The sequence below is a fragment of the Bidens hawaiensis genome, unplaced genomic scaffold (assembly GCF_021521415.1).
Source record: "Bidens hawaiensis isolate Kalapana, Puna unplaced genomic scaffold, B.hawaiensis_p1.1 tig00016868_1, whole genome shotgun sequence".
Taxonomy (NCBI): Eukaryota; Viridiplantae; Streptophyta; class Magnoliopsida; order Asterales; family Asteraceae; genus Bidens; species Bidens hawaiensis.
In genome coordinates, this window is record NW_027492558.1 from 295,751 (window position 1) to 367,839 (window position 72,089).

The window sequence follows — 72,089 nt, forward strand, 5'->3', positions numbered from 1 at the left end:
AATCGGTATGGCACTGATTGGTACCGGTATCGAAATTGGTACCGATGTGGTACCGTCGGTACCGAATAAGTACCAATGTTTTGAGTTTTCGGGACCGGTACGGTACCGTTATTTTCTGAATTTTACCTTAAATACCGGTACCGTACCGGTACTGAACCAAACATTTCTACCGGTAAGGTACCGAGCTCATCCCTACTGTTGAGAGCAGTGGATGGAGACTTGAATTGAAAACGAAGCTTTATCCCGAACGCAACCTGTTCAAAAGTAGGTTGACTTGTTAATCCGTTAAATAAATTTAGATAAGCGTGAAAAGAAACAAAGAAAAACAAGAAAAATCACAAAAATACAAAAAGTATCGGGTTTCCAGTTCCACAAACATGACTTAAAAGTGTTCTTGGTAAAAATAACATGTGTAAAAGTCTAGATCTAAAAATTTCGGGTTTTAAAAGTTGTTGAAAAATGGACTGTTTAAAATCTCACTTCGCATGTACTTGAAAAGTTGTTGTACCAATCTGACAAGTTAGGTGAAATAGATCCCAAGAAAGATTGTTTCTGGAAACTTTTCGCTTGAACAACACTTTCGCTTCGCAACAGAAACTATTTCGCTTCGCTTGAGATTGTGTTTCGCTTCGCTTGACTTTTCGCTTAGCATCACAGATTCGCTTCGCATAGCTTTTTCGCTTCGCATCACTGTTCATAGTTTCGCTTACAGATTTCGCATCGCTTTAACACGTTTTGCATCGCATTAGACTATTTCACTTCGCATAGCTGTTTTGCACGGAATTCTTGTTTTGTTGAAATTTGAACTGTTTAAGGACTGTTAGTGTTTGAGACTGTTGCAAAACATGACCAGTACAGATTCTAAGTTGTTGAAAGGTTATTTTTTGCTTGAGAACCAAGTGGGAACCCCTACAAAACCTCCAAAATACATGACCTTAGATGGCAACTTTGCCGATTTTAAATGGAGGTTCATGAACTTTATCTCTTTGACTAACTCTGAGTTGATGAGATGTTTTGAAACTGGTCCTCATGTTCCCATGACAGTCACTCAAAATGGGGAACAACTAAAAACTGTTGAAAACTATGATAAAAATGATAGGACCTTGATTGTGCAAGACAAGAAGGCATACCTCACTCTCACTGTTTGTCTTTCCAATGAGATCACTGAGACACTTTGTGAACACACAAGTGCTAAAGATTTGTGGGATGCACTGGTTGAGAAAGTTGAAGGAAATGCTGAAATTAGGGAAAATAAGAAGGCCCTTTTGAAAGAAGAGTTCAATATGTTTAACCATCGTCAAGGTGAAGGTGTTTTGGATTTGGTAAAGAGGTTTTAAAAGTTGATGGTAAGAATCAGAGCTGCAAGTGTCAACATCACGAACTCTGAAATCAACCACAAGTTGATGAATTCTTTGCCGTATAGCTGGAGTACTAATACAGTAACGATCAAGAGAACTACCAACCTGAATGCCATGACAAATACTGATTTGATTTTCACCACCAAATCATTTGAAATGGACGAGCAAATGAGAATGAACAATCATCCGAGTTCTCTGAATCAAGCTGGGATGAGTACTGTTCATCATTGCCAACTGCTTTCATATGTAAAACCCAGCAAAATGTGTATCCAGTGAGTACTCCAAAGTATTCCTCAAGTGTGCCACCACAGACAACAGCATTTATCTCAACCGGCAGTCAGTCCACGTCATCTGGTTTAAGCTCATTTCAAAAGGTAGTTGATAGTGCTATTGAACAAGCTTTGAAAGCTCATGGAATTTCCTCTTCCTTAAAGCCTCAGTAAAGCAAAAGTTCAAGTTACTGTGAAGCTCTTCCAATGTTGAATGACTCAAACGTATCACTGGTTCATGCATTCCTGTCAAGCCATGAAGAGTTGATGCAAGGAAATCTGTTGCCACCACAATTTGAGACTGGGGATCTAAAATACATCAATCAAAAGGATCTCGAGAATATGGATATCAAGTACCAAATGGAAATGGCTGTCCATAGAGCCACAAACTTCATGAAAACTTATGGGAAAGACAGTTTCAAGGATTATGACAAGAAGAGGATTGGTTTTGGTAAGGAAAAGCTTCGGTGCTACAACTGTGGTGAGATGGGTCACTTTTCAAGGGAGTGCACAAATCCTCCCAAATCAGCAAACGACATTCGTGTGACAGAAGTGACTGATGAAGATAATAGCAAGTCTGCTGGAAAGAAGCACGAAGTGCATAAGCCAAGCAGTTCAGCTCCAAGAATTGGAGGTCATCCACACAAGGGCAACTTAAGCACAAACACAAGAGCCTTTGTCTCTCAAACAGAGGTTCAAACTGTGGATTGGGATGATCAATTTCAAGAGCTGAATAATCCTCTTAACATGGCAGGCATTGCTTTCACTTCCAACAATGAAGCATCTTCATCTTCAAACACAGTTTCTGATGCATCACCAGTTGACGAGGTAACTCACAATTTATGTTCTCAAGCTTGCATTGATAAGGTTACATATTACAGATATCTTCAAAATGAAGTTTTGAAAGAAAATGCAAAACTTCGAGAGTTAAATGTTGAGTATGTAAAAGCTGACAAGATTTACGTTGAGAATATTAAAACTCATCGTGATGATGTGGCAAATCTGAAACTTAAAATTTTTCAAAAAGAGCATGAATTAATTTATTATAAAAACATAGTTTCACAATTAAAAGATGAAATTGAAGTTCTGAAACTTGACACTTCTGACAAAAGGGAAAAAAGGGAAGAAAGTTGAAAGATTTGAAACATCATCCGAGAAATTGGATGATATAATTGGAGCCCAGAGAAGTACTAAGCTGAAAGCGGGGATAGGAGATGTTATTCAGCGGTACCACCACCTATAAATGATAATTATACAAGCTTGCCTCACTTCAGCTATAATACTTCTCTTGAGGAAGAAATGAAATACGGGGTTGGCAGAATACCAAAACCTGTGACATTTGTTCCTGCTGTTTCTCAAACAACGGCTCTAGTCCTACCATCTGATAAATCTAACATCAATGTGCCTTATTTAGCAGGTGATGTAAATGGTGGTGAATGTGGAAAAGTTAACTTGGGTTGTAAGCTAAAAGGAGAATTAGAACCACATTTTGAATCTTGTGTGAATCTAATCAAATCAATTAACAATCCAGTTTGTAATAAAGTCTGTGAATCCATGTTGGGAAGTTTAAAGTCTAGGTCAAAGCTTGTATTTTGTGAAAGTTCAAGTGATGATAGTTGTAAAAACGATTGCAACGAAAATGAATGTTCTTCTTCTAACTCAGATTGTGAAAATGTTTATGATGAAACAGTAAAAAACCAGGTTGATGAACAGAATAGTCCTAGCTGCTCATCAATTGATCATCATTTTGAGAACTTGAGAAAAGAGAAAACTAGTTTTGAAACTGAAAAACCAAGCACTTCCTGTAAATATGTGCCACGCAAGAAAACCTCATTTTCTCAAAATACACATTTTAACAAGAGTTCTCAACATCATGATCAATTTGATAGTGCCTACTACTATTCTCGACAAAAACCTAGGCATTCAAATCATTTTGTTGCTCAACGTTCATATACTCATGATTATCAAACAGACTGAGATTACAGACGAGTTAACCCACCCACATCAACTTACATGTCACATCACACATATTTCAGTGAACAAGATGTCTATGAATGCAACTAAAGAAAGTGTTGATTTGTATGTGGTAATACGTCTCATCTTGCAAGAACTAGCACAAGCAACAAAGAGATTTACAAAGTAAGTTTGGTCAGACATTTTCAAAGTTTCCTTCTAAAACTAAGGAAATGCCTCACCAAACTCACTCTAATGCCAGTGAGATGGATTTAAAACCCAAAAAATTAAGAAAACAAAGAAACCATTTTGGCTAACCCAAAGAGAAAGGAAAAGGTTAGCAAAGGGTTCTGAAGCTGAAAAGCCAAAGGGCCCCTTCAAATGTTTTTAACAAGAAACACATTGAGAACTTTGTTGTTAAGTCCAAACCAAAACGAAGGCAATCCAGAAATCTTTCCAAAACCGAGGAAACTATAACTCAAGTTCCTCGAGGGATTGCTCTTCTGATTCCGATTCTCCAAAAGATTATATGTTTAAGAATCATAAAATTAAACTAGGTGATTTTCTGTTTAATTTTCCCGAGACAAATACGTCTCGGGAAACCCTCCACTAACTGGTTGTTCGTGTGTGAAGGGTCAGCCAGGAAGGCCTGTCAATAGTATTTGGTACTTGGACAGTAGCTGCACTCGACATATGATAGGAGACGAGTCTTTGCTATTTGATGTCAAACCATTCGATGGCGGGCATGTTTCCTTTGCTGGTGACGTAGGAGGAGAAATCACGAAAAAAGGCAAGGTCTCCAATGGTACTTTGACCTTTGATGAAGTTAATCTTGTGGAAGAACTCAACCACAATCTGCTTAGTGTCTCCCAAATCTGTGATAAGCATTTCTCAACTCTATTTACAGAAAATGAGTGTCTTATTCTTAAACCAGGTTTTAAAGTCCCTGAAGAGTGGATTATGTTGCGTACTCCGAGGCATAATGATGCTTACATTCTAGACATGAGAAGTAATTATTCCATGCGTACTACTTCTTGTTTGATGTCCAAGGCCTCGGAGAACGATTCATCTTTATGGCATCGACGTTTAGGTCATGCCAACTTTAAGAACTTGAACAAGTTAGTTAAAGGTGACTATGTGAGGGGTTTGCTTGTAAAATCCTTTCATTGTGTTGAAAAATGTTTATCTTGCATTGCTTGTAAAATCCTTTCATTGTGTTGAAAAATGTTTATCTTGCTCTAAATGCAAACAGCAAAAACTCCCTCACAGACCCAAGACTGTCAATTCCATAAACACCACTCTCCAACTGTTACATATGGATCTTTTTGGTCCAATCCAACCATTGGCAATAGGTCGAAAAGCCTATTGTCTTGTTACTACTGATAATTACTCGCGTTTCAGTTGGACTTTTCTGCTAGGGCACAAGGACGAGTCAAGTGCATCAGAAGCGACAACGGACATAATTCTGCAACAAGGTGGTCCTTCGTCAATTCAGTGCACCTTACACTCCCGAACAAAATGGGGTGGTTGAAAGACGAAACCGTACTTCGGTTGAAGACGCTAGAACAATGCTGTCATACTCCAAAATTCCATTGATTTTCTGGAGTGAAGCCATCAATGCTGTCTGCTTTACCCAGAACCGTGTGCTTCTGAATAAAAGATTAAACAAGACTCCGTATGAAGTCTTCTATGGAACGAAGCCACGGGTTAACTTCTTCAGAACGTTTGGTTGTCCCTGCACCATACTTCAAACAAATGCCACATCAACTTCCAAGTTTGCTGAGAAGGCGGATGAGTGCTACTTTGTTGGCTATTCTGATGAAAAAAGTACTTATCGTGTCTACAACAAAAAGATCAGAGTAATCTTGGAATCATTCAACATTGATTGGCAAGAATTAAACCCTACTGATGCACACAACGGTCCTGACTGGATGTTTGACTATGAAAGTTTTTTCAAGCAGTTTCGTGGGATGTACGTGACACCTGTTACACCAACGGCTTCCCCTTTCGCTCCTGTTCCCTCTCAACCTGAAGATGACCAGTCAATTTTGATGCGTGCCATATTGAGAGGTCTGGAAGACGTTCAAGTAGCTACACCTGCATCTGTACTTAATGTTCTACCCATGGCTAATCAACCAGCCCCAGTCAATTAAGTGCAGCCCTCTGCAGATTCTACTGAGATGCTAACTGTTGAAGACGCCTCCGATTCAGATACTGATTCGTATGTGTCGGCTGACAATGTGGAAAACGATCAGACAGATTAGGCGGTAAATCCTCCAGAAGGACCTAGTGTGGTGGAGTCTGTTCCCACACATCCCTCAGAAGAAGAAAATCAAGGTCCTACTGAGGAGGCTGGTGCATCAAATGTTCAGGTTGAACCAGCTCAGAATGAAGCTTTTGGCAACACCAACTCAACTTCTGTTCCAGCCATCGTTATGCCATTTTATGACAACCTATGGGAGGGTCCCATTGCTCAAGAACATTTGGTTGATCAAGAAGAAGGTGCAAGTGATCCTCAACCAAATGCTCATATCAATGTGACTACTGTCTTTCATCCCATAGAGAGCTTATCAATCGAGCTTGAAGCAACACCAGTCATGCATGTCGAGCAAATTCCTCAGTTACTGATCCATAGTCGACATCCGACTGAGAATATCATTGGTGATCCGTCTGCTGGCATTCAAACACACAGTACTTCTGGTAACCTTAACATATATCTTTTTCCTTGTTTTATTTCACAGGTTGAGCCCAATGACTATCGTATTGCATTGAGAGAGAATTCTTGGGTCGAAGCCATGCAAGAAGAGCTGTTACAGTTTAAGAAGCTGAATGTTTGGAGGCAAGTGAAGAAACCAGAACATAAGAAACCGATTGGAACGAAATGGGTATTCCGAAATAAGAAAGACGACAAGGGGGTTATCATCAGAAATAAAGCCCGGCTTGTTGTGCAAGGATTTTGGCAACGTGAAGGACTTGATTACGATGAGGTTTATGCACCTGTAGCCAGATTAGAGGCAATTCGTATCTTTCTGGCCTATGCATCGTACATGAACTTCAAAGTATATCAGATGGACGTGAAGACTGCTTTCCTGTACGGGAAGGTAAAAGAGGAAATCTACGTCAGTCAACCTCCAGGTTTTGAAGATCCACATCATCCTGATCATGTGTATCGACTTGACAAGGCACTTTATGGTCTGCACCAAGCACCTCGTGCCTGGTATGCCACACTGGCTGACCATTTGGTGAAGAACGGTTACAAAAGAGGAATTGTTGATCAAACTCTCTTTGTCAAGAAGGTCAAGGGAGATCTGATTCTTGTCCAAGTGTATGTTGATGATATAATCTTCGGGGTCCATGAATGAGAATCTGTGCAAAGAGTTTTCTGAGGTCATGCAACAGCGATTTGAGATGAGTGCTTTGGGAGAAATGACTTTCTTCCTAGGTTTGCAAGTTGAACAAAAGAAGGACGGGACTTTAATTCATCAGGAAAAGTGTGTCCATGTCATTGTTCAGAAGTTCGGATTTAAGGACACATCTGCCTTCATGACACCAATCGCCACGCGACCTATTCTAGCTCCTGATCCATCGGGAAAACCAATCGATCAACACCTATATAGGCCCATGATTGGTTCCCTGATGTATCTCACTACAAGCAGACTGGACATCATGTTCCCTGTTTGTCAGTGTGCCAGATATCAGTCAGATCCAAGAGAATCTCACATGACAGCTGTCAAACGTATTTTCAGATATTTGAAGGGAAGACCACGTTTGGGACTCCGGTATCCAAAGGAGTCCCCCTTCGAACTTCATGCTTACACTGACATTAAGGGGGATGCAATTTAGACTGAAAGTCAACATCGGGAGGATACCAATTCCTAGGAGACCGGTTGATTTCATGGCAGTGCAAGAAGCAAGTCACTGTGTCCACCTCCACAGCAGAAGCCGAGTACATAGCCTCATCCAGTTGCTGCTCACAAGTCATTTGGATCCAGCATCAGCTTCTGGATTACGGTTTGAATTTCTATGATACCATGATCAAATGTGATAATGAGGCTACCATTGCGATCGTTAAAAACCCGGTCCAACACTCAAAGACAAAGCACATTGACATCCGAATACACTTTATTCGTGATGGTTTTGATCGTAAGCTTGTCAACATAAAAAGGGTTCAAACTGATTTTAACTTTGCAGATCTCTTTACAAAAGCCTTTAGTCGTGCCTGATTTTTTTTTTCCGTTGAATCTTTGGGCATGATTTCTTTTGAGTAAATCTTTTGTTTTAAAATTGTAAATATTTTTCAAATATGTCACAATTTTAGAGGGAGAAAATGTGTAAGGCCCCGAACCCCGGGAACCCTACAGTTGGTATTTATACAAAATACTTGTAAAAATACTTAAACTTGAAAACAGTTCATTCCATTAAAAAAACCAATTCAGAGTATATTTCAACGGAAAACATAAATAATAAAATAAGTTCCCAAAACCCGGGAATTAAGCCCAAAACCAATTTAAATGTATTTGATAAAACTTTTAAAAATAAATGTTCAATATTTGAATATTCGGTTCACGTATGCCCTTCACCGTCCAAGTAGCTTCGTGCACGTCCAAGCGGTAAGGCATCCTCCTCCTAACCTGAAACTCACACTAACATGCATACAAAGTCAGCTTGAGCTGAGTGAGTTCAAGTTTTAAATAAATAGCATCAATAATTAATAATCATAATAGTCATTCCATGGATTTTAAAATATAAAAGGGATACATCAATTAGGCCATCATCATCAATAAATAATCATCCTTATATATATACATATATATACATGCATATATATAAACATCTTTATAAGTACATCCCAATATATATATATATATATATATATATATATATATATATATAACATCCAAGTAATAACATTAGGGTCGAGCAAACGTACAACCCAAACACGTAACATCTCATCCAACGTATGCAAACACAAAGTAGGCATACGTAACATCCGTAGTCGATAACGACTACTAACATCGCCAAAATATTGCCCATACAATAATACATACATACATACATATGATAATATCATCTCAAGGCCTACCATATACAAGTAAGCCCATCCAAAATAATTTTAAACATTTCATCAAGCAAAATCGCTTAGGTGTGGATGCTAGCCCAAAATCTTAAAAGAGTAAAAAGGGGCATCATGAACTCACCTGACACAAGACACGTATTCACCACGAGCTAGAGAATCCCTAAGTAATCCCAAAGCTCAAACACCTGTCGGTTTACTTTCAAACATTACTATCGACATCGAAAGGACTCGTTTATCCTATGAGACGTTCTAACATGGTTCGAGTTACCTAAATCCTCGACCTCATAAAACTAAATCACAACAGCCCCCGAGGCCTCACATTCACCAAAACGACCCTTAGGTACTCTGGGGAATAAAGAATTCCCAAATTACCCCCGGAAGCACTAGGTGATACCAATATACGCATTTAAGAGTCGTTTAGGCCGTTAACATCCAACTCAGCCCCGTGTGGACCCAATATGATAAAATCACAGACAACCAGTCCACACGACGCTGCACGAGTCAAATGGGTCGGTAACTCGCAAGTACAATGCACCAACTATTCAATAAAGGAAATTGCGCGTTGTACCGACCCGTTCGAGTAACCGACAACCAATTCAGCCCCATAACTTATAAAAGTGATTTTTCAACAGCCCGTACATCAAACCAAGTTCCCCCGAGCTGAATTGGTCTTTAATCACTTCAACCCTCGCGTTGAACGCATCAAACTACAATTCTAGTCAACCGAACACTAACAATCAAACTACAACTAGTTGACCAATCTAACGAACACCAATGAACATGATTTTTTAGTATGATATACTAGACATACCTAGGAGGATTTTGGTGCAAAAACCTCACTCAAAACAGTCCCGGAAATGCTCAATTGGACAGCCACCCGGTTAGCCTAAAACAAGCCATTAATCGATCAATACGCGTGTTATAACGATCAATTATGGTGTAAAAGACTTGGGGAATCGTAGAACTAACCTTTAATTGATGTTTTATGCTCACACCGTGGCTGGAAAGAAGAAAATCGCAGGGAGGGGGGGGGGCTATGAAGCTGCCGATCGGACTAAAGCAATAGGGTTAGGGTTAGGGTTTTTTTTGTTTATTGTTATAATGTAAAAATGTTTCATCCTAGCCCCTCAAATTTGAAAGATATGGCAACTTGAAAGGAAAGTTAAATGTTTTAACGTGCTGGGATGACGAAAAGGTTTTCGGGAGATGTTGTTAAATCCCGAGAATTATACATACTTTACAAGCTCCGAATCCTTGAACCAAAAATTAACGGGCGTTACAAAATGAGTTAACTTTAACTCACCAAAAAGATTTTAAAATTTACTTAATGAAAAACAAAAATCGAGTCACTTTACTTAACAAAAAGATTTTAATTTTATATAATATTAATTTCATCTTTACTCCTAATTAAGAAAAAATTCAGAAAATTTAAAATGATTTATCCCGTTTAAAGGGAGTCGGATATTTAAATTGTTTAAGAATTTGATCCTAGCGCATGAAAAGAGTAGATCAAAAGGCAACAAGGTCACTCATAGATGTGTAGATAGGCTTGACAAACAAGTAAGTATTGGGTGATATAAACCTAAACTCTTGCCGGTGCTAGTGGTTACACATTTAAGAAGCGGTTGCATGATTTCGTTAAAGTCATATCAATGAAGGATGAAATGTAATTACACATGTCATACACAAGCCTCTCTTTACCTGATCACAGTAGTCTTATGAAAATACGTGTCATTTTAATTTTTATTGAGTCAAGAAAAGAGTCAAGTAAAGCGTCAAGAAAAGCAAAGAAAAGAAAAACAAAAGAGTCAGGAAAGAAAAGAGAAAGAGTCAGTCTTAGGAATTTTTAACTTCTGCTTTATTTCTTCATTTATTTTGACTCAAGTCTTGGACTTTCTACATTTGTAGTCATACAAGATCTGATTGTTAAGGCCCTGAGTCTTCTGCTTTGTTTTATTTTCTTTCTTTTGTTCAAGCCTTGGACTTTCTCTGCGCGATAATATGGTATTATCCGACCTGATTGTTATAGCCTGAACTTCTGCTTTATTTTAATATTTCTAGATTGAGTCAAGTGTACAAAGAGTCAAGTATACAAAATACAAAGTGTCCAAAGTGTTAATAAGTGTACTGTGATCAACTAAGAAAGGTTTAAGTCAAGTTGAGGTGATATGTCAACACAAACTAGCCCCGAGATATGTTGGAATCAGGAACATGTCTAATTAAGTAGGGACCACATAAGTACCGTGCCTAATTAAACCTTAAATGTATCATGTTGATACCAAAACACTTGTCAAGTTAAACAAGTGGACAATATCTACAATCGATGATGAATTTGTGTCACAATAATATCAAAATAGAAACGCAATCTAGGGCTTTGCAAATCAAGATGATTCCAAGTTGTGATCGTTCTTAACGAAATGATGTAAATTAATTCAATATTAACTTTATTTTTAAAATTGTTTTAGTTTTGTTTTGTTTTTGTTTTCTAAAATATTATTTACTTTGGTATTTTAAATATTTTATGTTTTATTTTTATTTTTAATTTAAATTTTATTTTTATTTTTAATTTAATTTAATTTTTTATTTATTTTATTTTATTTTATTTTGTTTTGTTAAAGAGATCGTTCTTGCAAACTTCAACAGTTACGATCGAAAAAAGAAAATTAAGAAAAATAAACAAGTGTTTGGATTCGGTCGGTAAATGTTTTTCGAATTTTAATGTGTAAATATTTTTAAAGACCAAGGACGGAGAGTGTATTTTCGATGAATACTCGTGATGTTTTGACCTTATCGCGAGATAGACTGACCCTATATATATTGGCAACACAAAATATCTTGCACTGTTCACCAAACTTTTCATCTTCTTACTCTCTCACTTTATCTCTCTTACTTTCCTCTCAAAACCCTAACTTTTCTTCAAATCCTTGAAGATCTGGCCCTCGTAATCACTTTTGATCATGAATCCGGAACCCACACCCATGGTATAACATCACAAACACCTTCAATTGTCTGTTCATCTTTGTTTTTGGGTTCTTGTGGATCTAGACAGTGATTCAGATGAATCGTCGGCTAGATCTAAGTTCAGATCTTCAATAGTGTTGTTGTTATCATGTTTATCAACTGTTATTAGGCCTCTAGATCTTGTTTATCATCATTATATCTTAGTTTTAGGCTTGATTTGTAAAGTTTGTAGATCCAGGGTTCGTTCGTATGTATTGGGGTCCAATTGACCAAGTAAACTAAGGGGGTTTTAGCTCAAAACTTCCAGATCAGCAATTCGGGTCTGGGCGACCTCGTGGGAAGGCAAAAAGATCAAAAAGGCGGCTAAGTAATTTTTTCGCATAGAAAGGGGTTTCGCTTCGCATTGAAATGCGTTTCTGTTTCGCTTCGCTTGGACATGCGAAGCGAAATGCATTTATGTTTCGCTTTGCGTGGACATGCGAAGCGAAATACATTTCTGTTTCGCTTCGCCTAGACATGCGAAGCGAGATACATTTCTGTTTCGCTTCGCCTGAACATGCGAAGCGGGATACATTTCTGTTTCGCTTCGCATCCCATGCGAAGCGAATTGAAGGCCATGCGAAATTTTCATACTTAGCAAAATTTTCAAGTTTTGGGACTGAAGCTACTGGACTATTTGGACATATATGAACTGTTTGGACTTTGGACTGTTTTGGACATACAAAGACAATATACTTTGGACTTTTTAACTTATTAATAGACTAAAATCAACTTTTTAACTTATTAAACAAAAATGTATATAACTAATTAACTATATGTAATTAATTTAGTTAAATACCTTGTGTATACTTAAGCATCTGTATATAACTTATCTTGTTTAATTTTGTTTAATGATGATTCTCATGATCTTAATGGATTATTTCAGGGTCATAATCTATATTGTGCTCTCGGAGAACCAAAAGACAAAGCAGACAAGGTGTTTACTTCCATGGTCAAGGGGCTCAAGCTGTCACCCCTTGAGTATGCCATCACTGTTAACCCGGCCATCTACACCAAATGGGTTACAGAGTTATGGGCTTTTGCATCACCATCTGATGATGCTCTATCGATCAAGACAAAGGTTGTTGGGAAGGAGTTGATTATTATAGAAGGAGATATCAGGCGTGCACTAAAGATCAAAGACGAGCCTGATTATGTGTATGAGAAGGGAGACAGAGCAAAGTTGGTTGAGTTTGTGACGAATATGGGTTACGATATAGAATGGAAGGGCCTAGAGAAGAAACATCTACCGCCTTACTGGAGATTTCTCTTCCACATAGTAATTCACTGTTTTGCAGACATACGAGGTGGTTTTGATAGCATGTGGATAGACTGGGTACGGATTATGTTTGCACTAACGACTCGGGAGAAGTTTCAACTATTTCCGAAGATTGTTCCTATGCATGATGGCAAATGCGAAGAATGAGTCAACGTGGCTCATGTATCCCAGATTCGTACAGATGTTGCTTGATGATATGATTCCCGATGCACCTAAGCCACCTCATAAGAATGCAAAGGGTAAGAAGTCACTGCCCGAGCCTTACCATGTGAATGAAATCAGGGAGTCGATCTTTGGTGTTTTGTTGAGTACCAAGGGCAAAGGTCACCAGTATCAAGAACCGAGGTCTGGACCGAAATTTGGTTTGTTTGAGGAAACCGAGCCTGCTGGGGATGAGGCTGAGCAAGAAAATGGGGAGATTAGAGCATCTGAGTCTGAGGTTGAAGCTGAACAAGATTCATTTGATGAACTGCCTAAAGACCGAACCAAGGCCAAACATGACTTGAAACGGAAGGTAGCCGACAAGCCTTCTGTTGGTGGTTCTTCTGGAAAAGGCAAAGCTGTTGAGGAGGAGGAAGAGCAAGAAGAGCAGCAGCCCTTGAAGCGGTTGAAGAGGCTTGGAGACTCCAAGAAGTCCTTCAAGCTCGTCGTCAAGCTTTCCACAGAAGGTAAACCTGCCTCTAAACCTGACCCACAAGTAGTTTCACCGGAAGCCTTAGCCAAAGCCCTTAAAGACCTAGATGTGGCTAAGATTAAAAGACCTAGATGTGGCTAAGATTAGGATACCTGTTTACAAGAAACCCAAAACCAGAAAGAAATCCAAAGCCAAACCAACCAAAACCATGCTCCATGAATCACCCGACTCCTCACCTAAACCTTCACCCAAAGACCAACCGATCTCAACTTTCCTACCACAAATACCACCTTCACCACCTAAAGACCAACCACAAACAACCACACCACCTCCACAACAACCTCAAATTACAACACCACCCGAACAACCAACCAAAACCGAAGCCTTGACCACCTCACCATTCACATCACTCGTCTTCAGCTCACCCATCAAATCAACAAGCTTATGGACACAAACTTTCATTTCCTGCCCACCAACACAACCTCAACCATCAACCATAGAACCCAGACCTTTACACACATATATTCTCAACACTAACCACCTCAACAACATTACCACTACCTACCCAATCCATCACAATGCCATTCCAAACAACTTCACCACTCATTCTCTCTGACACACCACCAACCACTATCCTATCCCCAAAACTCATTGCCCGAGGAAAGTTTGTGACGCCTCCAGTATACGCTGATCCTATCCTCGATAGGATCATCGCCCTGGAGGAATCAAACACTAAGAAGGCTGAGCGGGAGTTGATATTGCTCGAGTATGTTAAAAGTCAGAAGAAGAAAGAGCGTGAGGACGCCATAGAAAATACAAAGTTGGTGTCAAGGGTTCAAACCTTAGAAGAACAGAAGGAGTTGAATGATGCTCTAATTGAAAGCCAATGACTCCTGATCAATCAACTCCAAACTTGCATTCAGAATCAACAAAAACTTCTCAACAATGAAGTGTTAGCGTATGCCAATCAACGAGCTGAGTACAAGAAAGTGTCTGATAGGGTTGAAATACTTGAAAAGAACTTGCCAGCTGCTGATGATCTTGAAGAACGTTTGAACAGGATGATTGAGGATGCCACAATCAAATGGGACATTGCTAACGAAGCAACAACCTCTAGAGTCTCGATGTTGGAAGGACAGTTAGCCTCCTCAGCTTCTCTCAGTACACTTATTGCAGAAAATACTCAGTTTCGAACCGAGATACAAGACATTCAAGCAAAGATCAAGGAGTATGACCGTCTGAATGAACTACAGTTGAAGACGAATGAAGAGTTTGTGAGAAAATATCAAGCTGCCTCAAATATGATGGGAATGAGGGATGACGATTTTCACAATTTAGAGGACAGACATGATGTTGTTTTCAAGAGTTGGAGAAGGTCAGGTGAGACTTCTCAGTTGGGTGGAACTACTGAAGGTCCTAGTGTGGCCTTGAGAGGAGCTCAGGTTGTTGGTTCGAAAAGCGAGGCAACTGTTGGTCGGATTGTACAACAAGTTGGCCAAGCCGGAAGCGGTGTAGGTACCAACTTGGGTCCTAAACAAACAGTACAACCTCAGGTCCAAGCTGGTGGTAATGATGGTGGAAATGAAGGTGATGATGAGGAAGAAAGTGATGATGATGATTACGAAGAAGATGATGACATGGACGACAATGTCCACGATAGTTTTGATGAAGATGATGATAACAATGATGGAGGTGACGGTGGAGACGGAGGGGCCAGTGCAGTAGGAGGTGAAGGTGGAGGTAACACTCAATCACTTCACATACTCAAGAACATGTTCAAGATCCTGCTGCACACGACTCGGCAAGCAAAGTCAGGGAAGCTGACTCGAGGATTCAAAGTATATATAAAGAGTTGTTTGATGATGCTGGTGATTTTGCAGGAATGATGGATGCTTTTATTGAAGCCGGGAAAACTCTCGAACAGGTTCAATTACATGTGGAGGAGGCAATAGAAGATGATTATATCAACTACTCGCCAAATCCAAACATTCCACCTGCTCAAGATCAAGCTTCTACTGCACCTGCTAGTAATCCAGTCTTTGATCCAGCCGCCGAATTGGCACACGCCACACCAAAGAAGAAAAGAAGGACCCACATTGTGTCAAGTCGTGCCAGTACCCGCTCCCTCAACTACCCCTATCACGATGTTTCGTTGATCGTGTATACAAAGTACAACAGGGAGAACAGTTGCTAGGCTATAAGAAGGTTTAGCGAAGATCTCATCTACCTCAACCATCACGAGCTGAATTCGTTGCCTGAACTCAACATCAACTATCTGAGAAAAGCTCTAGGTCGAGGAGAATATGATGATTGATTGGAAGGCTGGGTCACCACACATTTACATCATCAATCGAAAGTCGGCTACAAGGACTTTGAAGTGAATAAGGGTCGAAAGTACAAGAACCCGAAAGAAATCGATCCAGCCACCGGAGATCCGCGAACCATGTGGAGGTATAGGGAACCAAAGGACTGTCACATCATTTATCATGGTGAGCCATATATTTCTAACACTCTCCGAGACTTCATTGGTTGGGAATTCGATAACAAGACAGGTGAGGCCGTCATCCATTGCCGGAACATGCACGAGATTGTGTGTTTGACGAGCACGAGCTTATTGGATTGCACATGGAGGATGTGTTGAAGCTCTACAACTCACCGTTGCGAACCGTCGATGATATTGGTCGTCAAAACACCAACCGGATAGTTGAAGCCTTCAACAAGTTCATCAGAAGACTTGTTGAACTTCCACTGTCCGAGGACGATTGCTTGGTGTACGACACCGATGGGTTCCAATACTAAAGACTAGAGGGAGATTGTTAGGTCCCGTTTTGTATATTTAGTCTTTTGTATTGGTTTGTTTATGTATTTGGGCTTATGAGCCATTTTGTATGTTTGGGCCCAAGGCCATGTAAACTAGCCCATTGGGCCATTGGAAATAAAATGAAGCTTCTCATGCATGCTTCTTATAAATAGGAAAGCATATAATGAGAAACACACTCTTGAACCCTTAATCCTTTTGCCAAATCTTCTATCCTTCTCTTTTGTTCTCTTTCTCTCTCTCTCACTCTCACTCTCACTCTCACTCTCACTCTCACTCTCACTCTCACTCTCACTCTCACTCATCTGAAAATAACACTCAAGATCCGAGATTAAAGGTGATTCGGTGTGATTTCCGCTAGCACCGGGTTTGGTTGATCCAAGAATTGTTGTTAGATCCACCCGCGTTGGGACCTACAGATAAAAATGTTAAATTTTAAACTTAAATACTTAGATTTGTAAATGTTTCATATATAAACTGTTAAAAGTAAACTAATTTCTTTTTAAACCACTTTTATCTAATCTTAAGTTCGAGCATTGGTATATTTGTTTTTATTAATCCCAACTATTATCTTTTGGTTGTTGTCAATCCCAACTAACGAATTGGTTGCTGACGGTCCTATGCTTTAACGTATATGTGTTGACATGATACCATTTAGTGTTTTGAAAATCGATGCATCGTCTAAATGGTTATCAAAATTTGCAACCTGAAGTTTACGTGATTTCTGGCTAGGATAATAAGATAGCAAACACATTATTATATACTATTTTGATAAATTCGATGATCTTAATTCCCATTTTAGTAATGATTATTGGAATAAGAGTTAAAACTACAAGTGTCGAATGTTGTTACAATATATATATATATATATATATATGTGTGTGTGTGTGTGCGCGCGCGCGCACGCTTTTATCAAAGACGATGAACAAACGTCTGCGGTTGGTTGCAAATCCAATAATTATAAGAGCTAAGGTTTATATTTGTATGTTGGAACATGTGTTTGTACATGATGTAAAATTAGTTCACATCATGCCAATAAGTTATAATACTTCCTTCTTATTACAATTGGTTTTTGGTCAGAAACCAAGTACTTTCCATCGATTGTTTAAAAAAGTAAGGTATATGTTGAAATTACTCCATCACAATGAACAAAGATGGGACCTCAAAGAAGGATGTGATTATATATTATACTTGAACGGATAGTAATCTTGTTATAGCCATTCGTTTAGGGCTAAATTGATTGATTTTTTCAATATTCCCAACATGAGGGAGGAGATAATAAGCAGTTGGAGAATTAAAAAAAATGTTGAAATGAATTATCATTATGTTATATTGATCCTCAAACTAAAAAGTTCAAACGATAATTCATTTAATAGAATATGCAAATTAATTACTAGATGCATTCGCTAACCTAAATAAAGTGACTAGCCAAGTCACACATACCAACTACTAGTGCTCCAACTAAGATTAGTGCACTGGAAGGACATCATACATTGGTGATGAGTCTATAGCACGCTTCAAGCGTGTTAGACTATTCGGTTCTTAGAATAAAAATCTTCGTAAGGAGCAAGTAATGAAAATGGTTAAGTCGGGATTTGTAAAGGGTCTCTCGAGGAGACATTAGACGTGATGGTTCAAGAAGAACCTAAGGCACCTAAATAAAGAGATCTCAGTAATTATATAAATATAAGTATATGGAATCGAAACAAATCGACGTCGATGACAAATTTTTATATAAAATAGCTCTTGAAAGAATGAAAATAATGAGGATCATGAACTAAAATATGCTAATAAATGAGATATGAAATGATTAGCCAAAATGAAAAGATGAAAATGATACAAAATTGAATTCTCTCACGAATTTATTAGTTTTTAGACAAGTGGCTCATACAACTAAATATTGTATTGGTGGCACAAAGATGTGGAGATATATTCTCTAGTGATGGATGCAACAATGGAATTTAATCTGGTAATACAAGAGAGAATTGATATTCGTCTAATAAATATTATGATAATAAAATTTATCATTGAAGGATTTAAATTGTCAAAATCATATGAAATAAGTTCTCTAGAACGATATGATTGCAATATATGAATTCGAGGTTTAGTGCATGAAACAACTTAAGGATATAATTCCTATGTATCAATAAGCATATGATGATATTTAATAAACCATGTACAAGAATGGTACAATAAAATGATTCTTATATAATTATGGATAACATATTTGAATATGATATAGAAAATGATGTAGTAAATAGATACCAAACTATTGAAGAGTAAATTTGTATACATGATTGGTCAGCATGAAAGAAACTCTATGACAGATTGTAAAATCTCTTGAATGGTATATTATATACATAAGTAGTCAATTAACATGAAAAGAAATCCATGACAAATTAGACGTGCATGAAGCATTTAAACTAAAATTTCTAGAAATTTATTATATGAAATGAAAATGTTCCATATATGGATTACAAAAGTCGAGTAAAAAATGATATAATCAACTCGGTGATATCTCATTGAAAAGAGGTATGAATATGATATAATCAATCCATGTGTTGAATATTTTAATATTAAATCAACAATACCATGCGATGATTGCACTGTATCTTATAAAGAGATGGTATGCGGGTCGAGCATTTAAGTAATGATATTTTTGTATCAAGCAAATTTTATCTAGAAGATGTTGAAACATTTTAATATAGATAAAGTTCATCTCATATAGAACAAATTATTCTTATTATCAATAGAAATTCTTAGTCAAGAAGTACTATAAATTATCGCAATTGATGCAATATTTTTTGTTATTTATGCACAACTATGTGTATTATTTATTTATATTTATTGACAAGATATAATTTGTTTAGGTGAAGAGACATCGAAATGAGTTAAACATAATACTTTGATATATGCAAGGTATGAAAGATATAAGTTTATATTTTACTAACCCGCTAAAAAGGTTTGGTTAGTCGTATTGATGCAGAGAATATAATATAGCAAAGTCGTGGATCTCATATCACTTATTTACAAGATGAGACATCACAAGTCGTACATGAAGATAGTACAATGTTGCTCAAAATAAGAAAATTTACAATACAAGATCAAGCGATAAATTGTTAACTACAAAAGGCTTAGTCAAACTTTAGCAGAATATCAAAACCCATCATTTAAAGGATGCATAAATGAGGGGGAGTATTATACGCGCTGTACTTTTTTTCCCTTATTTATGATTTTGTCCCAATGAGTTTTCCCAGCAAGGTTTTTAATGAGGCAATATTACCAAGCGTATTCCATCATGTGGATAGTCAAGGGGGAGTGCTATGAACCATTATTTATTAGTGTAACTCTCCACGTGCATAACCACCATCTATTCATTATCCTTATATTAATGTAAATGTTCTTATAAATAAAGGCATCTTATATTTGGTTATACACATCAATAACAATCAATCTTCTTTCCCTTTATCATCTCTATATGTATATGTATCTTGCTAATAGGTCGTTTTCATAACAGAAAAGTATTCCTTAATTGAACTTGTGAGAGAATAGATAGTAATTTTTAATGTAATTATATGGATATAAACAGAAAATAGACTAAGAATGCTTTCAATCATGTTAGGTTTAGGTTATTGAGTTAAGTATAGATACTAGGCTACTTTAGTTTAGGTGTCAAATTTATGATTCGGTTTATATATAATAAAGAAAGAGTTAAATTCGGTTGTTGCATCAAACCCATGCTGTGTTTCTTGATTGTCGATTTGAGCCATTATCCAACACATTCATTCGGTGTATTTCTTCTGAAAATTTTACCACCAAATTTGACTTCTATTAAATATCAATCACCCACAAAAGCATATTGCTAAACTTATCTATCTATACTTTATGCCCAATGGGCTCAATAATCACGGAAACCACCCGCTCTTTGGCTCGGGCATCAGGAGCTCCATGTCCATCACCTTGATGGTACGTATAACGTGAAATTCGAGCTAGATTAATTGCCATATCAATGAATGGATTCGGCAATTCTTGGAAACAAGCTAAGTGGACTTTGATTAGTTTCCTCCATGCTTCATCAATTAAAGTCGTTATATATGCATGAGCAACAGCCTCACAAACACCAACCTCGTGCATGTAACATGATATTGCATTTACACTTTTACCACTTTCTATCTCATCCTACATCAAACAAAACACAAAGTTACAACTAAATAGAATCATTAAAATAAAACGAAAAATTGGAAATAAATAATTCCACATTTTGTGTATTGGCTGACAATAATCTCATATTTAAAAATCGCTAGCAATGGTCCCACTTTTTAACTATTTTTGTCTCACTGGTCATCCGTTAAAAAATGCTTAACGTCGTTATGTTTTTTCTCTAGTTTCAAACCGATGTTTTAAGGCTTTTGATCGGAAGAACGATATGAGTCGACTGATGTAAAACTTATTTCGAAACGGTGATTCAAATAGCTTGATTTTTGTTAATTGGAAATTCAAGCACCCGAATTGAAACATTGTTTCGTCGTTTGGATTACCATTTCGAGATAAGTTTTACATTGGTCGACTCGTATCCTTCTTCCGATCAAAAGCCCTAAAACATTGGTTTGAAACTGGGGAAAAAACATAACGACGTTAAGTATTTTTTAACGGAGGACCAGTGAGACAAAAATAGTTAACAGGTGGGACCACTGCTAGTGATTTTTAAAGGTGAGATTATTATCGGTCAATACACAAAAGGTGAGACTATTTATTTCCAATTTTCCAAATGAAAACAATGAAAATATGATAAATTGTGAAGCATACAGTTAAAGTAGCCAAATCATTATAAAGTCGAAAAACCATCGATGACCATTTCATAAGATCATGATACTTCTCCAAGGGCTCGGCAATTTCATTCTTGATTTCTTGGTTGATTAAAAAGTATCTATGAGTAAGTATAACCACTCCTGAAACCGACTGCCATGCATTATCAAGATAGTCTTGAAGTGTTGGAATGCATTTGCGGTGATTCCACTTTGCTTCCACAAGGAACGCTTCCAATAATTCTCCCCACTTCAACCAGACAATAAAAAATATGTCTTTAGATTGTCTATTAAAGTAGTATAAGAATCTCAATGCAATATACTAACCACTTTTACAAGGATTGGTGTGATGTTTTCACCTGGTGCATATGAACCCATTTCAGTAATAGTATTAAAAAGAGCTCCAAAGCCTATTTGTAAATACTTGGGCATATGATCTGTTGCATTAATATCCCACCTAAAAAGTTGGAAGTTACACAATCAAAAATTTGAACCAAAGAGACGATATAATTTACAATTCAAAATTGCATACCTCTTGACAGCATCAGTAAAGACATCCAGTTCATCTAGAGAACCATAAACATCATAGATATCATCAATGACGGTAATTAGGGTACCAACCTTCGTTAGTCCGACACGACAAGAATGATATTCTGGTTCAAAAACCATTCCCACTGTCCAAAAGAAGCACTCCACGAGTCGATCCCTAACGAAGCATAACTTTTGTGCCAGGCCTATATTTTTCCACCAACTACAACATATATAAAGGGAGAAACCATTATTATTTAAATATATGCCTATTTTTATATTTGAGAATTGAATCATGTTGAAATCTAATGTTGCAAGCTCTCGCAGAAGAAAATTCACATCTTGTCGTTTATGGCATGCATCAATGTAATCCCTTGCTTGCAATCTAAGCATGCTTTGATACAAAGGGAATTCCAATGGGTGGTTTATGTCTCCTAGGGCTTCATTTTCTTGATCCTTAAGTTTCAACAAATGTTCCATTGCAAATAACCTGGCCTCATACAAATCACTTTCTTCCATAAACGCAAGATATGAAGCTTCATATAGACTTAGCAAGCCCTTGACATCTGTCTGTAGAGATTCAATAAAACCACCGTTTTTGTCCTTGAATCTCCTAAGAAAATCTACATATTCAAATATTGCAATCGGATCGTGAGTTAGTTGAAGTGAGTATATATACATAAATTGAATATTATCCTAGCACCAATGGTGAATAGTTCTAAAGAAATATCTTGTTGTAATGTCCGAACTAACAAATCTAGGGACTCAACGTTGTTCAATTTTACATATTGTATATATATATTTGCTTCCTAAGTACATACATGTAATTATTTGATTTGATAAAATCACGTGCTTATATAGAAATTATAAATATATATAGATTCATAACGCCGCGGTCAATTTGAATTTTCCATTTCAGATTTTCTTATGAGCATATTCTTATTGACTTCTAAATTAAAGAAAAAAAATAAAGAACCACCTTCGGACACATTATAACCATATTGTCTTAGAATCCTGAATTTAAGAGATGCCTCATGCAGACTATCATCTCTTTTTTCAAGCCCAACACTCCTTCCATATGTTAATGCGATTACGTCTAGTAATCTCCTTATATCGTTTTGAAACCGATAGCCAAGACCCAACCTCTCAATATGGTCTATGTGTTCAAGCAATTCCAAGGCACTGAAACAGCCATTTTCAAAATCAACATTCAGCACCTTTACTTTCTTCTCTAGCTCCTTCAGCTTCTCCTTCAAATTGATCTACGGTCCGACAATAAAACTATTATATGCGCAACAACTTAACATAAAGGGAATAAAATTACTTCAAAACAGATGTTATGTTACCGGGGAATTATCGTCTAAGACCTGGATAAAGTCATGACTCCAGATAGTTGGCTGGTACATGGCTACCATTTGATTCTACAATTTGTACACTGTTTCAACTTTCGATTTAATTGTTTGACGTATAATTTTTTAATCCACCTCTCATGATATTTATAGGAGGCTTCAACTTTCGTTCAAGCAATTTCAACGTGACATATTAACTTACTGTCAAGGGTTTGTCAATAATTTGTCACCTGTCAATTCATCACAAGTACGCATGAGGTTCACGAGCAACAGAGACAAAATTAGATGGGGCTTGGGACCTTAGGCTATATATAGCGTGTGTGTTTTTTTCCTTTTCCAAAATGGGATTGGGGAGGAAAGTATTTACTAAAAAGGGAAATGAGGATTTTGAAAAGTATTATCAAATTAAAATTAGGTGTTTTTGGGTAAAGTTACTTTTCTCACCCCAAATTTTATTTGATAAAGATAATTTATATTAAACTTTTTTAATTCATTCAAATAAGATAGGAAAAAGATAAATTAAAAATTATAAAACTTATTACTTTTCAGCTTTTTTATATATGTATTTTTTTTATCATTTTTTTTAAAATAATTCAAGAAAATGTTTTTAGAAAAATCTGCACAAAATAGCAAAAAGAAAAAAAAAGGTTTTAAATTGGAATGGTGCTTAACATTAAAATAACAATGCACACAGAAGACATTAACACATTAACATATGTTATTTAAAAAGGTTAGCAAACCGAGTTGTAATTTTTTTCTTCACAACATATCGGTAATTTTTGTTGAACACAAACAACCAGCGTGCTTTTTTCTTGTAAGTTATACGAGTATCATTATTGTATAGGTACCGGTTCTGTGATAAATCAAAGCGTTTCCAACTGATCGGTACCTGCGTTTGTTTTTATGATTTTTGTAGTTATGTTTAATCTTTTTTCTAGATATTCCAGGATAGATTTTGTTTAAAAGAAGTTGTTTTTAATATTATATATATTTTTTAATATCATAAGTTTTAGAGTGTTGGCACCAAACTAGTGTCTATGGCTAACCGAACTGTTTCTGACTGAACACCATAGATACCAATATTGATATTAAATCTAATTCAAAATTTAATTACCCTTAATAAAAAAAACTGACTTGTAAATCAATGATAAAGCAATTAACAAAAACAACAAAGTTAAACAAAAAACCAATGAATAATAATATAAAACCTTGTTTTACATCGGTCTTGTAAAACAAAATTTTTAAATTTAAAAAAAAATAAATTATTAAGAAAAAAAAAGATATTTAAAACAAAATTTGATAAAACTAGGGCGTTGTGGCAGCTAGTTGACTTGAATTCGACCGTTATCAATTAGGTTTGTTACAATACCAGAACTAAATCCAAAAAATAAATATGCCAATTGAATATATTTAAAACAAACAAAACATAACAAAAATGAGTAAAATTTGTGTGACATCTCGAAAATTCCCCTTTTAAGTTTAGGCTAAAAACGTTAAACTTCAAAGTTAAGGGACAAAAATGAAAACTTCTTATTTCCAAGTCCTTCACGCAACGCGGAGCATTCATCAGATTTACTTCGCGTTATGCAAAGTAATAATAACGGAAACCGACGTAAAGCTGGTTCGCGTGACGCGAAGAAGTCCTTCACGCTTCCCGAAACCACGTTAAGTAACTAGCTACACATGTCCAACTACATGTTAACACTTGGCACGATTTTACATGCCACGTGACAGGTTCAAACCAGTTGCTGTTTCACACTACGCGAAAGGACACCAACATAGTTCTTCGTGCGACGTGAAGTAAGCAAATTTTGTCTATAAAAGGGGAGGTACGGGTAAGAGCCATTTCATCCCAAAAACACCTTTTTAAACACACACTTAGCCTAGGAATTCATGCCCCAAATTTCCCGGTGAACCGACGGCTCATTCATCGAAGTTCATGCGAGTTATGAAGCCCCGAAGCCTTGCTAACGTCCAAACCATCTCTCTTATCAAAGTTCTACCAACGAATTGTTGTTTTTTCCTTCTTATTACTATTTTCGAGTGATCGATTAAGGTAGAAGTTATGTTTAAGTTTTTCTAATATATAGTTATGATAGCTTAGATCTAGTCGAGGTTATAGTCTTTAACCTTGAATGATTATCGTATTTAAAGTAAGATTTTTCAAAATAAATGGCGTTACTTCTGTAAGAAGTAATGTTATCAAAACTATATATTTCGATGGGCATGTAGTAATTGGAAGGGGGATATCACTAGAGGTAAGTTTCTTGCCTAAGGAAAGTAATTCATACAAATCCCAATCAACCGCGGGACCCGTTTACTTACCTGAAGAAACTTAAATACTCATGGTGTGAAAACCAGATTTGGTCATATGTGGATTCCTAGTTATGGAGATCTTCAAGGTAGAATTATGGATGAAGCACACAAATCACGTTACTCGATACATCAGGGCTCCACAAAGATGTATCAAGACTTGAAAAAGGATTATTGGTGGCCTTCCATGAAACTCGACGTGATTTTGTATGTTGGAAAGTGTCTGACTTGCTTGCAAGTTAAGGCGGTACATCAGAAGCCGTATGGGAAGATGCAGTCGTTAGAAATTCCAGAATGGAAATGGAAACACATCACTATGTATTTCATAACTAAGCTACCTCGTATGGATAATAATCATGATACCATCTGGGAGATTGTGTATCGTTTGATAAAAAGTGCTCACTTTCTACCAATAAGAGAGGCTATCTCATCAGAAATGTTAGCTAAGGTATTCATTAGCAAGGTTGCGGTAAGGCATGGAGTGCGTTGTCAATTATGTCAGACAGAGACACTTAGTTTGCATCGGGGTTTCGAAAGGAAAGATGCTAGTTACAATGCAGGCAGCTACTGATGAAAGTGAAACCCTTATGTAGAAGTCAAGTGAAGAAGAATTTAAGGTATGCGACAACTATGGGAGGACATGATCTTTGTTTACGCGAACAAGAATTACCACAAATATTACGAATATGGAGCTGGCAATCACATAGCAAGAGAATGGAAGAAACCAGGGACAGAAGATGGAAAGACAGACAAGGAAGGCAGAGGAAAGGTTTAGACTTATATTTATTTGTAATGAGTTTTATCCTGTACTATTAGTGTTATAACCGATAATCATGTGATCATGATCGGGAACTCATCTTGAACGGTGGCAATAGAGTAGTATTATAAATGTCCCAATAAAGCTCAAGTGATGGCCGAAAAGAAAGTTGGTTAAGATAAATAATTATGATATATTAGGCAACCTGATATGCAACAGCCAACAATGGATTCATAGGACAAGACGATAGTTGGTAAGTCAATAAGAGGAAAACGTATTAGCATGTACTTTATGATCAAGCTATTGGGATTTGTACACATTTTTTTAAAATTTGAGTCAGCGGAAGTGTAAACGTATACAACGATTTAAAACATTTTCCTTAATCTCCCGCTAAGATCCATTTGGAAGTAGCATAAGAAATCATTCACAATCATAGGGGGTTTAGAAATTACAACCCTTGTAGCGTTGTGGTAGAGCAAGTTGACGTTGTGGATGTAGGAACCGGGAGCTTCCCCCTACAAGTATCCACACGGAGCATTTTCCCTTCAAGTGGTGCTAGCCATCCAACTCCATAGCCGCCAAGATGAATATATAAAACTCAAGAAACATTTTCATACATTTCACAAATATCTGAATAAATATGCAAGTAAAAATGTCAAAACCAAAACAAAAGGATTACATGTAAAACACTTAACTTTTAAAGGTTTCACATGCAGATAATTGTGTTGTTTATCTTTTCTATCCCAAACGCCATAAAATCGATAAAAAGAGTTGTCCTATACAGTTTGTAGAACTATATGTCTTGTATATTTTGCTTTCATTCTTTCCTCCAATAAATTGCTCTTAGGCCTGTAAACGAACCGAAAGTTCGGTGAACTATTCGTGAACCGTTCGGCGGGAAGTTCGTTTATGTTCGTTTATTTGATAAACGAACGAATATGAACAAAAAATTTGTGTTCGTTTAATTAAACGAACGAACATGAACACATGTTCAGTTCGTTCATTTATGTTCATGAACGTTCGTTATGTTCGTTTATGTCTGTTTATTTATGTTCATTAATGTAATAATAAAAAATAATTAAATATTATCTAGATATGTCATCTGCTTAAAGGTTTTATATTTGTTAATTTGTGTTCATTTAAGCGTTTTCATTTAAGTTCGTTTATGTTTGTTTGTGTTCGTTTACATTTGTTCATGCATGTTCATTTATCTTTGTTCAGTTATGTTCGTTTAGATTTTAAACAAACGAACACAAATGCCCCTTTTTAAATAAACGAACATGAACATAAATATTTGTTCAACTAAGTGTCCGTGTTCTTTTAAAATCAAATGGACGAGCACGAACATGCCCTTGTTCGTGTTCATTCGATTCGTTTACAGGCTTTCATTATTCACATTGATTAATACATCGGTCTCAATTTTTAGGCTCTACCGAGTTTATTTGTGTTCGTTTGTGTTTGTGAACTGTTCGTGAACACATTAATTTCCTTAATGAACGAACAGGAACATAAAATCTTGTTCGGTAAGTGCTCGTGAACCGTTCATGAACACATTATTTTCTTAACGAACGAACATGAACAAGGCCTTGTTCATGTTTGTTCAGTTCGTTTACAACCCTAATTGCTCGTATTATTGAACTCCAGAGGCTGCCATAGACACGACCTCAGAAGCAAAAATCTACAACCCTTTTCTTCTTACAAAATAACTCCAGAAAGAAGTTCATGAAGTTGTTTTTAACCCATTCCATCAGTACTACATACAATCTCAAAATAGATCTAACTTGTACTTGGGTATGGACTAAATCAATAAACTATTTAAACCTTATCTTGTTGGAATTTTGAGTTTTGAAGCCAATGTCATCATTCTCACATGGTGAACACATGACTGCCAAAAGAAAGTCCAAACAAATGCAGGGTCTTGTGCATATATAGTTTATTAAATTAGTTTGTCCTCGTTTTCCCAAAGTTAAAAAAGAAACTTCAAAACGTTTTTCATCTGGTGATTTTCAACCACAAATAAATATGTGTACACATATATATCTTATATAAACAATTAAATTCCCGAAAGTTAAAAAAGAAACTTTAAAACGTTTTCCATCTTGTGATTCTCAACCACAAATAAATATGTGTACACATATATATCTTATATAAACAATTAAATTAAGCCAATTATATATACCTATAGTAAAAGTGACTGCTGGTGCCATAGATTGTTTTTTAGAATAGTTTAAGTATTATTTATCGTATATATTTTCAAAGGTGGAAAGCTGGAGCAACAATACTCTTTGGTGAAATAGTCAAACTAAAGCTATTTTAAGTTATTCTCCTCTTTCTTTGTGGGACGCAAGTTCAAAACTCATGCACTGCATACATAGTATTTTAAGTTTTATGGCAGGCTTATTGTAACTTTTTAAGTTTTATTTTTGGTGAATATTCCTAAAGATTATTACTTAAACCAAGAAAATGATTCGGTTGAAAGTCTAGCGGTGAGTTGTGTTAACTTAAAAACCACACGTACTTGGCTTAGTCTTTCTTTCGAAACTTGGGATTTTATTTTTTTTAGGTTTTTTACAACTTTGGTTATTTTATTGTTTAAACATAATTTAGTTACATCCTCCATAAACTTCATGCATAGGAAAAAAAACATCAAAAAACATAATAACGTTCTTTTTTATATTTCCAGTTCAAATGTGTGTTTGGTTGCTATATCATGTGTTGGTTTCATAACAATAGTTACAAGCTAAATCGATATTGATTAACATGCAAGACAAAACAGAATTCGCCACGCAATGCGCGGGGGAAATTTCCTAGTGTATAGTATAAAAGAGAAGTTTGGTGACGTAATAGTATGATTGGTCCACTTGTCCTTGTGTAAATGGTCAATGTTTTTTTCCCAACTTATTTATTTATTTATTTTTATTATTAGATTTGATAATTAAACGGTTATTCGTCTCAACTCACTGCAGCGACGTCCAGAAACGATAAAGCAAAGGTTTTACTGACTCTCTGCCCATTCAGGTTTTACCTATGTCTGGGTTTTACCGACCATTTTGTTTTGCTTCTGATATCGTAATGAACGTAACTAAAACCGATCGAATTTGCATCAACTCACCATTGTGATACCCGGGACCGACAACGCCTAGGTTTTACTAACTCCCCTTTGCAACACTTAGAACTGATAACACTCGGTTTTTGCTTGAGTTTTATTGACCGAAGCCACCACATTGGTTCATCTGAATTTTTGTATTTCTTTTGTTTTAATTTTATTTTTTAAGTACAATAACACACGTAATCAAAATCGATCGAATTCACGTCGACTTACCGCATCTAACGCTTGGGTTTATCACTGCTCGGATTTTACCCAACGCGCCGGTAAAACACTAGTTATATGTAAAGTATAATCATACATACACGCACATAAATGTACTTTCATATGCATACATATATATAATGACAAGTTCAATATATATCGATATACATATTTAATTGTAAATCAATATAGACATATATAAATATATATATGGATGAGTACAACATTTATACTTGCATTAATATATAAATCACTATTTATATGTACATATATATACTATTATTTCAAATAAATAATAATATGTTTAATCTTGACTGACTTGGTTACGTTTAAATATATTTAAACGCGTTCTTGATAATTCTGCTCAGTGTGTGACCCTATAGGATCATATGCTATTAGTAGCGTGGCTGTATGTCGTGTCTTGGGCATATAACCCCCAGCAATCTCCCACTTACACAAGATTCGACATATAACAACGCAAATAGTGTAGTACGTCTAGCAACATCTTACTATCCCTAATGACATACGAAGTAGTGTCATCCATAACAATTACCCGCCCTAAGCATGCTCGCTAAAGGTAATGGTATATGGTAACTAATCAATTATCTTCTGTATTAGACATCATGTTGAACATGAGTCAAATTGATCATGCAGACTTTATTGAATTAATCAACTTAGTCTGGGTGTGGCCACACATTTTTATTAGTTTGAGTCATCAAGAGGCCCAAAGTTGTCAACCTCTTATATAATAAGGGAACGGATCCCATATTGACTGCATACGTCTCTCACAATACTTCGTATTGTACTCAACAATAGCCCTTATGACTGTCTGAATAAAGAACAACGTTAAACTACATCAAAGCACAACACACAACATAATCAATGATTTTGAAAGCGGGTCACATCCAATATTTATTCTCTAATAATACTCGTGAACTTGGTTACAACATCTTGTCATTTAACAAAATGAGAAACAACCAATCCGATTCACAATAGTCTTAGTTTAAATGTCAGTGCAATAACTTTGATCGACTACGGGCCTTTAGAATAATATGGTCATACTTTAATTCAAACATGCTAATATAGAACACAAGAAATATTAATGAATATGGCTATTCCTAATATGTCATATCAGATATAATATTGTTGCTTGTATGCTCCAAATATCCAAATGCTAATCTACAAATCAAGCCCTTGTGTATGTCATATTAATGGCTTGGAGAACTTTCCTTCATATAGCAAATCTTAAATTTAAGTTTAGACTTTCTTATAGTTAAGGTACCACATTAATTAGGGCTGTAAACGAACCGAACGAACATAAACAAGGCCTTGTTCATGTTCGTTCGCTAAGACAATACTGTGTTCGCGAACGGTTCACGAACACTTGCCGAACGAGATTTTATGTTCGTGTTCGTTCATTAAGGAAATTAATTTGTTCACGAACGGTTCACGAACACAATCGAACACAAATAAAATTGGCAGGGCCTAGAGATTGATACCTATGTATTCATCAATGTGAATAGTGAAAGCCTGTAAACGAATCAAATAAACATGAATAAGGGCATGTTCGTGCTCGTTCATTTAACTTTAAAAGAACACGGCATTTAATCGACAAAATATTTATGTTCATGTTCGTTTATTTAAAAATGGACATTTGTGTTCGTTTTTTTTAAATCTAAACGAAAATAACTGAAAAAAGATAAACGAACATATATGAACAAATGTAAATTAACACAACACAAATTAACAAATATAAAGCTTTTAAGCAGATGACATATCCAAATAATATTTAATTATTTTCTATTAATAAAGAACATAAATAAACAGACATAAATGAACATAAATAAACGAACATAAATGAACGTTCATGAACATAAATGAACGAACGGAACATGTGTTCATGTTCGTTCGTTTAATTAAATTAACACAATTTTTTTGTTCATGTTCGTTTGTTTATTAAATAAACGAACATAATCGAACTTCCCACCAAACGGTTGACAAGCAGTTCACCGAACGTTCGGTTCGTTTGCAGGCCTAACATTAATTGTTTTATTGTCTCTTGGAACCCCTTCCAACTCACATTTTTAAAGAACGTCAATCGAGTGCTTCCTTAGGAACTCTTTCCATTTCCAACCTAAGTACATTTTAATCATATAAGTTATAAGTAAAAATGTGAATCTTTAGTGATTCTTACTGAAGCAAATATGTGTAAACACTTGCACATATATCCCTTTCATATCTCTTATATTATTCAAGAGTATTCTCTAATTGTTTCAGTAATACTTTATAGAGACTAGTTGGTGTTATGCTCATCTTGTTCTTATCATATGAGCCTTTCAATTGGTATATTTCGCAATATTGATGAAAAATCTATTTGTAAAAGCAAATGGAATTTCACATTCAGTTTTTGTTTTAGTTATAGACATTGAGGTATACTCAATAATATAATCAAAAATACTTATATCTTGAACAATTTCAAGATTATGCTAGAATGCTTATAAATGATTTATATTTTCAAACACAATCTATTTTAATTAATAGATATTTACTTCAAGCTTTTACGAACTCTAGGTCATCAATAAAAGAATTAACTCCGAACTAGGATTTACGGTCCTATAAGTTTGGAATTTTGTTCTAAAGGATTACGAGTTCAGTAATGGATAAGGCTAGGCAATCTACTATACTCCCACTGGTTATTCTTGAAACATCATTTATTATCTTTTACATTTGATATAACCAAAACATTTTGATTTCTTGCCAAAAGCCAAGATAATAGCCATAAGATTATCCATGTTCAAGTCCAAGTCCACAAGTGAATTCATAAAGTTAGTACACAGGTGTGAAATTACAAGATTACACCTTGTCATCGCCCTCGCTAAGGTGCCTCATCAGAGAAACCATTTTCACACGGATTTGCTAAAGCATTATTCTTAAATAATGTCGTAACTAATTTTTATACAATCTTGGAGTGATGTTTTTCTTATTATTTCCACCATAAGAGCAAATGAAAACATTACTCCAGGTTATGCATAGATCGTATGCATTCCTAACTTTCTTGTTGATTTTTACACTGAAAATCTATTTTCACTTGTAATCTAATATTCTCAAGTATGACATGTAATCTCTAAATATTCGTGTGTTCATGCTAGTCCATAAATTCTAAATTTTTTATAGAATGATGGTCTTGGCCGGGTCATATTGATCCACCAAGGATATCAAATCGTCTACCATAAATGGTAATTGATTCAATTTAAAATTCTCATGAACACAATATGTTTCATAAAAACCTTAACAACTCATTGTTTTAGTAATAGCTCTTTATTAATTACTAGTGTAACTAAGGCTTTACATTTTAATGTCCTCGAATATTATTTGAGTTCTGCATAGCTCCCACTTATCTTGGCAAGCTTATGAATATAAAATCATAGAATGTAGAATTAACCTTTTAAATAGGCTGTCAAAAATGCAATTTTTGTCTAGATTTTAGTTTGGAAAAAAGCTCACATTCAAGTAGCCTTTGCGACACTAAATAATTTAGTAAGATAATATAGAACTCGTTTATTTATATAATTTCTTATACTAATTCACTATGCCTTTCATTGATGCATGCCATGCATGCATGTGGTAGAATATTATGCTAGAATCCTATAAAACTGAAATAATCATCGTCAAATCAAATTTTGGATGATCATAAGATTTTATTTAGATGTTTGCATCAAAATGCTGAAATAAATATCATTTACTAAATAATTAGACGAATTCAAGTATTTCAACTCGCGTCTCAACAAGTAGACTTGAACCATTGTGATAACCACGTCAAACTCGCATTGAAGTGTGCCTCTCTTTAAATAATATAGTTTAACACAAGTACACTTGCTAGTATGCATCATTTAACCTTTTGTCATTACTATATAACTTAGGTCAAGTTATATTGAGACCTAAATAAGATATGCCTACAAAAAACTGACAATGTGTTAATTCCAAATTCGATCCTTTTAGATTTTGGAGGTGCATTTTATTTAAAGTTTCAATATATCAGTGGCAAATATTAGTTAAAAAGAAACTTCAAAACGTTTTCCATCTGGTGATTCTCAACCACAAATAAATATGTGTACACATATATCTTATATAAAAATTAAATTAAGTCAATTATATGTAAAGTATAATCATACATACATGCACATAAATGTACTTTCGTATGCATACATATATAATGACAAGTTCAATATATATCGATATACATATTTAATTGTAAATCAATATAGACATATATAAATGGATGAGTACAACATTTATACTTGCATTAATATATAAATCGCTATTTATATGTACATATATATATATACTATTATTTCAAATAAATAATAATATGTTTAATCTTGATTGAGTTGATTATGTTTAAATATATTTAAACGTGTTCTTGATAATTCTGCTCAGTGTGTGACCCTATAGGATAATATGTTATTAGTAACATGGCCGTATTTCGTGTCTTGGGCATATTGCTCCAACACAAGCTACCTTGGCTAGCTTCAACTCATGAACCCTACGTGTTGGTGAAGAGCTAATAATGGAAGGATATTTTGGTGGTGATTTAAGGAGTTCCTTGAAAAATCATCAAAATAGTTATGTTTAAGAATTGCAAGAAGTATTCTATCATAACAAATAGGCATTTCTGGAAGTAATCGCCCGTGAGAAATTGGCAAGGTTCCCTCTATGTAATGAAGAAGTTTTGAATGTATTGCAATTCAATAATTGTTAAGGGTTCTAATTGGACTGAAATGTCATCCAGCATCGGGTACTGTGACGGTAAGTACGATGTTCTTGCATGAAGTTTAAGAAAGGGACATACTTGAAGGAAGGATGAGGACTTGCTAAGTTTGGACAAAGAAACACCAAGCCAGAAGATCTTCACGCTACGCGAAGAAAGTAAATTATGGGAAAAAAATACCTAGTTATATTAAAACACTTTTCAGCCTCCATTCGAGTTATATTTCATTCCAGCAGCTGTAAAAGAACCCTAAGGCGATTTTGCATCATCACAAAGCTTCCGGTTCATCCAATCAGTCCATGATTTCATCAGGTAATTGAGTTAATCGTTATGCCGATGCTAGACTAAACACCTATGTGATCACCTTAGGCTAGGGTTTTGTGTAAACTGATTATGATTGGATTCTATGTGTTTTATTGATTAAGAGCTTGATTGAATATATTATTTTATCTTGCTTCACATTAGTAATTGATTATTTAAACAGTTTGTGTTTGATTCTCCTATCTTGCATCAACTATTCGATTGTGTTCATCAGCATTTAGGACTAGGTTCTTATAGCCATTGATCCGATAACCGTCAGTCATTGCATAATAATTGGGTTTCATAATATGAAACTTGTAATTGGGTAGATCGCGCTCAGTTGTGTCAACAATTCGGATAGGGTTCTCTTTGTCATCACAACCAAACTACCTGCGCAATCAACTTAATAGAATCTGAGACTAGTTTGTTATCACATTATCTGAACCTGAAGTGAATCACTCTCTTCTTAAACTGTTTATAAACTCTAAAAGTAATCATTTTGCTTTCAATCATTTTTCATAACTGCTTGATATCGTGTGCCCGCTTTCTTTAGTAATTAATAAGTCATGAGTTTCACTCGCAGTTTCCTTTGATTCCCTGAGAAGATGACCTTACTTACCAATACTAGTTATAGGTATTTAAGCATTAAAATACTTGTTTTTGATTAGAGCACGACAGCTACATCAAAATGGCGCCATTACCATACACATCGTCACCACCGTCACCATACACATCACACCCATATTCACTTTCATTACATACTCTCTCTCTCTCTCTAACCCATAACCCACCGCCACTATCCCTCCACCATCGTCCTCTCTCCTCCACTGTGATCCGCACAACCATCACCATTACCTACCATCAACGTTGAATTACCATCAACAGCCAATAGCCATAAGAATCAAAACTTTGTTTTTAGTAGGGTTGGGTTTGCTATCCAAAAGGGGGTTGCGGCGCAGCTTGTTGCCCGTTTACCTGCCACTTCATTGTAAATCGTTTGGTTGCTTTTGATTATTAATGAAATTAACTAATTAACTGGACTTTGGAATTAAGAGTTGTGTTGTTAATTTATCAAGTGTTTGATTTTGAGTTTGACTTGATTCCAGGTATTTATTACTGTTTAGTTCATCTTGTGGGTTGTTTAGCTCGTAATGTTGATTCCAGTTTGTTTAAGCCGATTATGTCGTTTAAACTGGGTGTCGGGCTAGAGTTTTGGGTCTACAAATTCCGAGTTTGGTTTAGGCGGGTTTGGTATATTTACAAAATCTTACGATATGAATGGGTTAAATGATGTATTAAAAGAATAAAATAATATGCATAAACAATTAATGGGCCCTTAGCAGATTGGACTATCGTTTAGCCATCGTTAATGGGCCCTTAGTAGATTGGACTATCGTTTAAACCTGTAATCGCAGTTGGGCCTTCACATTTTGGGTTTTCGCAAAAATATGTAATCGCAACTCGGATCTATCTCAATTTCCCATACTTGCATTCTAAGGCTATCGCAGATTTGAGCTTCTAGCCCAGTCGCATTTTTCTAGCTTTTGCAAAATGGGCCCTCCCAAAAGCTGGCTTCACAAACAGAATTAAATTAAATTTTGGGCCTTCGTATCCTTGGGTCGATTCGCAAATTTTGGGCCTTTGCAAAGAGGGCTGTTTAGGTCCTTTTTTTTTCTTTCTATTTAAGCTATTTAGTCTAAGTCTAGGCCGGTTTCCCACTTGATCTAAGCTCGTTTAACATACTAGACATTACTAATCTAAGCCATAACATGAGATCTAGCTTTAAAGTTTGTTTTAAGATCTAGATCTACTTTACAAAGGTTTTTCAAGATCAAGTTCTTACCTTCTGAACTCCCAAAAGGCCAAAACTGACACAAAAATGATAACATGAGCTTGGAGGCTTTAGTGTGTGTAATTAAGGTGAAAATGGTAGAGATTTAGGGTGCAAGAGTTTTAAGGAGGTACTTTAAGACCATGGACCTTTAAGCCAATCATCTTTTATCAAACCCACTTTTATTTTAAGCCCATGATAAGTAATTAATCATTTAATTAAATCAATAAACAAATAACCAAGCATAGAATAATAATAAATCTTTATTTATTATTTCTTCAAAAGACTGATGTTAAGGTAACTATTGGACAGTTAATTGGTTTACAAAAATAGAATGGCTAGTGTAGTAGTGTTCTCAAACTGGATTATCAGTCAAGTTAAAGTGCTCATCAAATGGTGATGAACAAATGGTGAACGTTAATCAGATGGTTACCTTTGGAGCATGTTACGTTGACTAACGACTAAAAAATAAAAGAAAAATTTTCATTAATGAAAAATTGTGAAAGGGTTATGTTAATTAATCGTGATAAAAACTGGGAGGGTTTCTCTTTCATCTATCCCTAGGTCGCAAGGTCTATTTCTTGTATTCACACATTTATGGGTATATTAATTTCATTTGAAAAATAAAACGTACACGGTCCACGATAAGATTTCTTATTAACTATCGATCTCCCTCAAAAGACATATTGATAATCATCTAAGCATAATCAAGCTCCTTTTCAATGACCGCAATGGGCTCAATAATCACGGAGAAGACTCGATCTTTGGCTTGGGCGTCGGGAGCTCCATGTCCATCACCGTATTGGTACGTACAGCATGAAATTCGAGCTAGATTAATTGCCATATCAATAATCGGATTTGCCAACTCTTGAGAACAAGCCACATGCTCTTTGATCAGTTTCCTCCATGCCTCGTCAATTAAAATTTTTATATATGCACGGGCCACTTCCTCACTAACACCATTCTCGTGCATGTAACAAGATATTGCGTTTACATTTTTGCCACTTTGTATCTCATTCTACATAAAAAGAACAAAATTTAGATAAAAAGAAACAACGATAAACCATGTTTTCGAGGAATTTATTATAAATTATAGTTATTATTGGTTTACTTATTTATTTGTTGGGTATCATATATAAGTTTGCTAGCCTTTCAAATACCATTTAGGATAGCTGTATCTAGTTATCATTACTTGTAAGTTGTAAACACCTCTATACATATAGAGCTAAAAATGCTACCTGCGTACAGATTATTTAATGAAAACTTCACAATTCTTTCATGACATCATAATATTATTCCTCTTGATGATGATATTATAACAAAGGCTAAAAAATTAAGAGAACTGATAAATCAAATAATAATAACTATAACTATTAATAAATTCGGCTAATAAAACATTTAATGAATATAGTCAACTATAAAACATACCGTTGAAGTAGCCAAGTCATTGTAAAGTCGGAAAATCATTGATGACCATTTCATAAGATCATGATATCTCTCCAGAGTTTCAACTAAATCTTTCTTGAATTTTTGGTTGATTAAAAAGTATCCATGAGTAAGTATAACCACTCCGGAAACTGATCGCCATCCATTATCAAGATACACTTTAAATGTTGGAAGGTGCTTATCTCGAGTCCACTTTGCTTCCACAAGGAACGTTTCAAGCAATTCTCCCCACTTTTAAACCCACAATTAAAAAAATATGAAGTTTTTAGCTAGTTTATTAAAGTAGTATAAGAATTTCTTGTAATACTAACCACTTTTACAAGGATCGGTGTGATGTCTTCTCCTAGGGCATTTGAGTTAGTTGAACCTATTTCAGTAATCGTATTGAAAAGATTTGCAAAACCAAGTTGTAAATACTTCGGCATATGCTTCATCGCATTAATATCCCACCTAAAAAAGTTGGAAGTTACAAAAGTACGGTTAAGCTAGAGAGACCTAATAGAATTTCAAGTCCAAAAGTGCATACCTCTTGACAGCATCTGTGAAGATCTCTAGTTCATCTAGAGAACCATAAACATCATAGATATCATCAATGGCAGTAATTAACGCGCATACTTTTGTTAAGCTTACACGAAAAGAATGATATTGAGGTTCAAAAACCACTCCAACTGCCCAAAAGAAACATTCCACGATTTGATCCCTAACGAAGCCAGATTTGTGTGCTAGACCTATATTTTCCCACCACCTATTATACATAAAAGGAGATAGATTGTTATCTTATTATGGAAATTAATTATATTATTATTATTATTATTATTATTATTATTATTATCATCGATCTATACATATATGTTCAATTTTAATTTGAGTGTTGATAAAAAGACAAGCTTTACTTTGATACTGAAGAGGTATGTACCCGCCTCAACACCGAGCGAGGCGGGTCAACCCACAAGAAATAGACAAGAGGCTTGAAATCAAGACATTATGAAGGCATAAAGCCAAAACCTATGCGCAGAGGGCATATCACATATACTCACGCATATCACATATGCTCATGCATCATATGCTCAGGCATCACATATGCTCATGCATCACATATGCTCACGCATCACATATGCTCACGCGTATCACATGCTCAAGCATCATATATGCTCACGCATATCACATCTGCGCGTGACGCATCCGCGCGTGACGCATATCACATGCTCACGCATATCACATCTGCGCGTGGCGCATCCGCGCGTGGCGCATATCACATGCTTGTGCATATCACATCTGCGCATGAAACATCTGCGCGTGAGAATAAAGAGAAGACCTCGCGCATCCTCAGGATAGGCGCATATCACACATGCACATAATCAACCTCGTCCTTATCCAAATCAGGATAAGGACAACCTTGATTGTGCACGTCAGACAACCTTCCAGAAGGTATCTTTTTAAGGAATAAGAATATGCTGATGTTGACAGCTGCCAATGAAAGGTGGACAACTCAGCAAAACCCATGCGCAATTAATCAATGAAAAAGCACCAGGTGTCCCAAGGACACGTGGCGCGAAGCAATAGGAGGAGGCCAAAAAAGCCCTAATTGGGTCTGAGCCCAATCATTGGAAACCCTAGCACTATAAATACCACATCAACTCCACAAGGAGAGGTATGCCCTATTACACAGTATTCAGCTATATTAAGCAATACATTCCAATTCCTTATTCTCAGATTATTATCTTCTCCTACAATCTCTTATTCTCACACCGGAGGGTTACCCCAAAGAGGACCCCTCTGTCCCTTTCTGAGGGGTAAGTTTACGGTGCTGTTCATTTTGTAGGTGGAAGAATCCAGATCCCAGAGAACCATCGGTAAAATAGCATAATCACACCCGAGGAAAGTTGATCGTCTACCAGTGAGTCGATCCACGTTTCTTCATTGGCCACGCCAGAGCCGCCAGCCGAGGCAGCATTCCCCGCGCCATCATCGACGCCACCAGCCCCTTCGCACTCGTCAAGTAATTTCTTTAGCGCGCCGAGATCGGGCTGGTCAGCAAGCGCGGATATCTGCAAATCATAAGGAAAAATATGAGTACAAAAAGACTTGGAAAATAAGTCAAGGTAAACTCATTGAGGTTAAAATACCTGCGCAAGGATGGGAATGGGAGTATTCAAATACTTCTCCCCCATCTCCGCCATGTCCGCGCAGACAACGTCGAGTTGATAAGGGTAGTCGGATGGGTTCTTCTTCAGCACGCTATATTCACAACCATCCTTGAACCCTTCAGCTCGACCCACCAAGCGCGAGGCAGCGTTGCAATCCATCACAAGGATCTGAAACTCGTCTGAATATTTCATCGCGTAAGCGCAACGAGTCATACCCTGTGTGATTAGCCATTGGCGATCCTGCGCGAGGGAAGAAACAGTCGTCTCGAGGGCAGGAATCTGAGAGTTTAACAACTCAACAGTTTCCTTGGTCTTTTTCAGCTCCTCTTTGTCGGACGCTGCTGCCGTCAAGGCTTCTTCCTTTTCCGTTCGCGCAACATCAAGTGCTTCCTGGCTAGACGCTGCCGTCGCCAAGGCTTCATCTTTCTCGGCCCGCGCGGCCGCCAGCTCCTTCTTCAGGCGCGCAACCTCACTCTCCAAAGATGATTTGTCAGTTATAGACTGGACAAGAGCTTGGTCACGCGCCTCCGCGTCCAGCTCCAAGTCGCGCACCCTCCGTGCGTACTTGGCCGCGTCCGCCTCGGCCGCCTGTAGCTTCTCCCGCGCAGCCTGTAACTCATGCCCGCGCTTCACGAAGGCGGTGTTGGCACTTGCTCTGTTCTCGCTGAGCTCTGCTTGGAGTTTCTCAGCTCTCTCTCGAGCATCAGAAAGATTCCAAGCAGACACTTTAGCCTCTTGCTTGGCTTCCGCAAGAGCATCACGTACCTTTACGTAATCATAGCGAAGCTCTTGGGAGGCAGCAAAGAAAGCCGACCCAGCAAACAGATGATCGTTGAGCAAGTCCTCGCGAGCGCGGTCCTCCTGAAACCTCCTTTCACCTGGAGGCACAGAATGAGCCCAGAAGTCCTCACACACACCCATGGACTGAAATGAGCTGTCCTCAGTAATATTCCATCTCGGGCGGTAAATGTGATCGGCTTCCTGCAAACACAAAGTAATGATCTAAGTCATCAAAACACTAATATGGAAGTCCGCGCAGCGGAGCAAAAACGAACCTATACCTGCGGGGACGAAGCAGAAAAGTCAGCGCCAGCCCCACGAGAAGACTGCGCCGCGAAATCTCGTGGCGCGGCCGCTGTCGGAGCCTTCAACTTGAACCTCCTCATCCTCCTCTGAAACAGGCATTTTCTCCTGTGACCTAGAAGAACCAAAATCAGTCTCGCGAGGATGGCTACGCGCAGGAGGAGGTGAGGGAGGTCTCGACGCCGCCAGGTCGGCGCGTAAAACGGCCTCCTGCTCCTTAGTAATCCTGATGAGGGGAGATTCAGCGCTTGCAGGAGCAGGAGCAGAACCAACGGCGCTGGCACCGGCGCCAGCAGTGCCGCCAGCAGCTTGTACGCCAGCAATGACTCCTATGAAAAAATCAACAAAAAGAAATGGTTCTGACTTGATCTAAAAAGAGAAAAGTCAGAAAATAAAAGTGCAATACATACCTTGGTGCACCGCCGTTCGCGAGTTAAACATCGCCATGAAGTCCATTCTCCCCTTTTTTGAGGGTAAAACAGGGGACTTCGAAGCGACCTCCAGCGCAGCCTCGGCACCTTGTTGCGCCTGAGGTTGATCCACCAACGTCGCCGTCTCAACAAGCATTTGAGAGAAAAGATTCATTAGTAATCCTATCAGAATAACGCTCATAAAACCATAAAGTATAAAGTATACCTGTCGAAGAAGAAACGGCAGGCGCAACGCCGCTTCCCTTTTCCGCCGCGCGAAGGGAGGAGGTAGCGGCACCATACCTCGTGTGGACAGGAGGTCTGCCCACATTTTGAGGCAGGGAAGACAAGGAAAACTTGGAGGTAAACTCCTGGGTTTTCTCAAGTCCCCTCGCCTGAGTAGGAGGATCCTAAGCAACAGGGGCAACATCTTTCTTCTGTTTCTTACTGGCCCCTGCGCCAGTTTTCCCCTTAGCTTTACGCTTTAGTTGGGGGCACCTCAGCCTCCTCCTCCTCCTCCTCTTCCGCGAGCTCCAGCTCGTAGTTCTCAAGCGCGTCTACAATACACGCAACCGAAAGGTTAGCCAAATCTGGTATTATAAAGGCATAAGCATAAGTACAAAGGCTTACCAGGCGTGTCGCTGTCAAAGCGAAATCCCAGATCAACAGGGATGAACATGTCATCGAAGCGATCGGGGAAGCCAACCTCCCCAGCGCCCAGCGCGACGGAGCCACCCTCCATATGCTCATCATAGGCGGCGTGGACATACTCCTTGCTGACTGCACAAAACAAGTCAAATGATATCAGCAAAACGAATTATATTCGCGCAGAAGTAATGCAATGAGTTAACTTACACAAGCCGTCAACTTGGATAACGGGCTCAGTCGCGCTGTCGGCCCACCTCCTGCTCATACCAACCCCCACCAGCGCCTCCTCGCAAATGTTCTTGGCAAGGGATGGTTCGGCAGTCAACTTTTTAACCCAGGCGCCAGTTGGGTTCTTGAAGACACCCACATCCGCAGGCGCAGAAGAAATCGCGCGCATGGTCATGCGGATGGGGATCACACCAGCCTTAATGTAAAAAAAATCTTTCAGACCAGTCATGAAGGCTCTTGAATGAAACAGTGCAGCACTTGACCTTCTGACTGCGAGGAATAAATGAGAACCAAGAATCTTGGATCTTGGGCTTATAAAAAAACTGAAAGCGCCGAGGGGTGGGCTCCTCGCGCTGAGATTTGCACATGAACTCAAAGTGAGTCATGCGCACGAGTCCAAACGGATGGACTTGGGATATATGAATCCCATAAAACCTAAGCAGCGCACCCACAAACCTTGTCATCGGGAGACGAAGGTTGCAGTGGGTGAAAAAATGGCAATAAAGGGATATATAGCCAGTGGGCGGGTCCGCCGCCGTTTGCCCGGCCGCCGGCAACATGCAGCCATACTCAGGGAGAAAACCCTGAGAGGCGATAAGGCTGTCAAAATCGGACTGCCTCAGTTTACAGGGGATCTCATCCCACTTCTTCACTGCCTTGGTCTTCCCTACCTCCTCCGATGAGGCCTCAGCAGCCCTCTTCCCCTTGCCGGTCTTCTTCAACGTAGACATTACTAACGATTTCACGCGGCGATTGCTGGGAGAGATTGTGTTGTCTGGGCTATCAGACATACAACAGAGTCAGGCACAAGTTGCTTCTGAAGAACGGAAATCTGAAAGATAGGTACTTAATCGGAATAGAAAGAAAGGAAAGCTCTGAATAAACAACAAGGAAGATGAAAGATAAAAACTCTAAGGGCTTGCTTTTATAGGCCCAGGAGAGAGAAAATTTGGTACTGATCGGACTTCACGCGCCTCCATTCGCAGGTGTAAGCCAACGCGAGCGCGACACGTGTCCCTGACACTGTGTGTGGGGACACGAAAAGAAACGATACAAGGGCTGCCAGAGTTCACGCGCCACCACTCGCAGGTACGGACCAACGCGAGCGCGACACGTGTTCCTGACACTATGTGAGGGGACATGAAAGGCAACTGTAGCACCTCGAGCACACGAAAAGTCTGACACGTCTCCATCACTGACGCATGTCAGCAACAACCAACCACGTACAGGGACGATTCGTTTTCAACCAAAAGGATAGAATTTCGCGCACCGATGAGTAATAAGAAGAAAAGACAAACCCTATTAAAAGAGCAAACTATTAAGTCTAATATCTATCTTACCTCGCTCGCGCGAGACAAGACACACATTAGACTGGGGGGGCTTGAAGAGGTATGTACCCGCCTCAACACCGAGCGAGGCGGGTCAACCCACAAGATATAGATAAGAGGCTTGAAATCAAGACATTATGAAGGCACAAAGCCAAAACCTATGCGCATGGCGCATATCACATATGCTCACGCATATCACATATGCTCATGCATCACATGCTCAGGCATCACATATGCTCATGCATCACATGCTCAGGCATCACATATGCTCATGCATCACATATGCTCAGGCATCACATATGCTCACGCATCACATATGCTCACGCGTATCACATGCTCACGCATCATATATGCTCACGCATATCACATCTGCGCGTGACGCATCCGCGCGTGACGCATATCACATGCTCACGCATATCACATCTGCGCGTGGCGCATCCGCGCGTAGCGCATATCACATGCTTGTGCATATCACATCTGCGCATGAAACATCTGCGCGTGAGAATAAAGAGAAGACCTCGCGCATCCTCAGGATAGGCGCATATCACACATGCACATAATCAACCTCGTCCTTATCCAAATCAGGATAAGGACAACCTTGATTGTGCACGTCAGACAACCTTCCAGAAGATATCTTTTTAAGGAATAAGAATATGCTGATGTTGACAGCTGCCAATGAAATGTGGACAACTCAGCAAAACCCATGTGCAATTAATCAATGAAAAAGCACCAGGTGTCCCAAGGACACGTGGCGCGAAGCAATAGGAGGAGGCCAAAAAGGCCCTAATTGGGTCTGAGCCCAATCATTGGAAACCCTAGCACTATAAATACCACATCAACTCCACAAGGAGAGGTATGCCCTATTACACAGTATTCAGCTATATTAAGCAATACATTCCAATTCCTTATTCTCAGATTATTATCTTCTCCTACAATCTCTTATTCTCACACCGGAGGGTTACCCCAAAGAGGACCCCTCTGTCCCTTTCTGAGGGGTAAGTTTACGGTGCTGTTCATTTTGTAGGTGGAAGAATCCAGATCCCAGAGAACCATCGGTGAAATAGCATAATCACACCCGAGGAAAGTTGATCGTCTACCAGTGAGTCAATCCACGTTTCTTCAGATACTTCTTTAAGTTCTGCTTTGTATGCCGCTTGAACCATGTTGAAATCTAATATTGCAAGCTCAAGCATAAATGGATTCGCATCTTTTCGTTTATTGTATGCATCGATGTAATGCCTTGCTTGTAATCTAAGCATCCTATGGTACAAAGGGAGTTTCTATGCATGGTTTATGTGATCATGGGCTTCATTTTTTTACCCTTAAGTTTCAGCAGATATTTAGTTACAAATAACTTTGCTTCATGCAAATCACTTTCTTCCATAAAAGCAAGATGTGAAGCTTCGTATAGACTTAACATTCCCTTAACATCTGTCTGTAGACATCCAATGAGGCCATCATGATTATCTTTGAATCTCCTAATAAAATCTGTCACATATTGCAATTGAGTCCTTAGTGAGTTGATTACTAGGTTATAGTGAGTTGATTACTAGGTTAGTGTCCCGTGTAATACACGGGTGAAAAATATATAAAACGTAAAATATACATATATGAATTACATAATGAACATTATAACTTTATAAATTATAAGGTATGACATAATGAATATTTATGAATGGACAATTGCATATTTCCTAAAATACATATATTATATATTAGTAAGAATGGAAGGTTAGCATCGAATCATCTTAATTGAGTTAGCATGTCACAAACATTTTGAAAACAAGGTACTGAGTTCGATACTCATAAACAACATATTTTTCATTTTAACAATTTTAGTTAAACCAAAATATAAAATAAAGTGGAATTTGTTAAATTAGAAACTTGTATAATTGGCATCCTATGTGGAAAGCCTAATTCAATGCCATATAGACAATATGTCTTCTTTTAACTTTTAATAGTATAGTTAAATTAGATTGGATTTGAAATAAATTATACATGGAAAGACTTATATTTTAGGATCTATGGTAAGTGGAATTGAGCTATCAGGCTTGAAAAGGGTAAACTTAAAAAAGGAAAATAAGTTGGTCTTTAGAGTTTAACAAGGTTTTTAAAAATAGCAAAGCATGGGAGCAATGTACCAGTCACTGTAATCAATAATTGTTTTCAAGGGTAAAAGAAGCAAATAAGCGAAGAAGAGAGACACGTGTAAAGGGCAATGGACAAATGGAAGCCGAATAATGGGCCAGGAGGAATATGTGGTCCATGTGGAGATAATGAGGTGTTAACGAGTGATCGGAAAGCAAGTTTACATAAAAAAAACATACTGTACATGTAACTAAAGCCCTTACAACCATTTATGCGTGAAGTACAGGTGACAGATGCGCACATTAAGTAGTTGCAAATTAAATATATGTATAATTTTTCTCAATTTTACAAGTTTTAATCTTAACTCATTTATTTAGATACAAACACGTGAACATCTGAGCTGGGTAAATTGTCATAGCATAGATAAAATCATATCAAAAGAAGGAAACCCGATTCAAATTTGAAGCGCGTGAACATATAGATCAAATAGATCAAGTAAGAGCATTCTCATCCAACCCCTCATATTATGTGAGGGGTGTTTTTATAATTTAGAGAGTGATTCAAGGTGTTGTGAGTGAAGAGTTTTTATATTTTAGAAAAAGTAGTGATTTTTCAGTATATTTGAAAAGTTACTGTTCATCCCCCTATAATTTTTTAATATATTTTGAAAGTGGTTGTGAGTGAAGGAAAGAGAAAAGGTAATGATAAAAGGTATAAAATGTATTATTTAATTGAAATGGAGAGAGAAAATAAAGTAAGTTTTAGTGTAATTTTTGGTTTGGAGATAGTGGGTGGGATGAGAATGCTCTAAGAGTGAATAGTGGCTTTTGTCTCTATAGTTTGTTTGTTCAACTTTGTTGTTTCAGTTCCAAAAAAAATTGCTATTTTCGTGCCAAAGGTTTAACTTACATTGCAATTTTTGTCCATAAGGTTTTTATTTCATTGCAATTTTTATCTCTGTGGTTTGTTAAAATATATTATTTCAGTCAAAAATATATTAACGAAAAGACAAAAATTGCAACAAAAATAAAACGTATGGGAAGAAAATAAAAAATTTTCAACTTTTGAACTGAAATGATAAATTTAAACAAACCAAAATAACAAAACACATTTCATTAATCACGCAAAGAGGTAAAGAAACTACTCAAACTACTTTAATTAGTTTTATGTTTATCTGTTGGCTTAATTTGAGTTATCTAGTTTTGTATTTATTTATTTTTTCTTTAGTATGTGTTAAAGTCATAGTATTTAATAAAATAAACATGATAGTCTATTTTTAATAAAAGAAATCACAATTGCTATTGTATTATTTACTTTTATATATATATATATATATATATATATATATATATATGAGCTATCGAATTTATATATTTCACTTAAAGGTTAATTTTTTGCTCGTCTTTGACTCAAAACTCTTTAATGATTCTCAGGGACAACCTTAGGTTTAGTTTTTTTTTAAGACAACAATTTTTTCATCTAATATCCCCATTCCCCTTAGCCTTGCATTTCAAATAATCCAAACACATCACAAAATAAGGAACAAACAGCACAGCGCTAGACCAATTGGTAGTTATTAGGATTAGTATAAATAAAGGGTTCACATAAAGGTTATTTACGGTGAATTTTTGTGAGTTTAATATGAGCTCGAGCCAAGGGTGTTTGGTTCCAATATATGCTTTGTTCCTCGTTTTTGTTGCTCGAACCTGTGCCTTTATAAATCACTTGCATATTTAAGCAGACAGGTTCACAATTTTGCCGTTAATTATTTTCACTTTTCTAAATCAGTTTTCGTTGGGTGTATTCTCTTCTTCAGCTCTCTTTCGTCTGATTTGTAAAGAAAAAATTAAAGAAGTACCTTGGGACACCTTATAACCATGTTGTCTCAGAGTCCTGAACCGAAGAGATGCCTCATAAAGACTATATTCTTTTTCCTCAAGCTCAACATCAGTTCCATATATTGATGTGATTACATCTAGTAATCTTTGTATATGGTTTTGAAACCGATAGCCAAGACCCAACCTTTCGATATCATCTATGTGTTCGAGTAACTCCAACTGACCGAAACTACCATTTCGAAACTTAACATCGATCAATGCCATTACTTTCTTTTCTAGCTCCCTCACTTTTTCTTCCAACTTGATCTGCGTACGTCACCAAAGACAAATAGATTACTATATATACATGCTATGCATGCATACATATATACATCAAGCAATATTTTTATGCACCAAAACTCAAAAAAAGTATGATGTGATACCGGGAAATTATCATCTAAGAACTGGATAAATTCATGACTCCAAATTGTTGGCTGGTAAACGGCTAACGGACTATCTACTTGACAAACTTTGGTTTTGGCTCCACACGAGATCAAACGATGCTGCCTGGCCTTCGCTTTTACGATTGGTTGGGTATTATGCTTTGGTTTGCATACCTCAAAGAAACTTCGGGAAAAGATTAATTGATATAGCTGAAGTGCCATTGGAAGGTAATGAAGTAATATATGATTTTAGTAATCAAGCTTTCTGTTAGTATTTATAGAAGAGGAGGATAACATACTTGATTATGTGTTCAAGCATTTTCAACGTGACATATAGACTTAATTATTGTCAAGGCTTTGTCGCCTGTCAATTCATCATAAGCATGCATGTGTAATTAGAAAATTGAGATTGAGATGAATTTAGGACATCAGCCTTTATATCAGGTTACGCTGTAATATATATTTGAGTGATGGTTAATGCAAGAAGTAATGTTACAACGAAAAATGAATCTTATCCATTAATTTTGTTTGATTAATGGTAAATCGTTTACAAACATGACATTCTTGTAATTTTAGTATTCCATTTTAGTATAGTTTAATACCAAAAGGGTAATTAGTATTTTTAGTGGATCATCATTCAAAACAAACATGCAGCCCATTATGACACAGTTAAATCCCTCAATTATTACCACAATTAAATTCGCCAAGTCTCTCTTCCGAAATTTATTATTTAAAGCATGGCCATAAACGATTTTATCATTTAAAGGGCTTTTATTATCTAGAAGACAACTAATTACTAGCATTCATGAAGAATTATATTATTTTTTTCCTCCAAAATAAACATAACATCCTATATTACAAGTAAGTTTCATAGTTCCTGCCTACACAACTAATAGCAATCCCGGGTCAAGTTATATACAAAATGAGACAAAATAAGAAGGATGAGAAGAATTTGTAGCCACAAAAGAACCCCTAAAAATAATGAAAAATTAATAAAAAAATCATAACTCAAAATTTAATACAAAAACGAAATATGTAAAAACATAAAAATTGTTTCCACCATCTTGCTCGCTCTAATAAAAAAAAGTAAAGAAAAAAAACTCGAAAAGGACACAATGTTGAGTGAAAAAGATTATTGTGTCTTTTTATTTATCACTGTGTTTACTTTCGTCATTGATTGCGTCTTTTTTTCTTGATATTGTGTTATATTACTTAATATTGTGTCATATTTTGTTCAGCATTGTGTTATATTTTACAATATATTGTGTCTTTTTTTGTTTATCATTGTGTTGTTTGTTTATTTTCGGATTGTGTTTTTTTCTCGGCATTGTCTTTTCGTCTTTTTTTTTGCGGGGAACGGGAATGACGGGGAAAACATTTTGGTTAATTTTTTTTTGTTTTTTATTTATATATTGAGTTATTATTTTTAAACACTTTTTGAATTTTTTATGGGTTTTTTATGTGGTCACAAATCCTTCTCACACTTCTTATTTTTGTCTCCATTTGCATTCTAACTTTACCCTACAACTCATAGTTACTACCTTACACAATAAATAATAATCCCACACAATGTAAAGTAATCATCTATATACTAAATGTGTAGGGGTATTTTCTACAATATAGTGTAGGAATTCAAGATATTTGTGTATGTAAACCTACGTAAGTGCACCTATGTATATACTAAATGTGTAGGGGGCGTATTTACTAATTGTGTAGGGGTATCTTCTACAACATGGTGTGGGAATTCAAGATATATGTGTATGTAAACCTACCTAAGTACACCTGCATATGAAAGGCCACTTATCTGTTATGTAGGATGTCATGTTTATTATGAAGTATATATATTAGTTTTTTAGCATTGTATGAGATTATTATTTGTTGTGTAAGGTAGTAACTATGTAGTTGTGTATGAATTATTATTGGTTGTATAGGTAGCTAGTAACTATTAGTTATGACATGTATAAATTATTTCTCCATGTTTGAAATAATACTCTTGATGAATTTTTTTTAGGAGCAATACAAGGTTGTGTAGTAACAAATTATGTTTTAAATAATTGTGGAGGACAAATAATTATGTTTTAAATAATTGTGTTTTTAGGAGCAATACGTGGAATTCATTGTGGAGGACAAATATTAGTAATGTATGTATAAACTAGCTTTAGAAACTTATGTATTACACGGTATAAATTAATGTATAAATTACAATGAATAATTTAATACAAATACAATAAAAGATAATTAAGTCTCTTTATATTATGTAAAAAAATTTATTACAAATATAGTTGCTTTATATCATCAAATGCATTTGAATTTTAAATCGAGAATGAGTTATTCTACCATCAGTATATACAATAATGAAACAATGCTACTGAAAGCAACTTTTAAAACAATGAGGCCTTTAGATCTGAAAGATGTAATTAAAGTCTTTCACAAAAATGTTTTTTACTCCATACCCTAAACACTAAACCCTAAACCATAAACCAAAAAAGACACCAGATTTTCCTTTTTGAACAGCTTTCATGATATCTCTTATACTAAATATAAAAAATGGAAAATTTGTTTATGATTTTTAAGACTTATTGAACATTGAATATTTGTAAAAAGTAAACAAAATTATTATAATTTTCTTCAATATGAATATGTCTCAAAAATTAAATGTTAGCGTACTCTTTGAACATAAGCTCTTTTATATCATTTTAATTTTAAAGAAAATATCTTTATGGCACGTAATTAATATATATTATTAATATCTTTTATATTAAGTATGTTTACAATATAATTTATAGCATTAATAATTCAATCAATGAAGATTGACTAATTAATACGGTATATTGAATTTATAATCAATACTATATTTAGAACCAAGATATTTTTTTTTCTTTTCCATTAATAGAAGAGAAGTGATTTGGACGGGAATTTGATAGTGAGAATTAACCTTAGAATGCCATGTATCCAGAATTATTTTCTTTTATTAGTATATGTAGATCAGCTATGGTTAAACAATGAAATTGATGTGGTGACAATACGGAATTTGGCCTACACACATTCAATATTACTTGATTTGGTTTTTTTTAATGATTGAAAATATCAAAACTAAAATACGCATTTATAAAAAGCCAAATATGATGAACTGATAGAAGCTTGATTCGGGATAATTCCAAAATATTGAATTTGTGCATTCATATATTTTGATAAAGTTAACAGTAAAAAAAAGAATTAGTTTTGCGAAGAAGAAAATCAAGAATTAACAATGGTGGTAAAACATAATAAAATAATAATTAGTAACTTACCAATTATTAGTTATCAAAATAACAAAGCTAGATAATTTACTGATATACCCTTCTTATTAAATGAATTGAAAATGAAAAAGAAAATATGTGATCGGTTGGAATGACTTCTCGTATTTCTCGCCCTAAGATCATTTTTCGCATTAACTTAATCCTACACACACACACACACACATACATACATACACATACACACACGTGGGAAACCCGCACGATGCGGTAGGAGCGCTAAATTTGTTAAAAAAAATAGTGACATCGAAACATTAAATAAAGCATAGGCGTTAAAGAACAAGAACCAACATAATTGGGGAAAAACAATCATAAAATATATTTGCTCTGAGAACATAGGAAAAAAACCCATACACATTAATAATAAGAAAAAAAAAACCTTAAACCTAATTAACTGAACCAAACAATTCATCAATGGGCAATTAATCCATAGCCAAATAACCAAAATTTATAGTTTGGTTATGTTTGATATGTGGCATAACCAAACCGAACCATATTAGATAAGAAACCAATTGATATTTGAAGCAAATCTAATTAAAACTTTGGAGCAATGTAATTTATTTTAAAGTATCGTAAATATAATTAATGATGTTGAAAGGCTCTTTAGATAATTTGTGACATCCCATATCGGTTGGGGAGGAGAAGTAAGTCTTGTTTAAAAGAAGGTGGATACCTTCCCCATCATAACACGTTTTGGGCGCTTAATGGTAGTGGATGAGAGGAGAACTTCATAGTTAAGTGTGCTCAGGTGGAAGTAGTATCAGGATAGGTGACCTCCTGGGAAGTCTTCACCTGGGCAACCAAAAGCAAATCCATGAGGCGATGGTGGTACGTCCTAGCCAAAGCGGACAATATTATGGCGCGACGGTAGCTGGGCTGTTACAGATGGTATCAGAGAGAGTTGGTATCAGAGCATAAGTTCGAGAGAAATAAGCATCCTATATGCTTATACTCGAACATAGAATGAGACTAAGTGAAAAAAAAAAAAGAAAGATGCCAGTCCAAGAAAGTCATGTGTCACTCAAGCAAGTGTAGTAAAGGTAAGATACATGGTTTACTTCATGTGCATTGTAAAGAATGAGTAACAAAGTTAGCTTAATCGCTAGAAATAGGAATATGTGTTTAATTGATGTCTAATTGTTTATAGGTAGAACCTAGCACAAGTGGACTCACAAAGGGAAGTGTATAGGACACGGAAAGTAACGTGATTAGCTAATCACAGCTGGCCACTGTTATTAACTATTTGCCTTACTATCCTTGTAGTGATTACGTTTGTGTTCTCTTATAGAATTCGAATGGCTAGCGCAAGAAAGGTTACTAGACATGTAGGTCGTACGGGACGTCGTGATAGGCCACATATTGTCCCGATACCTTCTGAAGAACCAGTTACTAACACTAGAGAAGAAGGAAGCACAGCTAGGCAAGACCAGAGTAATAGTGAGGGGTATCAGTTTGATCATGCTATTCAAGCTGCAATTGCTCAAGTTGTGGCTAATGCAGTGAAAGACATCCAAGTTGAAAGGTCTGCGGGAAGTAAGAATACAAGGAAATCAAGTGAGGGTAACACCAAAGCTACTGAGCAGACTGAGGAGGAAACTGAGAAGGATGATGAGACTGAGAAATGTGACTGAAGTGAAGTCGGGTCTGTGAGAGTTGGTAAGAGAGAGAAGGATCGTGGTGGGTGTACTTACAGAACGTTTAAGACATGTGACCCACCGATGCTGACAGGTATGGGTGATGCCATAGCCACTCTCCAATGGGTAACCGCAATGGAAAAGGTTATCCGAATTAGTGAGTGCCATCCCAACCAAGCAGTGGGGTTTACTACCCAGCCGTTTGGTGATAAGGCCATGCTTTGGTGTGAAACTGTGGAACAGTGAAAGAACCTCGAAGAGATTAAGGCCATGAGATGGAAAGATCCGAAGGAGATGGTTATGAAGCGATTTTGAGCTGATGCTGAGGTTGAACGAGCTGAGATGAAGTTTCTAAATCTGAAGGCGGGGAAAATGACACTCTCCAATGGGAAAATTACACACCATCTTAATCATCCCACAAGTCCCCGCTAGGCCCCAAAAATAAAGAAATCCAAATAATCTATATTTATTTATTATTTACTTTCTCACAACAATCGGTTCTTATACACATTGTATCAAATAAAGTAGAAATTTTGGTAAATGGGAAGGTTTAACTATTGATCAAAATACTTAGGTTCGGTTGAGAGAATCAGCTTCTTAGTCATCCTACGAGTCGCTGATAGCCCTGTTAAGTGAAAACAAAAGCCTACCGCTGGCTGCCAGCCCAGCATAGGAAAAGCAAAATCAACACTCTTGAAATGAAGAAATGGAAACCCAAAAATGAAGAAATGAAAACCTTACGTGTCAAAGAAAAATAAAATGAGAGACTCATCATCTTAATTATCCTACCCTGCTAATCTCAATAATAAAAAAAAATCCCAAAAATCTATATATATTTATTATTATTTTTTCTCATAATCGTGGTTTCTTATACAAATTTTAAAAATAAGTTGAAATTTCGACAATATGAAGATTTAACTAATGAACAAAATATAAACGGTCGTTTAAGAGAATCAGCTTCTTAGTCGTCCCACAAGTCGATGAAAGCTCTATTTAGGGAAAACAAAAGTCTACTGGTTGTTGCCAGCTCCACATAGGGGAAACAAAATAGACACTATTAAAATGAAGAAATGGAAGCCCAAAATGAAGTAGAAAATTTTATTTATTATTATTTTCTTATAATCATGGGTTTTTATACTAATTGTATCAAATAAAGTAGAAATCTTTGGAAAATGTGAAGGTTTAATTATTGATTAAAATATTGAGGGTCGGTTAAAAATATCTGCTTCTTAGTCATCCCACGAGTCGATGATAGCCCCGTTAAGGGAAAACAAAAGCCTACCGGTGGCTGCTAGCCCCGCACAGGGTAAACAAAATCAACACTCTTAAAATGAAGAAATAGAGGCCCAAAATGAAGAAATGAAAACCCTACGTGTCAAAAAAAAATGAGAGACTCACCATATTAATCATCCTCGAGTCCCTACTAGTCCGAATAATAAAAAATATCCAAAAAAACTATATCTATTTATTATTTTTTCTCAAATCGTGAGTTCTTATACACATTTTACAAACAAAGTAGAAATTTTGGTAAATGTGAAGGTTTAACTATTGATCAAAATATTGAGGGCAGGTTGGGAAATAAGCTTCTTAGTCATCCCACGAGTCGATAATAGCCCCATTAAGGGAAATCAAAAGCCTACAGGTGGCTGCTAGCCCCGCATAGGAAAAACAAAATCGACACTCTTAAAATGAAGAAATGGAAGCCCAAAATAAAGAAATGAAAACCATATGTGTTAAAGAAAAATAAAATGGGAGACTCATCATCTTAATCATCTCACGAGTCCCTGCTAGTCCCCAAAATAAAAAAAAAAACCAAATAATCTATATTTATTTTTTTATTATTTTTCAGAATCATGGGTTCTTATACACATTGTATCAAATAAAGTAGAAATTTTGATAAATGCGAAGGTTTAACTTTGATCTAAATATTAAGGGTAGGTTGAGAGAATCGGCTTCTTAGTCAGCCCATGAGTTGATGAAAGTCCCGTAAAGGGAAAACAAAAGCCTACCTGTGGCTGCTAGTCAACAAAATCTACACTCTTGAAATGAAAAAATGGAAGCCCAAAATGAAGAAATGAAAACCCTACGTGTAAAAGAAAAATAAATGGGGGACTCAACATCTTAATCATCATATGAGTCCCTGCTAGGCCCAAAAATTAAAAAAAAATCCAAATGATCTATATTTAATTATTATTTTCTCTCACAATCATGGGTTCATATACACATTTTATCAAAAAAAAAAGTAGAAATTTTGGTAAATGCGAAGGTTTTAATTATTGATCAAAATATTGAGGGTAGGCTGAGAGAATCAACTTCTTAGTCGTCCCACGAGTCGATAATAGTCCCGTTAAGGGAAAACAAAAGCCTACCTGTGGTTGCTAGCCAACAAAAGCGACACTCTTAAAATAAATAAATGGAAGCCTAAAATGAAGAAATGAAAACCCAACGGGTCAAAGAAAAATAAAATGTGAGACTCACCATCGTAATCATCCTATGAGTCCTTGCTAGGCCCAAAAATAAAAAAAAATCCAAATAATCTATATTTAATTATTACTTTTTTCTCACAATCATGGGTTCTTATACGCATTGTATCAAATAAAGTAGAAATTTTGGTAAATGCGAAGGTTTAACTATTGATCAAATATTGAGGGTAGGTTTAGAGAATCAGCTTCTTAGTCATCCCATGAGTTGATGATAACTCCGTTAAGGGAAAGCAAAAGCCTGCCGGTGGCTGTTACCCCCACATAAGGAAAACAAAATAGACACTCTTAAAATGAAGAAATAAAAGCCCAAAATGAAGAAATGAATACCCTATATGTTAAAGAAAATAAAATAAAAGACTCACCATCTTAATCATCCCACGAGTCCCTGCTCGGCCCAAAATTAAAACAAAAAAAACAAATAATCTATATTTATTATTTTTTCTTGGAGTCATGGGTTCTTGTACACATTGTATCGAATAAAGTAGAAATTTTGGTAAATACGAAGGTTCAACTGTTGAATAAAATATTGAGGGTAGGTTAAGAGAATCAGCTTCTTAATTGTCCCACAATTCGATGATAGACCCATTAAGGGAAAACAAAAGCCTACCGGTGGCTGCTAGCCCAGCATAGGGATAACAATCACTCTTAAAATGAAGAAAAGAAAACCCTACATGTCAAAGAAAAATAAAATGGGAGACTTACCATCTTAATCATCCCACGAGCCCGTGCTAGTCTCAATAATAAGAAAAAATTCAAAAAAATCTTAATTATTATTTTTTTTCTCACAGTATTAGGTTTTTAAACACATTTTACAAATAAAGTAGAAATTTTCAAAAATGCGAAGATTTTACTATCGATTAAAATATTGAGGTTTGTTTAAGAGAATTAGCTTCTTAGTCGTCTCATGAGTCGATGATAGCCCCGTTAACTGAAAACAAAAGTCTACTAGTCGCTTCTAGGCCCGCACTTGGAAAACAAAATGGACGCTCTTGAAATGAAGAACTTGAAGCCCAAAATGAAGAAATGAAAATCAGGCCTAGTCATAGAAAATTAAATGAGAGACTAACAATCTTAATCATTCCACAAGTCCCTCTCGGACCAATATAAGAAAATCCAAAACATCTTTATTTATTTATTATTATCTTTCCCATAATCATGGGTTCTTATACACATTGTATCAAATAAAGTAGAAATTCTGAAAAATGTGAAGGTTTAACTATTGATCAAAGTATTGAGGGTCGGCTAAGAGAATCATCTTCTTAGTCGTCTGACGAGCTGATGATAGCCCCGTTAAGGGAAAACAAAAGCCTACCGGTGGCAGATAGCTCGACATAGGGGAAAAAAATCGACACTCTTAAAATGAAGATATGGAAGCCCAAAATGAAGAAATGAAAATCCTACGTGTCAAAGAAAAATAAAATGAGAGACTCGCCATCTTAAACATCTCATGAGTCCCTGCTAGAACCAAAACTAAAAAAAATCCAAATAATCTATTTTTATTTATTATTTTTTATCACAATCATGGTTGCTATACACAATGTATAAAATAAAGTAAAAGTTTCGGTATATGAGAAGGTTAAACTATTTATTAAAATATTGATGGTTGGTTGAAAGAATCGTCTTCTTAGTCGCCCCACGAGTCGTTGATATCCCCGTTAAGTGAAAAGAAAAGCCTACCGGTGGCTACTCATTCCGCAAAGGGAAAAGAAAATCAACACTTTTAAAATGAAGAAATTGAAGCCCAAAATGAAGAAATGAAAACCATCATGACATAGAAAAATAAAATGAGCGACTCATCATATTAATCATCCCTGAGACCCTGCTGGTCCCAATAATAAAAAAAGGTAAAAAAAACTATATCCATTTATAATATTTTTTTTTTCACAATCGTGGGTTATTATACACATTTTACAAACAAAGTAGAAATTTTGCTAAATGCAAAGGTTTAACTATTAATCAAAACATTGAGGGTAGGTTGAGAGAATTAGCTTCTTACTCATCCCAGGAGCCGATGATAGCCTCTTTAAGGGAAAACAAAAGCTTACTGGTGGCTGTTAGCCGTGCGTAGGGAAAACAAAATCGACACTCTTAAATTGAAGAAATAGAAGCCCATAATGAAGAAATGAAAACCCTGCATGTCAAAGTAAAATAAAATGGGAGACTCACCATCTTAATCATCCTACGAGTCCCTTCTAGGGCAAAAAAAATTCCAAATAATCTATATTTATTTATTATTATTATTTCAGAATCATGGGTTTTATACACATTGTATCAAATAAAGTAGAAATTTTGGTAAATACGAAGGTTTAACTGTTAATCAAAATATTGAGTGAAGGTTGAGAGAATCAGCTTCTTAGTCGTCCCACGTGTCGATAATAGCCCCGTTAAGGGAAAACAAAAGCCTACCTGTGGCTGCTAACCAACAAAATAGACACTCTTAATATGACGAAATGGAAGCACAAAATGAAGAAATGAATACCCTATGTGTCAAAGAAATATAAAATGTGCGACTCGCCATCTTATTCATACCAGGAGTCTCTGCTAGACCCAAAAATTAAAAACAAATCCAAATAACCTATATTTATTTATTATTTTTTCTCACAATCATGGGTTCCTACACATATTGTACCAAATAAAGTAGAAATTTTGGTAAATGCGAAGGTTTAACTATTGATTAAAATGTTTAGAGTAGGTTTGTAAGGCCCCCGACCCCAGATGCCCTACTTTTGCTCGGGTTGGATTTACGCATTCACATAATTCGGAAATCAGAGTTAATTAAAACAAATTGCGGAAATAAAAGTCAACCATTCGTACATAACATAAGCACTTTGTTTTTAAAATGAAATGACATAAGTCTTAGTCATAACATAAATAACACATGACTCTTATTCTCTTCGATGCCAGTATTCGTTTATTTGCCACGTGTCCCACTTTAAGCAACCGCCTCGTCCTACTCACCTACGTGTATACTAAAAGTCAGCTATGCTGAGTGAGTTCTAGTTAATCAACTAACATACAATACTTTCACGCTCATAGTTATATGCGTCCGAAGATACGTAGTTCATACTTTACTTACTATTACTCATTCATACATACTTTACATACTTACGTTCGTATTTACATACTTTCTTTCATACTTTCCTATGGTATATCGTAAACTATTCTGTTTCTTCTATCGTAGATATTTTTAGGGTCTGGTCCCTCTATCTCAGATATTATCAGGGTCTGGTCCCTTCTATCTCAGATATTATTAGGGTCTAGTCCCTCCTATCTCGATCTCAGATATTGTTAGGGCCTGGTCCCTTCTATATCAGATATTATTAGGGTCTAGTCCCTTCTATCTTGCTTAACCATACAACCATACATGTACCGTCAATTGTTCATACATTTACTTCATACGTTTGCTATCATACGTGCACACTTTACACATCTTTCAATTGCATATACAATAATTATATATGTATATATATATACGCACATTCATACGACTTTCTATAATAATAACATTCAATATAATTATACACGTATCATACACTTATCACTAAAGATAAGGGTATTAACTATCACATAGGAGTATGCACACAGCCCCGAAAAATGTCACAGAGAAAGGGCTAAAACTCACATGTAGTCGATTCCTCTCCGAATTAATAGTAATGCCTTTCTTCAACTGAGCCCGACTAACTGTTAATAACGTACACATATTAATCCTCTATTTGCTTGTTTATTTTCTTAAGTTAGCGGGGTTAACTTTTAAGTTAACTGAACCGAACATTTAATCTTCTTAAACCGATCGTATTAGTATAATATACTTAACTTTATTTTATTGAAGAACCGACTTCATTAGTTTACATTCTTGACACCATTTATTATTATTATTATTATTATTATTATTATTATTATTATTATTATTATTATTATTATTATTATTATTATTAATTCACATTCTTAACTTGTCTTAAGTTCTCACCTTCACACTTTGTTATTTTATATATATATATATTACAAGTTATCTTTCGTTCGTACATTCCTTTCTTGATGGGTTAACCCTCATTAATAAGTTCATTTCCTTAATGAGTAGGTTCTTGTGTTTGGCTCACATTCAACTCATATTTCTTTATTTGAGGCGGGTTACGAGCTGTTAAACGAGTCGGGTCTCAGGTTTGGGTTTCGTTCATATTTTGAATCAAGTTTGGGTGTGACCAAGTCTTTATATCCATGTGTTAATATGTCTTTATTATTATTATTATTATTTCTTATAATTATTTTTGTTTTATTATTATTTTATTATTATTATTATCAGTTTGCTATTATACCCCTGTAGGTCCCGAGACGGATGGATCTAACAACGTTTCTTGGATCAACCGAACTTGGTGCTAGCGGAAATCACACTAAGTCACCTAAGAGGTCTCGGATCTTGAGAGATTATTTCAAGTAGAGAGAGAGAATAAGAGTGAGAGAACTAGAGAGAAAGTAAGAGTATGAGAAGTTAGAGAATTTTGGCAAAAGGTTGTTTTTCTCATGACATGCTCTCTATTTATAGAAGAGCATGCATGAGAAACATGTCATTATCAAGTGCCCAATTGGCTTGTTTACATGTTTCCCTTGGGCCTAATACATACAAAGTAAACAACTAAAGCCCAATACATATAAAGTTCAATACAAAAGACTATTTAAACAAAAAGGGACCTAACAATCTCCATCTAGTCTTTAGTATTGATATCCGTCGGTGTCGTATTCCAGCCATTCGTCCTCAGATAGTGGAAGTTCAACAAGTCTTCTAACGAACTTGTTGAAGGCTTCAACTATCCGGTCAGTGTTCTAATGTCCAATGTCCTTGACGGTTCGCAGGGGCGAGTTGTATAGCTTCTTGATGTCTTATATATGCAGCCCCATTAACTCGTGCTCGTCAAATATACGAATTTCTTGCATGTTTCTGCAGCGTATGACGATCTCCCCTGTTGTGTTATCGAATTCCCAGCCCATGAAGTCTCGGAGAATGTTAGGAATCTAGGGCTCACCATGGTATATAATGTGACAGTCCTTTGGTGCCCTGTATCTCCACATGGTTTGTGGCTCTCTGGTGGCTGGATCGATCTCCTTTGGGTTCTTGAACTTCCGACCCTTATTTACTTCAAAATCTTTGTAGTCCACCTTTGATTGATTATGCAAGTGAGTGGTGACCCAGCCCGCCAATGTATCATCATACTCACCTCGGGCTAGAGTTTTCGAAGATAATTGATGTCAAGCTCTGGTAACGTCTTCAGCTCGAGGTGGTTGAGATATATCAGATCTCCGCTGTATCGTCTGATGGCCCAACTGCTATTCTCCCTATTGTACTTCGCATACACGATCAGTGAGTCATTGTGATAGGGGTAGTTGAGGCTGCGGATGCTGACACGACTTGACACGATATGAGTCTTTCGTTTCTTCTGCAGTGTTGCTTGTGTCAAGTCGGCGGATGGATTGGAAACGGGATCTGTTGCAGGAGCCTCTGAAGCTTGAGCTTGTGGAATGTCTGAATTTGGCGAGTAGTTGATGTAGGCTTCTCCTACTGCCTCCTCCGCATTGTGTGTAATCACGTGCTCCAGGCTTTTCCCTGCTTCAATGAAATCATCCATAATACCTGCAAAATCATCTTCAGGAAACAATTCTTTATACATATCATCAATTTTTGAATCTGCTTCCCTGACTTTGCTAGCAGAGTCGTGTGTAGCAGTGTCTTGAGGAGTTTCTTGAGTATGTGGAGGTGATTGAGTGTTAACTCCACCTCCACCTCCTGCTGTACCGGCTTCTTCGTCTCCGCCGTCACCTCCACCATTATCGTTATCTTCCTCATCAAAACTATCGTGGACGTTGTCGTCTTCGTCCTCGTCTTCATCATCTTCATCATCACCATCACCTCCTTGATCATCTCCACCAACTTGGACCTGAGGTTTTACTGGTTGTTCAGGACCCAAGCTGGTACTAACCCCACTTACGGCTTGGCCAACCTGTTGTACAATACGACCAACAGTTGCCTCGTCCTCCGATCCCATAACCTGAACTCCTCGCAAGGCCTCACTTGGTCCCGCGGTAGGTTGTGATCCCCCAATCCCAGAAGTCTCACCAGACCTTCTCCAACTCTTGAACATAGCATCAAGCCTGTCTTCCATCCCATGAAAGTCATTATCATGTATACCCATCAGATCAGAGGCGGCTTGATGCTTGCTCATGAACTTCTCGTTGAGTTTTGACTGGCGTTCATTGATACGTTCTTGTTCAGCCAGTATTGTTTGAAAGGCCTCAATCTCAGTTCAAAATTTTGTGTTTTCAGCAATAAGTGTACTGAGAGAGTGAGATGAGGCCAATTGACCTTCAAGAGCAGATACCCTGGATTTGGTGGCCTCTTTTTCAACATCCCACTTGGTTGTAGCATCTTCAATCTTCTTAAACAAATTTGCTTCAAGTATAGTGGCAGAGGGTAGGTTCCTCTCAAGTGTAACCACTCTATCACCAAGCCTCGAGTGGTCTGCCCTCAAGTTAGCATTTTCAGAAGCTTCATGGTTCATCTAGTAAATGTTGATTCTGGATTCGGGTGTGGAGTGTGTTGAGCAGCAATCTTTGACTTTCAATAAGTGCATCGCTCAGCTCCTTTTGTTTCTCCAAGACTTGAACCCTTGACACCAGCTTGGCATTAATGACCGCATCCTCACGTTCCTTCTTCTTTTGAGTCTTTATATACTCAAGTAAAACAATCTCTCGTTCAGCCCTCTTGGCGTTTGATGCCTCCAGCGCGATGATCTTATCGAGGATAGGATCAGCGTAGACTGGATGTGTCAAGGACTTTCCAATGGTTATGGGTTTGGGTGAGAGTATACTGTATGGAGGAGTGACGGACAATATATGTGGTGAGGTTGTTTGGAAGGGTAGGTTAGTGGACTGGGTTGGTATGGGTGAGGTTGTGGAGGTGGGTGGTGTTGAGATGAGTGGAATTGAGAGCAGAGGTGTGTATGGTATGGGTTCTAAGTTTAAGGATGTTGGTTGTTTTGGTGGTGGTAAGGTAATGACGGTTTGGCTCCATAGGCTTGTGGTTTGGATTGGTGAGCTAAAAATAGAAGATGTGAATATTGAGGTAGGTATTGTTTCAGATGTAGGTTGTGTGGGTGGTGTTGTGGTTTGGGATGGTTGTTCGGGTGGTGTGGTAGGTTGTGGTTGTGATTGAGGTAGGGATTTAGGTATTTTTGGTAGAAAGGTGGATATGGGTTGGTCTTTTGGTGAGGATTTGGGAGAGGAGTCGGGTGAGTCATGTAAAAGTGTTTTGGTTTTCTTGGCTTTGGTCTTGGTTCGGGTTTTAGGTTTCTTATAGACGGGAATTTGAATCTTGGCCACGTCTAAGTCTTTAAGTACTTGGGCTGTGGTTTCTTGTGAGATTACAGGTGGTTTAGAGGGTTTACCTTTCGAGGAAAGCTTGACAACGAGCTTGGAGGACTTCTGGGAGTCTCCAAGGTTCCTCAAACGCTTCAAGGGCTGAACGTCCTCTCCTTCTTCTTCTTCTTCGGCCTCCTTTTCTTTACCAGAAGAACAACCAACAGAAGGCTTGTCGGTAGCCTTCCGCTTCAAGTCATGCTTGGCCTCCGTCCTGTCTTTAGCTGGTTCATCTGATGAATCTTGTTCAGCTTCATCCTCAACTTCAGCCTCATCCCCAGCAGGCTCAGTCTCCTCAAACAATCCAAACTTGGGACCCGGTCTTGGTCCTTCATATTGATGACCTGTGCCCTTTGTGCTCAACAACACACCAAAAATTGAAAGCTTGATCCCGTTCACATGATAAGGCTCTAGCAGTGATTTCTTGTCTTTATCTTTCTTGTGAGGTGGCCTGGGTACCTCGGGTATCATATCGTTAAGTAGCATCTGTACAAATCTCGGGTACATAAGCCATGTAGGGTCATTCTTCACATTCGCCATCATGCACAAAAATATCCTCCGAGAATAGTTGAACTTCTCCCGAGTGGTCAAAGCGAACATAATCCGCACCCAGTCAACCCTTATGCTATCAAAACCTCTACGAATGTTAGCAAAACAGTAAGGGTGACGATGTGAAATAGGAATCTCCAGAAGGGTGGGAGGTGCTTCTTCTCCAGACTTTTCCATTCAGTGTCATACCCCATCTGAGTCACAAAGTTACTCAAACTGGCCCTATCTCCCTTCTCATACGTGTAATCAGACTCATCCTTGATCTGTAATACGCGTCTGATATCTCCTTCTGTGATAGTCAACTCCTTTCCAGCAACTTTAGTAGTAAACGGCAGAGCATCATCAGCAACCTTTGCAAAGGCCCAGAAGTCCAAAACCCATTTGGAATAAATAGCTGGGTTGGCTGTGATGGCATGTGCGAGGGGTGATTGCTTTAGCCCCTTGACCATGGATGTGAACACCTTGTCAGCTTTGGCTTTTGGAAGCTCGAGAGCACAAAATTGATTATGACCCTGAAATCATTCATTTAGATCGTAAGAATCATCATTAAACAAATTTAATCAATATAAGATAAGTTATATACAAGATACTTAAGTATTTACCTATTAGTTAACTTAATTAATTTTCTAAGTAGTTGATTAATTATGTGCATTTTAGTTTTAATAAGTTGATAAGTTAATTTTAGTATATTTACAAGTCAATTAGTCCATAATATACAGGTTTTAATAGTCCATAACAGTCCAATGTTAGAACAGTCCAATAGCATCAGTCTTAATTTCTGAAAATTTTGCCAAATGTAGAATTTTCGCATGAGAATGATTTCGCTTCGCATGGGAAGCGAAGCGAAAAAGAGAGGCACTTCACTTCGCATGACCAGGCTAAGCGAAACAGAGAGACACTTCGCTTCGCATGACCAGGCTAAGCGAAACAGAGAGACACTTCGCTTCGCATGACCAGGCTAAGCGAAACAGAGAAACACTTCGCTTCCCATGACCAGGCGAAGCGAAACAGAGAGACATTTCGCTTTGCATGCCCAGGCAAAGCGTAACAGAGATTAATTTCACTTCGCATGACCAAGCGAAGCGAAATACTCTTTTCATGCGAAAGGCTTTACTTAGTAATCTTTTTTATTTCTTTTCTTTCCATGGGTGTCGCCTAGACTCGAATTAGATTTCTGGGAAGTTTAGGTGAAAACCCCTTTGGTTTAAATGGTCAATTTGATCCGAAAAGATATCAACAAAGTCTAAATAAACCTAAAAACTAATAAACAATGATGATGAACACGAACTAAAGGCCTAATCAAAGGTTACTAAGCATTATGACAACCCAGATCTGAAGATCTGTTCACAGATCTAGCCGACGGTCCATTAGAACCGCCGTCTCGATCCGCATGAACCCAGAAACAGTAAGATTAAAGGATGAACGATGGTGTTGTGATGTTATACCGAGGTTGTGGATCAAGATTCATGATCAAATATGATAAGGATTGGCCGGATCTTGAAGATGTAAATGTTAGAGTTTGAAGAAAGTAAAGTAAGAGAGAGAAGGTGAGAGTGAAATGTGAAAAGGTTTTTGGTGAATAGTGAAAGAGATTTTGGTGACCCATGTATATAGGGTCAGCCAATCTCATGATAAGGTCAAAACATCGCGAGTATTCACCGAAAATTACACTCTCGGTCCTCGGTCTTTAAAAACATTTGAATATTCAAACCTGAAAAATATTTACCCACCGAATCCAAGCAATTGTTAATTTTTTTGATTTTTCTTTTGTCAGTCCATAACTGTCAACGTTTGCACGGATGATCTCTTTAGCAAAACAAAATAAAATAAAATAAAATAAAATTTGTTAAAAATAAAATAAAATAAAAATTTTAAAAACTAAAAATAAAATTAAAAAGAAAATAAAATTAAAATATTAATATACATAATATTTTACAAAACAAAAGTTTAAAAGTAAAAGTAAAAAATAAACTTAAAAATAAAATAAACTAAAATAATAAGCCTTTTAAAATTTTAAAATTTAGAAGTGACTATTTAGAGGGATTAATATAAAATAAATATTGAATTAATTTACATAATATCGTTAAGAACGATAACAACGTGGAATCATATTGATTTACAAAGCCCTAGATCGTGTTTCCATTTTGATATTATTGTGACACAAGTTCATCATCGACTATAGATATTGTCCATCTGTTTAACTTGACAAATGTTTTGATGTTAACGTGATACATTTAAGGTTCAATTAGGCACGGTACTTATATGGTCCCCACTTAATCAGACATGTTACTGATTCCATCATATCTCGGGCCTAGTTTGTGTTGATATATTACCTCAACTTGACTTAAACCTTTCTTAGTTGATCACAGTATTCTTATTAACATACTTGACACTTTGTACTTTGTACACTCGACATTTTGTGCTTTGCACACTTGACACGATCTAGAAAAGTTAAAATAAAGCAGAAGATTCAGGGCCTTAACAATCAGATCTTGTATGACTACAAACAGAGAAAGTCCAAGACTTGAATCAAAATAAATGAAGAAATAAAGCAGAATTTAAAATCCTAAATGACTCTTTTCTTGATTTTTTTATTTTGTTTTTATGTTTTTCTTTTTCTTTTCTTGACTCTTTTGTTTTTCTTTTTCTTGCCTTTCTATGAGGCTGTACTTGCCTCAAATAAAAATTAAAAAATGTTACTTATTTCATATGATAGCTGTGATCAGGTAAAGAGAGGCTTGGGTATGACATGTGTAATTACATTTCTTCCTTCATTGATATGACTTTAATGGAATCATGCAACCGCTTCATAAACGTATAACCACTAGTATCGGAAATAGTTTCAGTTTATATCACCCAACACTTACTTGTTTGTAAATCCTACCTACACATCGATGAATGACCTTGTAGCCTTTTGATCTAATCTTTTAACACGCTAGAATCATTACATACCAATGTACTACCACTTTCCACATGGTCGGATCCATTCTTAATTGAAAATTTAAAATATCCGACTCCCTCTAAGAAGGAGCTCCCTCTAAACTAGATAAGTCTTTTAGAGTTTTCTTAAAATTTTCTTAAATAGAAGTAAAGATGAAATTAATATTATATATAAAAATAAAATCTTTTTGTTAAGTCGAGTGACTTGATTTTGGTTTTTCTTGAAGTAAATTGAAAATTTTTTTGGTGAGTTAAAGTTAACTCATTTTCTCCCTCTAAAATTGTGACATATTTGAAAGATATTTACAATTTTAAAATTAAAAGATAAAATTTACTCAAAAGAAATCATACCCAATGACTCAACAAGAAAAACAAAACGGGCACGACTAAAAGCTTTGGTAAAGATATCCGCAAAGTTATAATCAGTATGGACCCTTTTTATATTGACAAGCTTACGATCAAAACAATCACGAATAAAGTGTATTCGGATGTCGATGTGCTTGGTCTTTGAATGTTGGACCGGGTTTTTAACGATAGCAATGGCAGCCTCATTATCACATTTGATCGTTGTATCATATAAATTCAAACCGTAATCCAACAGCTGATGCTGGATCCATATCACTTGAGAGCAGCAGCTGGATGCGGCAATGTACTCGGCTTCTGCTGTGGAGGTAGACACAGTAACTTGCTTCCCCCATAATCACTGTCGGTGTATGCATGAAGATCCAATGGAGACTCTTTTGGATACCAAATTCCCAAGCGGGGTCTACCCTTCAAGTATCTGAAAATACGTTTGACAGCCGTCATGTGGGATTCTCTCAGGTCTGACTGGTATCTGGCACACTGACAAACAGGGAACATGATGTCCGGTCTACTTGCCATGAGATACATCAGGGAACCAATCATTGACCTATAAAGGTATTGATCGACTGGTTTTCCCGATGGATCAGGAGCGAGAACAGGTCGCGTGGCGATTGGTGTCATGAAATCCGTTGAGTCCTTGAATCCAAATTTCTGAACAATGTCATGAACGTACTTTTCCTGATGAATTAAAGTCCCGTCCTTTTGTTCAACTTGTAAGCCCAGGAAGAATGTCATCTCCCCTAAGGAACTCATCTCAAACTCGTTGTTGCATAACCTTCAAAAAATCCTTGCACAAATCCTCATTCGTGGACCCGAAGATAATGTCATCAACATATACTTGGACGAGAATCAAATCATCCATAACCTTCTTGACAAAGAGAGTTTGATCAACAATACCTCTCTTGTATCCGTTCTTCACTAAATGATCAGCCAGTGTGGCATACCATGCACGAGGTGCTTGGTGAAGACCATAAAGTGCTTTGTCAAGACGGTAAACATGATCATGATGACTTGGATCTTCAAAACCTGGAGGTTGACTGACGTAGATCTCTTCTTTTACCTTCCCGTATAAGAAAGCAGTCTTCACATCCATTTGATACACTTTGAAGTTCATGTACGAGGCGTATGCCAGAAAGATACGAATTGCCTCTAATCTGGCTACCGGTGCATAGACTTCATCGTAATCAAGTCCTTCACGTTGCCAAAAGCCTTGCACAACAAGCTGGGCTTTGTTTCTAATGATTACCCCCTTGTCATCTTTCTTATTCCAGAACACCCATTTCGTTCCGATTGGCTTCTTATGTTCTGGCTTCTTCACTAGCCTCCAAACATTTAACTTCTTGAACTATAACAGCTCTTCTTGCATTGCTTCAACCCAGAAATTATCTTTCAATGCAACTTTGTAGTCCTTGGGCTCTACCTGTGAAATAAAACAAGCAAAAAGACATCTGTTAATAGTACCAGAGGTGCTGCGTGTTTGAATGCCAGCGGAAGGATCTCCAATTATGTTCTCAGTCGGATGTCGACAGTGAATTGAAAATTGTGGAATTTTCTCGACATGCTCAACTGGTGTCGCCTCTAGCTCGATTGATAAACTCTCTATGGGATGAAAGACTGTAGTCACATTGACAAGAGCATTTGGTTGAGGATCACTTGCATTTTTATCTTGATCAACCAAATGTTCTTGAGCAATGGGACCTTCCTATAGGTTGTCATAGAAAGGCACCACTATGGCCGAAACTGACGTTGAGTCGGTGCTTCCAAAAGCTCCATTCTGAACAGGTTCATTCTGCACGTTTGCTTGATCAGTCTCCTCAGCATTACCATGATTTTCTTCTTCAGATGGAGGTGTAGGAACATATTCAACTACACTTGGTTCTGCTGGAGGATCCACTGCTTGATCAGTCTGGACATTTTCAACATGATCTTCCACATTGTCAGCAGAAACGTACGAATCCGTATCTGAATCGGAGGTGTCTTCGACTGTGGGCACCTTAGCAGAGACTGCAGAAGGCTGCACATCAATTACAGGGGCTGGTTGGTTAGCCACGGGTGGAACATTAAGTACAGGTGCAAGTGCAGCTACTTGAACATCTTCCAGGCCTCTCAAAACAGCACGCATTAGTATTGACTGATCATCTTCAGATTGAGCTTGCGTTGTCACAACAGCGGGAACAGGAGAAACAACCGGTGCTGTATACATTCCTTGAAACTGATTGAACAGTCATTAATAGTCAAACATCCAATTTGGACTAGTGTGTGCATCGGTAAGGTTCAATTCTTGCCGGTCTATGTTGTACGATTCCAAGATCACTCGTGTTTTCTTGTTGTAGACATGATAAGCACTTTTGTCAGCAGAATAACCAACAAATAGCACTCATCCGCTTTTTCAGCAAACTTGGAAGTTGTAGCGACGTTTGTTTGGAGCACGGTGCAAAGACATCCAAACATCATGAAGAAATTGACTCTTGGCTTGTTTCCATAAAAGACTTCATAAGGTGTCTTATTCAGTCTTTTATTTAGCAACACACGGTTTTGGGTAAAGCAGGCAGTATTGGTAGCTTCACCCCAGAAAAACAAAGGAAGTTTGGAGTATGACAGCATGGTTCTAGAGCTTCAACCAATGTACAGTTTCGCCTTTCAGCCACCTCATTTTGTTCGGGAGTGTAAGGTGCGCTGAACTGACGAACGATTCCCTTGTTGTACAGAAGTCATTGACGGTTTTGTTGCAGAATTCTGTTCCATTATCACTTCTTATGCACTTGACTCTTTTATCAGTTTGATTCTCAACCAGTATGATGAACCTGAGCAGAAACTGAGCTCTCTCATCCTTGTGTCCTAGCAGAAAAGTCCAACTGAAACGCGAGAAATCATTAGTAATAACCAGACAATAGGCTTTTCGACCTATTGCCATTGGTTGAATGGGACCGAAGAGGTCCATATGTAACAGTTGAAGAGTGGAGCTTATGGAATTGACAGTCTTGGGTCTGTGAGGGAGTTTGTGTTGTTTGCATTTTGAGCAAGATAAACATTTTTCAACACAATGAAAAGATTTTACGGGAAAACCCCTCACATGGTCACATTTAACTAACTTATTCAAGTTTTTAAAGTTGACGTGACCCAAACGTCGATGCCATAAAGATGAATCGTTCTCCGAGGCCTTGGACATCAAACAAGAAGCATCACGCATGGAATAATTACTTCTCATGTCCAGAATGTAAGCATCATTGTGCCTCGGAGTACATAACATAATCCACTCTTCAGGGACTTTAAAACCAGGTTTAAGAATAAGACACTCGTTTTATGTGAAAAAGGTAGAGTAATGCTTATCGCAGATTTGTGACACGCTGAGAAGGTTGTGGTTGAGCTGTTCGACCAGGTTAACTTCATCAAAGGTCAACATACCATTGGAGACCTTGCGTTGTTTTGTAATCTCTCCTCCTACGTCACCGGCAAAAGAGACATGCCCACCGTCAAATGGTTTGATGTCAAACAACAAGGACTCATCTCCTGTCATATGTCGGGTGCAGCCACTGTCTAAGTACCAAATACTATTGACAGGCCTTCTAGGCTGACCCTACACACATGAACAACTAGTTAGTGGAGGGTTTCCTGAGACGTGCTTGTCTCGGGAAAATTAAACAGAAAATCACCAAGTTTAATTTTATGATTCTTAAAAATATAATCTTTTGGAGAATCAGAATCAGAAGAACAATCCCTCGAGGAACTTGAGTTATGATTTCCTCGGTTTTGGAAAGGTTTTCTGGATTGTCTTCTTTTTGGACTTGACAACAAAGTCCTCTAAATTGGCTTTTGTGAAAACTTTTGAAGGATTCTTAAGCCTTTCAGCTTCAGAACCCTTTGTTAACCTTCTTTTTTCCCTTTGGGTTAGCCAAAAAGGTTTTTTGGGTTTCTCAATTCTTTTTGGTTTGAAATCCGTCTCACTGGCAGAAGAGTGAGTTCGGTGAGGCATTTCCTTAGTTGTAGCGGGAACCTTAGAAAATGTGTGACCGAACTTATTGTGTACATCTCTTTGTTGTTTGTGCCAGTTCTTGCCATATCTCGCAAGATGAGATGGATTTCCACAAACAAATCAACACTTTCGTTGGTTGCATTTATGGACGTCATGATCACTGAGATATGGGGAATAGGGTGATGTGGTCTGGTTAACATGTTGGTAACCTTTATCTGACTAATAATTGTAAACATTTGAATGATGAGTTGCAAAATAATTTGATTGCCTAAGTTTCTGTCGAGAGTAGTAATAGGCACCATCAAATTGATCATAAAATTGAGAACTATTTTTATAATTTGTATTTTGAGAAAATAAGGTTTTCTTAGGTGGCACATATTTACAGGAAGTGCTTGGTTTTTCATTTTCAAAATTTGATTCTTGTTTTCTCACATTCTTAATATGATGATCAGTTGATGAGCAACTAGGACTAGTCTGTTCGTCAACCTTAGCTTTGATTGTTTTGTCAAAAACTGTTTCACACTCTGAATCAGATGAAGAACATTCAGTTTCATTACAATCATTGTTACAACTTTCATCACTAGAAGTTTCACAAAATACAGTTTTTGATTCTAACATAAGACTTTCCAACATACATTTACAAACTTTATTACAGACTAGATTGTTAATTGTTTTGGTTAGATCCACACAAGACTCAAAACGTGATTCTAACACTCCTTTTGGCTTACAACCCAGGTTAACCTTCCCACAATCACCATTGATTATATCACCTGCTCCACAAGACACATTGACGTTAGACTTATCAAATGATTGAATTGGAGCAACAGTTTTTGATGCTGCAGGAACAAATTTCACTGGTTTTGGTAGTCTACCAATCCCATATGCCATTTTTTCCTCGGGAGAAGTAATATAGCTAAAGTGGGGCAGACAGGTGTAGTTGTCATTCAAAGGTGGAGGTACATTAGTATAATCATACCCCAGCCCTGCTTTAACTTTAGTACTTCTCTGGGCTCCAATAAGATCATCTAATTGCTCAAATGATGTTTCAAATCTTTCGACTATCTTTTCTTTTTCCCTTTTATCAGAAGCATCAAGTTTCAAATTCTCAATTTCCTCTTTTAATTTGGAAACTATGTTTTTATAATAAATTACTTCTTGATCTTTTTGAAAAATTTTAACTCTAAGATTTGCCACATCATCATGATGAGTTTTAATCTTTTCAACATAAATCTTTTCAGCCTTTACATACTCAGTATTTAATTCTCGAAGTTTTGCATTTTCTTTCAAAACATCGTTCTGATGATATCTATAGTATGTAACCTTATTAATGCAAGCTTCAGAACAGAGATTGTGATTTACCTCATCAAGTGGTGATGCATCAGAACTTGCAGATGAAGACGAAGACGCTTCGTTGTTGGAAGTGAAAGCCATTCCTGCCATGTTAAGAGGATTGCTCAGCT

The 72,089-nt window shown here is 36.8% G+C and overlaps 1 protein-coding gene and 1 pseudogene across 1 annotated transcript; both read right to left on the minus strand.

Moving 5' to 3' along the window:
* Positions 1-20,264: 20,264 nt before the first annotated feature.
* LOC143552409 ((E)-beta-ocimene synthase, chloroplastic-like) lies at positions 20,265-23,127 on the minus strand. The gene is made up of 6 exons (XM_077042643.1): positions 23,068-23,127; positions 22,701-22,983; positions 21,726-22,344; positions 21,521-21,650; positions 21,195-21,443; positions 20,265-20,567 (listed from the first exon to the last, which is right to left on the minus strand). The coding sequence occupies exons 1-6, from the start codon at positions 23,125-23,127 to the stop codon at positions 20,265-20,267; spliced, it is 1,644 nt and encodes a 547-aa protein (XP_076898758.1).
* Positions 23,128-37,046: 13,919 nt separating this feature from the next.
* LOC143552411 ((E)-beta-ocimene synthase, chloroplastic-like) lies at positions 37,047-48,209 on the minus strand (annotated as a pseudogene).
* Between the last annotated feature and the right edge of the window lie 23,880 nt (positions 48,210-72,089).

Coding starts and splice junctions, on each gene's coding strand:
- LOC143552409 (XM_077042643.1), bottom strand. CDS start 23,127: ATGTACCAGCCAACTATCTGGAGTCATGACTTTATCCAGGTCTTAGAC. Junction 21,444..21,520: donor CACCAATCCTTGTAAAAGTG/GTTAGTATATTG, acceptor GTCTGGTTGAAG/TGGGGAGAATTATTGGAAGC. Junction 20,568..21,194: donor ATGATTTGGCTACTTTAACT/GTATGCTTCACA, acceptor TGTTTGATGTAG/GATGAGATAGAAAGTGGTAA.